We start from the raw sequence: 71,119 nt of genomic DNA, 5'->3' as shown, positions 1-71,119 counted from the left end.
TATATTTTAGAAGAAAAAAAATTCTTCTAAAACCAAGCTGCTACTATATTGTTCTCAAATACCGAATCTCTCACTAATAAGAAAACCAGATGTTTTCTTAAGCAAACACTGGAGAAACCTGTGAAGTTGTAAGATAAAATAAGAATTATTGTAATTTTTAAGCTAGAGCTTCGAAACAGCCTTCCCCAAACTGAATACAGACTAGAGAATACTGCTATAATGACTCTTCCAGAATTAATATGTTTACTATAAACAAAGAAATGAAAAATGTATCCAAGTACTTGTTCTTAATAATTTTCTCAAAAACTGGGAATTCCTGCATAGTATGTATTTCCCAGCCTTCCAGGACATATTTGACCACCAAAATTTGGGTTTCTCACATCCACACATTATAGCTGATCAGCCAAGCTGCTATTTTACACTTACCAGACCTGATTGTATGGTATTTGTAGCAACTATCAAATTCAAAAGGGAATCTTGAATCTTATCAAATTCAATCAGGGAATCTTAAATTCCTATTCAGGGTATTGAGTGATCTCCAGCTTGTAACAAAGAGGTATTTTGAACCTGTTTTGGAGTACTTGTCTAACATATTAAGCACACAGAGGTTTAGCATTTCTTTGGAATACGGATAACTGGTTTGCTCAGACACAAACAGAATTGTAGAATCACTAACGTTGGAAAAGACCTCCAAGATCATCAAGTCCAACCTTTGACCAAACACCACCTTGTCAAGTGCGGCTGCGCGGATGGCTGGAGTCCCGGCACTCCACAGCCCAGCTCGCAGTCTGGGTGCTTGCCCGACTCTGAGTCAGGTCCGCACCTGTAGGTTCGCAGTTCATGGGAGGGCGAAAGCCACGACGCACGCGAAGAGAAAGGGAGGACTCAGGAAGCCGAGGAACGTCAGATTTATTGTCTGACCAGGCGAGGAAACAGGGTAGGTGCAAGGGTAGGGGAGCACAACAGGGAGAGACAACCTGAGACGACCTGAGCCATGGAAAACTGGTGTGCAGCAACTTATAAAGGCAGGGGGTGGGTAGGGGTGTACACTTACAACAGCGAATAGGAACATAGAAATTTAGATACATGCTGAGAGTGACAAGCTAAGTCGACAAATCAAAGAAAAATCGAGGAGGGGCCCCAGCTCCTGCCCAATCACCCAACGCCCAGGAGGGAAGAATCTAGAAGAAAGGGATGGGTTGCCGGGTGATAGACAAGGGGCTTGGGGTGGGGAGAACTTGGATACATTAACAAACCATAGTAACATGGGTGGAGTGAATAGATTGACAACAAACTGCCTAAGGCAGGGGCAAACCACTGCTGCTCGAGATAGGGGAAAACTGGAATGAACCAAAAACAGAACACCACATCTCCCCCTTTTTTGTTTAAAAAGAAAAGGGGAGGGGTGGAAGAACAAAACTTTTTGAACAACAAACGCAACGAACTCAGTCTCTGAAAGAAACAGACTCGGGACCAATTTCATCGGAGGCACCAGGGTCTTCTGGATCACAGCTGATTTCCGATCGGAAAGACGTTTCTTCCCAAGAGTTCTCTTCAGGGAGATTGACGGACTGAAGGTGAAGAACTTCTGGTGTGTGAACTAACTTGAAAATGAGTCTTTTAATACAACTCCAAAAGATTGATCCCGAGATCAAAATAATAATTAGGGTAAAACAAATGTAGACAACTGACTTCAAGACAGACCCGACCCAGCCCGACAACCCCCACCCTGAAAACAGGTCCCCCAGCCAGTCCGCAGTCTGTTGCTTGATGTTAGAAAGAAGGCCACGCATCTTGTCAATGGCGACTCTTGCATCTTCGGCCCGGGAGGACAGGTTCATGCAGCAAAGGCCCTCGAACTCTTCGCATTTGTGATTGTGGAGCAGCAATAGAAAATCTATTGCTGCTCTATTCTGCAAGGTCGCCTGCCGTGTCATTTTCTCATCATATAGGAGGTCGGAAAGGGCGGCTGAGGTAAAGTTGGCTTGTTTTTCCACCCAACACTCTAGGCGGGCCAATTCGCCTAGAGACTTTGCGATAGACACCCACGGCAAAAAGAGGGTGAGTGCTACGATTTTTGGCTTAGCCCAATGTTCAATGACTGAGTCACAGTCTGGGTCAAGATCTTTTAGGTCTCTTTTTACGCGGGCCAAATCAGAGGTCAAATTCAGGCTGTGACTCTTGTTTCTCCAATCATAAACTTGAGTAATGTTGGGGGTCAACAGCGACAGCCGACCAAATGCGCAAGGGCCTCCTATGTGGTGAGAGGGGATGCCTGCCCAAGCCCGGTCTCCGCAAATAAAAAAGATGCCCCGGGGGAGGGCCAACGGCTTCCCGCCCGGGGTGGAAGAGAGTGGAACTTTAATGGGTTTCTTGCACCACCGGGCGGCCTGATACCTAGGATCGGACGGGTTCAGGACCGTGTACCCTTTCTCCCCGGGGCGGGGGGTAAATCGAAACTGAATGCAAACAGGAGCAGCTGCGGAGCCGAGTAAATGGAGCTCCTGGGGTTTGGAGTCTAAAGGGACAAGACCTCGGACTCCGTCCCTCCAGGCGCTCCAGAAGGTTGCGATAGCATTGCGGGTGGTGGACAACGAAAAAGCATAATTAAAAGGAGGGGGTAACTCTGAGGGGGGGAGAGGGATCCCCACAAGGCAGGACGACATCGGGTCCTTTGCTGCGCCGGTGTCCAGGCAGATGTGATCTTGTCCTAGGGCCTCCGTAAGAGTGCGCCAGACATTCGCCTTGGGCTGGGGGACGATCCACACGTTGATGATGAGCTGCGTGGACCACAGGGTGGTTGCGAGCAGGAGGAGGTAACTTCGGGTCCGGGCCATGTCTGGAAAAGAACTAAAAACACAGGACGTCAGGCACAACAGGAATTTAAACGCTAGGGGATTCTGGGCTGAACAGGTAGCATATATCGGGGAGGATGATAAGGGGGTCAGGGGGTCTCTTTTTCCGCCTCCAATGTGCAACCTGGACTTGTTCGACCGTTGTCTTGTGCTTCGCTCCTTTAGGTACGTAAGGCCGTACCCATTTGGAGGGGACCCACTTGGGGCCTGAGGGAGTAGAAACACAGGCATATCCTCTCCCCCAGGTCACAAGGTTGAAGGGCCCCTCCGTCTTCCAGGTCTCCGGATCCTTGACAAGGACCGGAGGCCTGGATTCAGGCTGCAGCTGGTTGTGCTTTCCAAAGTGCCGTACCATCGGAGGATTGAGGTTCTCGAACGAGCAGTTCAGAAAGTTAAGAGTGAACATTGCCCGTGCGAGACGGATGTGGGGGGGGCTCAACTTTCATCGCCGCTTTCTGGTGTTCGAGAACTTTCTTCAGGCTCTGGTGGGCCCTCTCCACCATGGCTTGGCCTGTCAGGGAATAGGGGATGCCGGTCTTATGCTCTATTCCCCATTGCTGCAGGAACTGGCGCAATTCCTTGGACGTGTACGCTGGCCCATTATCAGTTTTAATGAGTTTGGGGATGCCCAGGACGGCGAATGCTTGAAGCAGATGCTTCTCACAATCCGCTGCTCTTTCACCTGTGTGGGCGGAGGCGTAGATAGCGCCGGAAAAGGTATCAATTGAGACGTGCACAAAGTTCAACCGTCCGAAGGCGGGGATGTGTGTGACATCCATTTGCCACACCTCACAACTTGATAGTCCGCAAGGATTTGTCCCCAGGCCCATAGATGGCATCTGGTGGGACTGACACTGGGGACATGTTGCCACGATCGCCCTGGCCTGTTCGCGGGTGAGATGGAACTGGCGAACTAGACCAGGAGCGTTCTGATGGAACCGCTGGTGGCTAAGTTTGGCTTGTCCGAAAAGATCGGGGAGCGGGGCTACTTGAACAGGAGAGGCAAGGGCGTCTGCACGCCTATTGCCCTCCGCAACAAACCCTGGCAAATCAGTGTGCGACCGGACATGCATCACGTAGAAAGGTTGCTCTCGGTGGGAGACTAGAGTGACAAGCTTCGAGACCAACTCGAAAAGTCGGATGTTTGCAACGTCTTGGAGGATAGCACCCTCCGCTCTGGATACTACACCAGCAACATACGCCGAATCTGTGACCAAATTAAAAGGCTCGGAAAACCTCTCGAATGCCCTAACGACTGCATCCAGCTCAGCTACTTGTGGTGAGCCTTCTACCACAGTAATGTCTGCCTCCCACCGCTGAGTTTGAGGATCCCGCCAAGTCATTACTGAGTTGTGGGATGCTCTGGATGCGTCTGTAAAAACTGTTAGGGCGTGAAGGGGAACCTTGCTTTGGATTGACTTGAGCGTCAATGTAAATTCTTGATTGAATAATTTGTGGGCCGGCCGATTAACAGAAATTTGACTGGTGTAGCTATCCAGGGCTAATTGAAGCATTTCATTGGTCTCAAAGACGTTCTCAAACATCCTCATTTTGAGGTGGCCCGATTCAAATTTGATAGGGACGTGAATGCATTCCAGGTCCACACCTGCCAGCTCCCTGATCCGTGACCTTGCTTTCCCGATCAGGTCCGCCACCAGCTCAAGTGGCTGTGTCATTCTTTTGGACCTGTGATGGCTGAGGAACACCCACTCTATAATCAAGAAGGGGTCCCCCAAGCTCCGGTCCTTGCTCTTTTTGATGTTGCTGTCCCACTGAAAGAGCAGTCCATGGAGGTGTGGCAATTTCCCCAACACTATAAAACGGAAGGGCAGGCCCGGTTGGTAACGGTGGGCCTGCCTGGCCGCAATTGAACTTTGAATCTTTTCCAGTGCTGCCTGGGCCTCTGGGGTAAGGGTCCTGGGAGAACAGAGCTCCTCTTCCCCTTTCAATAAATTGAAAAGGGGGGCTAGGTCTTCGGTTGGGATGCCTAGCCAAGGCCTTACCCAATTTAACGACCCACACAGCTGATGGACATCAGCCAAGCTCTTGATGTTCGTCTTAATTGCCAATTTTTGAGGAACAATGGTCCTCTTTGTGATCTCAAGGCCAAGGTACTTCCAAGGCGGCATCCATTGAATTTTGTCTTGCACCAATTCAAACCCCGCAGCAACCAACGCATTGGTTGTCAGGTCAAGAGCATGGGCTAGCAAGTCATCGGTCGGTGCACAAATCAAAATGTCATCCATGTAATGATGAATGACGACGTTTCTCACTGCTGCACGGATCGGGGACAGCAGAGAAGCGACGTACCACTGGCAGATCACAGGGCTGCATTTCATGCCTTGGGGAAGAACTGTCCAGTGGTAGCGCTTGCCTGGGGCTTCACGGTTGATGGAGGGAACCGTGAAGGCAAAACGCGGTGCGTCTTTCGGGTGTAGGGGAATTTGGAAGAAACAGTCTTTTATATCAACAATGGCCAGATTCCAATTTTGGGGGAGCATTGCTGGGGAGGGCATTCCTGGTTGAAGAGACCCCATGTCTTTTATGATGGCATTGATTTGCCGGAGGTCGTGCAAGAGTCGCCACTTATCTTTGTTGGGCTTTTTGATAACAAAAACGGGGGAGTTCCAGGGCGACATGGACTCCACTAAATGGCCTTTGCGCACTTGTTCTTGCACGAGCTCATTGAGCGCCGCTAATTTTTGTTTATTGAGCAGCCACTGCGCCACCTGAACTGGTGTGTTAGAGAGCCAATTCAGTTTCCAGGTGGGGCGCTCACCAGTGGCCGCCGCCCGAAAAACCTGGGGAGCCGCAGGTAGGTCAATTCTGGCTCCCCACTGGGCTAAAAGGTCTCTTCCCCACAGGGGCTCTGTGTAATCTAAAACAAATGACTGAGGCCAATTGTCCATCAGGCCCCGTAATTTGTACAATGCTCTTAGATTGTCTCGCCAATTGAAGGCCCCCTACACCTCGGATCTGCCCAGGAGCGTTTTGCAGATCCCAATGTGACGGCCATTCCCGAGAGGGAATGACCGTGACATCTGCCCCGGTGTCTAGCAGGCCGCACATTGCGACTCTCTCTCCTCCCTTGGAAAGTTGGCACACGATTTTGGGTTTCTCTTGCCCAAGGGCCTGGGCCCAGGCTACCGAGTACTGTTGTGCTGACACAGGCTGAGTGCTTGACGAAGATGTCGTTTCTGGGCTCAGCTCTGACACTTGGATGGCCTGCGCAATGACTTGCCCATTGGGCAGGAAGAGAGGAGGGCAGACACTGTGCAGCAGGAGCGAAAATTGCTCCGAGTCTGCTGATAGCAGACCCGGGACAATGTTCACTCCTGGTGGGGTCGTCTTTGTGTCACCGAGTACGATATACTTGCAGCGCACCCGCTCCCAATCCTCAGGGCACTCCGGAAGCACAACGACCTGATGGAAATCGGTGGAATGGAGATGGAGTGGCTCCACAAGCTGCAGCCTGCAAGAGGAAACACAAGACAAAGGAGTTAATGCTGATCGAGTTTGGTGAAGAGTCAAGTCCGGTAATGAGTTGCAGTTTAAAGATGGAGGCTGACTCCCTTCATTCCCCCCCTCTCCTCTAGGTGTTAGGGTGCCAGAACCTGCCTCCTTATTTTTGTCCTGGCGCAGGGGGGCACCGCACTGCAGAACTAGTTTTTTTGCGGTGCCTTTTCTGGGACCCCCTGTTGTGCCCTCCTGAACTCATAAAACTGTTTTCTCAGCGGGCACTGAGGCATCCAATGCCCAACCTTGCCGCACAGATGGCAAGGCGCAGCAGGTTGGTTAGGAGCAGGGGCAGGTGGTGGAGTTGGTCCCTTGAGGGCAGGACAGCAGTCGGCGGGCAGAGTGGTTTCTTCAGTGGCAGCAGCAACGTGACGAGACGGCGTCTTTGGGCGGTGAATGACAGCGGGCGGCGCTCCGGCGGGTGATGGAAACAGGACTTTCTTCCCACACACCTCCAGCATTTCACGCAGCGTGGGAGACGGCTCCAGAGGGAGGCTGTTGATAGCTTCACGGCAGGCCGAGTTTGCGTTTAGAAACGCTACTTGTTTTAGCAGTTCGGCCCGCACGCTTTCGCCCTCTACTTGATTGTTGACTGATTTTCGGAGCCGTTCTACGAATTCTAGGAAGGGCTCTTCCGCGCCTTGAAACACCTGGGAGTATGGGATTTGAGGCGCCGCCGCCCGCAACCCCAGAAACGCTTTTTCTGCCGCTCGGGCAGTCTGCTGTAGTGCCTCCAAGGGGATGGCTCTCGCTTGGGAGTAGCCATCAGCCCAGTTCCCGGTCCCCAGAAGGTGATCTACTGAAAGCACTTCTCCCGTTGTGCTGAGGCCAGAGCTCGGGCTGTCCCATAAGGACGGGAGCACCTTCAGGATTTCTTTTCTCCATGCCCCCTCCCAAAGTACTTGCTCTGTGGGGTTGAGGAGGCAGAAGAAAACTCTGCGAAGATCGGCTGGTGTTACTGCCGACTCCGAGAGAGCGGCCTGAAGGAGTCCCCGAAAATATTCAGAGTCCCGCCCGAACTCTTTCTGGGCCTTGCACAGCTCCTTCATTGAGGAGTGGGAGAAGGGGACCCACTGCGCCAGCGTCGCACCCTCCCCCACAGGATGAAAAGCGACCGGGGCGGCTGATGGGACAGCAGCCGGCTCTGTTCTCCGGAATCCCACGCCTCCCCCCCCCCCCCCCACCGAACCGTGGGAAACGGAAGGGGAGGCGTGGGAACCGGAAGTGGGGGAGGAGGAGGCGTGGCGTGGGAACTGGGTGGGAGGATCTACAACAGACTGCGCCCCCCCTTGGGAGGAGCTTGCCGACTCCAGAAGGAAGGCAGGAGGCGGAGGGAGGAGAGGAGAAGGGGGAGGAGTTGAGGGAGGAGACAGGGGCGGAGGAAGGGGAGGGGAAGAAGAGGGAGGGGCGGGGGAAGGAAAGGGGTTGGGTCTAGGGTAGGGAGGATTATGGGAAGAAGAAGGGGGGTTTCCTGCCTTCGCCATGCGGTCTCCGCCATCTTGTGGCTTTGAGGAGCCATTTTGATGGGGAGACCGAATACGAACTCTGGGTCTAACTGGGGTAGTGGGGGTAGGAGCGAGGGATATCGGGTTAGGCTCCCCAGGAGACTGGCCAGGTCTTCCAGGGCGAGGGGTCCCAGCCGGGGGGGAGCCCAGGGAGTGGTGGACACCTGGCGCGGGGCTGGCACGGGCTGCTCTTCCCCGGGACTCGGAGCGGGAAAGAGGGTTACAGGGACAAGGGACAAGGGCAGAGGGACAGGGAGAACTGGGGCAGAACTGGGGATCCGGTGGCTGCTTCTTGGAATCAAATTTAGATTTTTGAATAGAAATCAGAAGTGAAATCCAATATAGATGTTTATCAAGCGAAAGTTCCCCGGTCTGGATCTCCCTTAGTAATTTAGACTGGACCTTTTTTAAGAAGCTGGGGTCCAGAACCGAGGCTGGAGAAACATCAGGAAAATTGGAAGTTAGCCACCGAATTAAACTTTTTATTTCCCTTTTATTAACCTTGAACTTCCCTCCCCCCAGGGATCCCACAACTTGGTAGTAAACTCCCTTTTGAGTTACGGACAGTTTAGCACCCATCCCGCGGAGATGGTAATTGGGGAAGTCTGCAACTCAGCTCAACCCAAATTACTGCAGGAAAAACTAAAGAAACCGAAAGTAAAAGAGAAAAGGGGGCCCCAAACCGGCCCTTGCTCCAGAAAGAGAGGGAGAGAGAAAACGAATAAGAGAGCAAGGTGGTGATACCGCAAACGGTCACAGGAAACTCACCCTGCCGGTGGGTCCAACGAAGGCTGCAGTACAGGGGAGGTCTCGCGTGCAGGACAGTTCCTTTAGGTGCCACAAGGAGGTGCTGTCCTTGTCCCCCAGGAGCACCGCTCCTCTAAAACGAGGGCGTGCTGCACTAAGGGGCGGCTTGTCGCCCAGCAGGAATAAAATCCAAATGCATGAGGCAGTCAGGCGTAGTCCACAACGCAACCCTCTGGGAGGGTCCCAGGAAATCCAAGCAGGTGCGTCCGGGCACTGACGACTTCTGGCCGCCCCATGTTGGGCGCCAAGCCTGTGGCTGCGCAGATGGCTGGAGTCCCGGCACTCCACAGCCCAGCTCGCAGTCTGGGTGCTTGCCCGACTCTGAGTCAGGTCCGCACCTGTAGGTTCGCAGTTCACGGGAGGGCGAAAGCCACGACGCACGCGAAGAGAAAGGGAGGACTCAGGAAGCCGAGGAACGTCAGATTTATTGTCTGACCAGGCGAGGAAACAGGGTAGGTGCAAGGGTAGGGGAGCACAACAGGGAGAGACAACCTGAGACGACCTGAGCCATGGAAAACTGGTGTGCAGCAACTTATAAAGGCAGGGGGTGGGTAGGGGTGTACACTTACAACAGCGAATAGGAACATAGAAATTTAGATACATGCTGAGAGTGACAAGCTAAGTCGACAAATCAAAGAAAAATCGAGGAGGGGCCCCAGCTCCTGCCCAATCACCCAACGCCCAGGAGGGAAGAATCTAGAAGAAAGGGATGGGTTGCCAGGTGATAGACAAGGGGCTTGGGGTGGGGAGAACTTGGATACATTAACAAACCATAGTAACATGGGTGGAGTGAATAGATTGACAACAAACTGCCTAAGGCAGGGGCAAACCACTGCTGCTCGAGATAGGGGAAAACTGGAATGAACCAAAAACAGAACACCACAGTCAAGTAAACCATTGCACTAAGAGGTAAAGGCAATGCTGCTTACATCTGAGTTCCATAAAATCTCCACTTGAAGGAGAAAATGAATGTTTTGATTTCCAAACAGGAAAACCACATTTCTATGCTCCTGCTTTCTGCAGAATGGAATTTTTAGTCTGGCCTACTCTCTTCTTCTATGACTCTTCAAGTTTTCTTCTATGACTCTTCAAGTTTTCTTCTTCCAGGTTAACCTATTCTGTTCAGCTTTCTTACCTATTCAGTATCATATCTACTCAATTAGAAGTCCCAATTTTTTTCCCCTCTTGGTATAGTTTTTTTAAACACAAGTATACTATTTGAATATTTCTGAAGCTTTCCACATGGCAAAACCTGCATAAGCTACCCAAGAGAGATCAACATACCAATTCCTAAAACCCAACCCAAATTTTAAAAAAACCAACAAAAACAACATTCTGGCCTTTATATACATTGGTGTAGTAGCCCTTCCTCACAGGCTACCACAAGCCTCCAGAAAAAACGTATGTGTGGAATTTTATCCCCTTCCAGACTGATACATCCTGAGAATTAATTATAAAGCTTTTTAATTGGCCAGGTTGAAATATGAGTATTCTGCAAGCCATGAAATAAGCAAGTGATGCTATGGAAAGCATTCAAGTGAAGACACATAAATGACAGGTAACTCACAGTAATTTATTCAGGCTAATAGCCTTTATTTTGCTTCTACCCAGGCACTTAGCTTCTTAACTGGATTGCTTTATCTCAGTGTGGCCTACAGTTAAGCTCTATTAGCTGAGTAAGGAATGAAAGGATTTAACTTTTTATCAGATGAGCAGTATCAAGAGAATTCAGGCATGGGAGAATTTATGCCTGGTGATTTTTTTGCAGCCTGCTCATTGCACTTCCATCGAGTGATAGGCACAGCTGGGTTTGCCCGCCTACTTGGTAGAGGATGCGATATAAGTTTCTCAAAGCTTCTGTGTCAGCACTTGCTAGAAAGACTGCTCAGTTTGATTCCAGATAAGTCACTTATCCACAAATGTTGTGAAGACACTTCACTGGGGACATTTTCAGGGTGAACCAAAATATATGTGTGCTCTGTAACAGGTACACGAGGCAAATGCCTGAGGGATGGGACATATTGACTTTCAGCCCCAGATACCTGGTTCCTAAGTATCTACTATGAAGAGGAAGGGAACGACAAAAATAAAAGCAAAGCAAAACCTAACCATATTCTCAGACGCAAAAACACTTTGAAGAAACTTTGTCAGAGAAGGCTCCCCAACCACCCAGATAAAAAGCTACTGTTTTACTTTAAAAAATGAGTATCTTGACAAGCCTGGAAAGGCTGTGTTTGTTATCTAGTGCAGAATGAAAAGAAGTACTGAAGCCCCAGACAGACCCTGGTATTCTTGAGCCAGTGCTATTAGCTCTCTATTGTTAGCTCTCTCTTGTAGTGTTACAAACAGCACTTCCAAAAGTACACGTGTAGGCGCTGCTCCTCATTCCACCCAGTCTGAGGACAACAGAGGGTAAAACCAGAAAAGGGGTTTCTGCAAGATATTATTTAGGTGAACTAACTACAACCAATGCTTTAAAAAGCATAAACATATTTTACAGATACTCAAGGAAAAAACAAGTCACCACAAAACCAGCCTAGGATCTAAAGCTAAGAAGTTTAGGGGATTTCCTCATCATAGTACTTGTGGAGTAGTAACACACTGTAACTACAGTGTTAAAAATTACTGAAACTCCACAGATATTCTTAGTATTCTAAGGATGCCCAGGAAAGTGAAAGTGGAATCCTGTACAAGATAAACTGTTAGTAACCCTTAGCCACAGGAGAAAAGAGCCTCCTGGAAGAGGGGAAAAAAAAATCAGATGGTGACAGAGTGATCAAACTGCACCACCACAGAAGTTTTACAGCAAACTAATTAATAATGTCTTCAGGGAAACAGGTGTAAATTAAGAAGACCGACTACACATTTCACTTAGATGGTCACATAGGAAGGAATATGATCAGTTGGTAAAAATTACTCTGGAGAAAGTAATGCTGCCTGAAGTGGTCCAGCTGGAGAAAGATTGTCCTTCTTGGATGTTCCGGATAGCTTTCCAGCACCGCTAGCAGTACGAAGGCACTATCCCAATCTCTGTGGTTCGGGACAGCACCTAAGGCAAACGCTCTGTGCTATGACAGCAGCGTGACCTTGTGGTAGGACGTGGCTTGGCTTATGGCTACAGTCAGCAGAAATAAGAAAAGAGCGCTCTCCAGCTGTGGTGAATCGAGGTTTATTGGGTCCCAGGGGAAACCGAAGAGCACGGGGGGGGGGGGGGGGGGGGGGTGTTTTGCAGCAGCTTATAAGGAGGGAGGGACACAGGGGAGGAGTCAGTCCTTGGACGAATAGGGTTTCAGAGGGGAGTGGGATACAAAAGATTGACTTAGGGAAAACCCCAGTGGGGATAACTTGAGGGTGGGGCCCCGGCCCCTGAGCCAATCACTCGATGCTCTAGCTGGAAGTTTCTAGAGTTCTAGAGAGAAGGGTGGGAGCGCTGAGCGACGGACAGGGCACCGGGGAGGGATTTCAGAAATGGTACATTAATCTCCAAAGCAACTGGGGAGGAGTTGGGATAACTGGCAGCATAAGGAGGGAAGGGAGAACCAGGGCAGAACCATAGCATGATAGGGGGGAACAGAACAGTCCAACTTATACAGGCACAACACAACAGCTGCCTTTATTCAAAACTGATCCAGGTCAGTGCAATACATTTTTGAAACTAAAGGCCAAAGAGCAACTGAAAAGATACAGACTATGCCTAATAAAAACTGGACTATATTAAACAAACAGAGACTTAATGACTTACAACCTCACTGCAGAAATCACATCCTGGCATCACAGTTAAACAAAACCCATGAAAAATGGGAAGGAATACAAATAACTGATGTCATTCAAATCCTGCTTTTCTTGATAAACTTTAATCCAACAAACACCCACTACTAAACAGTGCTCATCTAATTTATGTCCTCTGCTCCAGCGAATAGGGATTTACATTAAGTCTTGACCTTGTGACAGTTGGCATGCATGTGGTGCCAGGAATCTTGATGTCTTCCCAGACAGCAGGGCATGAGATGCCATTTCACTTGGAGACACAGAGGGACTTAAAGCTTTGAGCCTCTAGCTAAGGAAAAAGAGGCACAATGCTTTCAGTTGAAACGAATGCTTTTCTGTGTCTTATGCTTTCCTTAAAAGGCAGGGGAGGGGGATCTGTTCAGTTTCCCATATAAGGGATACTGTAGGCTCTGTTGCTGTGCATCACAGCGGCGTCTCCGCAGCAATGAATAACGTCTTACATGAGCCATGTCAGGGAAGAAGGATGCACAAAATGGCTTGGGCTCCAAGCCCAATACCTAGGGTGGTGTAAGGTCTAAGAAACCTGCTGCCTGCTGGGGATGACCCTGTTACAAATTATCACTGAACCCATTCGATGGCATTGCCCAGGGAACTACTAATATCCATGGGCCAGAATCATGCTAGGACGTGTTAAGATCCTCAGCCTACTCCAAACATGAACAACCTGGTCCTATCAAGCAGCCTTTCACTGAGTGGCACTGGTCCAGCTTCAGGCCCCAGCACAGATGCAGCATTTCAGTGTGTTTCTCATCTGCCATGCAAGAAGCCAAGGGGCTTCAAAACACTGCAAAGAAGCACCTGTGCTTTTTGGCACTCTCTTTTCCTGGTCAGTCTCAGATCTGCTCCAGGGAGTGATCCCAAAGCTCTACCAGATCACCTCCATCTCAAGGTCTCTCCTTCATGGTATTCTTCGTACAAGCTCATTTGTGTTTGGAATGGTTGTTCTAGAGTAAAGATACATTTTTATTCTAAGCATTTCACATTTTTCTTCTGATCCTTTAAAAAGCAGGATTTAAGAACAAACTCCTTGCACTTTAAATTCCAGGTTGGTCTGAAAATTCAACCAGAAATTTTATCTTCTGAGTTGTTTATAGGATCAATGAAAGCCTCACATACATTTTACAATTAAGACATTCTATCTGGGGTGCAGTAAGTGTTCATTTCTCTTTCTTCTCAGTGGAGACTTTTGTGTCTCTGGTAATAGCAGATTCATTAGGTCAAACCCTCTTAATAGTAGATGCTAAATTCATAGTAGGTCTATGAATTTAGACCTTAATAGTAGGTCTAAATTCACCATAGATAGGTGTGATACTCCTTGAAACATTTCTTTATATTGTATTATAGCCCTGAAGCAAGTATTTAGCCAGGAACTGAGTAAATATGTGCTCGTGTTTCTAAATATATTAGTGGAATTTAAAGCCCGTCATGGGTGGTCAGAGTGCCCTTGGCTGCCTTGCAGGTCAGACCTCTGTTGGGCAGAAAGAAAATTCTGTAGATAAGAAACAATAAACAATCAAAAGATCGAAAAACTGAAGAGTCCAGACTCATCCTTTGAAGAGCGGGCCGCCCAAGAACCACCCTACCCGTGTCCGGGCAGAGACAGACAGCCGAACCGGACAGTATCCCAACAAAGTCTTGTTCTTCTCTGCAGATGATCAGACCTTATTATGGGCTCTAGGAAAACCACAAGTTTCCACACATTGGTGGAAACCACTTCAATTCCTCCTGCATAGGATCTTCCTCCAGAACAGAATCAGAACTATCATGACTACTAAAAGCACCACAATAATCACCAGCCAAAGCAATGACGATCCCTCTTCTGTGAAAACAAAACAAGAAAACATCCAGAGCAAATTAATCTCATCTCAGCGAGCCACGAAGCTACTTTTCCACAGAAAATTTGAAGAAAAGATGTGCTCATGGCAAAGAATACTGCCATTCCTATACCTGATACAGTGGTTGGCATACACACACGAGCAGAACTTCATACAAGTCTTAACTCTTTTAGAAGGATTTTTTTGTTCACCCAGAATTTTATTATTTTTATTTTAAAACACTTTTTACTTTTAAACACTTTTTAAACTTTTAAACACTGCTGAAAAGGCAACATTAATTTTAAGAAAATAAGACCGGCTATGTTTTGCTGCCTGCAAATAGCTCTACCCAACAGCTGAGTGTAAGTGTTCCTCCCTGGTTAGACATTACCACTTCATTTGACTACTATTAATCAAAAGGCTCATCTCAATGTTCACTGACATTAGCTGGAAAATGGTATGACTTGAAATTTACTTGACTTGAGCCAAAACAATCATGTATTTTAAAGAATTTATGTTGAACTATTCCTTTGAACTTCTTGTCCTCTAAAATATAAGATTGTTAAAACAACAAGCTCTTAGCTGATTTTTTTATCCACTTAACAAGAAATAACAACAGTCTTAGTTTTCTGCTTTCTGAGATATGCATTTGCTTTTTAAAAGACCAAAACAAAAGAATATTGGAGACAGGACAAAAAGATTAGTATATTTTTTCAGAATTGTAATGTAATTCAGAATTAAGAACTAAATTACTTTTGAATGTTTAGAGAGCAGATATTAAAAATCAGATCCTGCTCTTTACTACTATTCCTGTAACAATTACTTCTTGAGTGTGTAATTTCAGAATCAACCCACAGCTACAAGCTGCTTTTCCTGCCTTGCTAATTTACAAGTGGTCTTCAATTTAAGGCTCTGTATATAGAGACATGTGAATTTTAAATCACTCAAGTCAATGCTCCTGTATGAAGTAAAAATGGTTCTTCAGCTTTTAATGTTTCTATTTCTTATCTGCAGAAAGAGGGTCAAAGTCTTTCCAGCAGAACAGAATGTTGGAAGAAGAAATAAATTAACACTATAAGATATTCAGATGTTACATTAATATATCTAAGATTTCTGTATAAACCAAACATAAGTATCTTCAACTGACTCCCTCCCTGTATGCCTGAAAGTACTGTTCCTCTCTGACCATTACTGCAGTGGACGTGCGCCTTGGCAAAAAATCAGAGAAACCAAAACATCGTGTACAGATTATATACAACAAAACATGCAGTAAATTGAACTGGAACATTTGATTCAGAGACAGTTTGTTATGAATTTCAAAATTTCTGACTTCATCAACAACCCATAGAGTTTCTACTCATCATTCTACTTATGGATATCAGCTGACATATATTTATATTTATTTTTAAGCTGTTAAAAAAATTATGAAGGCCTACGTGGAAACCTAAGTTCAACGTGGAAACCTAAGTTCAACTTGCTGTACAATGCATGGTGCCTCTAAACCCCATATCTCCCTAGCTGATTAGTCTGGCTTTTTTCCTTTTCTGGATAGGACTCCAATATGTTACTACCTCAAAGACAACAGTGGACACAAATAGGATTTCCTGACATATAAACATCTCATTCCCTCCTCTTCCCAGAAGATTCCTATCCAAATATGCTACCGCAAAACATGGAAGCCAAGAGAATGCTAACAAGTTGCCTGTACTTCTCACCTACCTCCTTTTATTTTCACAGGCATTTCAAATGTTTCATTTGTGTTGCTTACTTTGCAGATCAAATCCTGTGCACTGATGCTCTGAATATTGTAGATTTCCAGTGTACTGGTGATGGACACAATCCCATTTTTGTGCTTGACTGTCTTCTGTGTAGGAGTAGAGTTGAACAGGTTGTTCCAGGTGATGGTGGGCTCTGGGAGGCCATTAGCATTACAGATGACTATCAGATAATCTTCAGAAATGTTGTGATGGACAGATGCATTGAGACCTTCCAACACACAAATGAGGCAAGTCACCACCACAGTGAGCACCTGGTCGTAAGCAGTAGTAGCAGCCTAACCATTACATATTAGAGCAAAGCTTACTGGATTCATACTGAGCCCAATGGCAAGGAATCCAAGAAGAGTTTCTCAGGTAAGATCCCCTCCATGACTCAATACTCCTTCCCCCATACTGAAGTAGTATACCCCAAAGATTTCACTCAATCTGAAATCCAAATATTAAAATAATCTGTTAAGTAAAATAATTTATGGGTCCTATCTGCTAATTCCCTATCAATGGTAGGGTTTGGGAGAGCAGCTGACAGCACTGGGGTGTAGTAAACCCCATAAGTTTGGGAAAAGCACCATGGAGAATATGAACAATAGGAATGCTGAAACAGCAAAAGAAAATTCCTGTTTCCCTGACCTCCGCCCCATAACCTAAATCTGTAACCTTATAAGGCTTTGTTACTTTAACCCTTACTATTGGTTAATTATGGATACCCCTAAACCCTTACCATTGGTTAAGTTTGGATTCTATCCAACTCTATAAAAAGGGCATACTGTACCCCATTCGAGAGAAGAAGAGCTGTCACTGGGACCCTTCGCAGACTTCCCCAATAAAGCCATCTCTGTAGAACCAGCCAGCGCCTCTCCTTCTCCTCTCTCTGCCGTCTGCTGCAGCCTCAAGCCAAGGGCAAACTTACCTAGCAAGCAAGAGCTGAAATCCTAAGAGTTTGCAATCACTATAAGAGCTGACAGCTACCAAGCTAGCTATGGAGTTGGGCCCGTGGCAGTTCGGCCTGAGCTAGCTTAGCCTTCGGGCACCCCGTCTCTCTGGTGACTGGGCCCCCGGGCTATATTGCTCTGCGTGATAATAAGGCCAAATAAGAGGCTTTATTACTGGGGTTGTACCTTGCACCAAAAGCAAACTCCAATGTTGGTTTGCCTAAGTTCCAGATGGGACTGATCAAGGACTTAGAAAGATTCCACTCCTTGCTTTTCAGCTGCTACTCAAGGAGTAACAAACAAGAGCCAAAATGACCACAATAATCTTGAATATGACCCAAAGAATTTTGCTCACAGCAGTATTGCTCTGTTTCTACATCATGTTCCACCAGGGGATGCTCCCATCACTGCAATTCTTGAATCTGCTCAAGGAAATACTGTGGGTGAGAAAACACCTCTTATTTCACTAGAGACATATCCCTGCAGAGAACCTCACCAAAAACACTCAGGCAGGTATTTCCTGAGAGAGGACCAGAAGGGAAAACATTGAAGAGGCACTTGTAACATCCTGAATCATCCATTCTGGTGTCCCAAAAAGTTATGCTTGTCTTGTTGAGTTCCAAACTTGTGAAATTCATTCTGTCTTCATAGGGCTTCTGAATCCTTAATCCATTCGTTTCACTGTATGTAGCTATATTATCATGTAATTCTTCTGAGTCCTTTTGCCATGTCACTTGCAGAACATCCATGGGTTTTGTCAGGGCACAACTCAGAGTCACACTGTCACCCGTCCTCACTGTTGTGTGTCCAGCCTGCGGAACCACTGCAATGACAGTAAACAGTTAATGAAATGGGCAGATATCACACATTCAGAAGCCTAATGTTGATTCTAAGGCCTGGATTACCCACAGACACAACTCCTTCAGTTACATATTGTTTCTGTTTTTGTAGGCTTTCCCCTACAAAAAAGTCCATCTCCTGCATACTCCTAGGAATCAATGAAGTTATGTTGATTTACATTGGCTGAGGCTTTAGCTTTCTTCTAAGCTACTTAAAAGACAAAAAGACGGACCTATTTCTGTACCCATATCTGCAGACTTCCCTCTTAAGTTCTACTAAATCAGCTCATGACTTCCTATTCTCAGCAAATACTCAATTTTTGTTTCCTAAGAGCTAGAGGAAGATTGAATGCATAAGAGAAGTATGCAACAAGCCATTATCAGAGAAGTAAACAGCAAAATGCCTTTAAAAGGCTTTCTGAACTGTAGTTTCAGAGTTCACGGTGCATTTGAGATGGAGGGATGGAAGTCGTTTTCGGATGCCCCACTTTTGGAAGCTGTCAACTCAGGTTAACAATGGTGTCCAGTGTCACTGTAGATATGGGATATTTCTTGTCCTTCCCATCTCTAAATGACGCTCCAGGAGGATTTGTGTCACAACTACCAGCTCCATGTCTCTGTCTCAGCAATGTAAGTCAAGCAGCACCAGCAATCTGTATTTCACCTATTTTTGTCTCTTACTCTGCTGAAGTCTCAGAAACCTGAAACCAGTTCCCCAAACAATTTCAAGCAGATTTCAGGAAATTCAACTTACCATTTGCCTTTCCAAGCCCAGAATATGCCAAACAAAAAACCAGAGCTTGTAAAGTCATTTTGGAAGAGAAAATCTGCTTCACCTAAAGAAAACCAAATAGAGATGACAGATCATCTTCTGGTGATATTGTACATTCAGGGTGCAAGAATTAACAGTAAATTTTTCAAATGAAAAAGAATATAGTTCCACAGTCAGACAGCAAGACTTGACAAGTTTTATTGCCCTGTTTCCTACAACTGAATTGTAGACCTGCCTGGAACTGAAGTTGGTGTTATATTCAAGAAGAAACATAATTTTGCAAAAAATACTTCTGTAACACACTCTACCCACTCCTGAGTTTTTTTTGCCAATGCCTGCAAAACTAGCTGAAGCATCCTGGGACCATCTTGTGTCAAGAATTTAAGCAAAGCCCAACCTTTTAAAGATTTTCACAACATTCAAAAAATAAAAGAGATAGTCAACTGAAAAGCATTTTCTATATTATACAGGTTAAAATAGAAGGGCTGGTAAATAAATCGATAAATAAGATGAAGAAAAAAGGATTTAAAAACAAATTGCCAAGAACTTGTGTACACACTGTGTACACCCACAACCAGTAGCCTGCATTTAAATTTTAAACACACTGTGCTAAAACAACTCCTGATATAACTCTCCAGTTACCAAGAACAAATAGAGATCAAGATCTTATGTGTAAAATCAGGAAACAAGAACGTACCAGCAACGAGCCCAATGAAAAAAGTTTGTGTAATCAGATATTCGAGCACAGCTATAAGAAATTCAGATATTCCCACAAGCATGCAGAAATCAAGGGCCAGCATAGCAAGCAAAAACTATCGAGTCACAGAGCTGTTTATAAAGCAGGGGAAGATGTACCATGCCTGCAGGCAAGCAGAGTTTTCAATAACAATCCTTTGCTTCGCTGCTTTAGTACCCATTAAAGCCCTTAATGCACCACTGCACACACCCGGGTAGCAACAAGAATTCACACGAGGGACGAGTCTATACCGTGTAGCTATACCGGGCACAGAAAGAAAGAAGTCCCTTTAGGTCACAACTCCAGTCACGGGTGCTGCAGAGAGTGAGGAAACAAAAACCAAAACGAACGGAAAAAGAAGAAGAAAAGAAAAGAAAAAGAAAAAAAAAAAAAAAGGGTTAAAGATTGGGGCAAGTAAAGCGCAAATCCTTTACTGCGTCTCCCAAAACAGCACCTCGGAGGGCTCCTGAGCCACGGGCTGTGCCGCTCCCTGGACAAAACGCCCCCCACCACTGTCTGGGAATCTCCCTTAACTTCAAAGAAACTTTCCCCCTGCTGGCGTCACAGAGGTTTCCGAAGGCAGCTGCCGACTGAGTCCGACAGCTGGAGGCCCCTCCCGGGTAGGAAGGGAGGACGGCGGAAGAAGACGCGAGCCGCGGGCGGTGCCTCCAGCCTTGCGTCCCCACGGCAGGGTCCAACTCCCGGCGCCGCTGTCAGGCTGACGCGCGCCCGGCACTCACTGCTCATCTCCGCCCGAAACCCTCCTCAGACGTGGGAATGCGTCCCGGGAAGGCGGCGACAGGGATTGTTGCTCACAGCCAAGTACGTGGAAACACGGAGAAAGATGAGATAAATCCCGTGGAGGCGGAAGCTCCCAGACCGCGTCGCGGACCTTGTTCCAGAGGAACAAGGCACCAGCTGAGCTGGTGTCCCATCCGGCGCTAACCTTTCCCTCAAGGGTATTCATAACAGCCCAGTAACAAACTGTTTTAGGCTATATCGCATATGTAATTGGGAGCGGTCTTTTGCTTTGGCTGCTACCTTCCTGTTGGGTGGGGAGGAAAAGGGGCAGCGGGAGTGATACTGGACAATCTCTGTGCTTTTTGTGTTGTTAGATTAGGATCTTCCGCTGATAAAACACAAGAGGAATAACTTATCAGGCGTTGTTACAGGCTTGGCAGAAACAACTCATTTCTCAATCTGATTAATTAGAAATAGCATTCTTAGTGATCAATACAGCACATTCAGTGCTTACACGTTCATACACTGTTCACACCACTTGCAATATTTATCTTGCCAGACTTTATCTTAAGCCATCATTGCTCACGGGAAAAATCAAACACCACAATTTCAACCTCTTACCAAAATTAATGGACAAAGAGGCCTACATAAACCTAGAAACTCATTCTTATTTAAGACACAGATCTGTGTGAATATTTGGAGCAATGCTACTAAACTGTCTTAAGGAAGAAAGTGATGTTTGCAGCTTTCCTGGGTCACCCTGGGGCTCACCATGTGTTAACCTCACCTGTCCTGCTGTTCTCAGTACCTTGGTGCACAAATGAGTGCCTTTTGACCTGTAGAAACAGAAAGCTTCTGCTGTCCCCAACAGATTTGGCCCAACTTTTGGTTGGGGTCTGGAGATCAGGGCAGTGTCTCTTCCAGATGGGTAGAGCTGTACTTGGAGATACCTTCCCCACCACTGTGCTGGATTTAGTGCAACTTTTCCCTCTGCCAGCTAACTAACCAAAGCCCCTTGGCTTTTCAACAAAATTTCAACTTTACCACTACCTTTATTTCTACCTTTCTTTCTACCTCCAAGGATAAATCACTATGTCATAAATCACTTACATTTCATTCCGCCAGCCTTGCCCTTTTTGGTCCCTCTAAAACAGGCCAGCAACCAAACCAGTTGTTTGAGTCTGATGTATCTACACGCTTCACACTCTTTTTGTTTTAATGAGAAAAATGTGTTAGCAAGTTTCCTGTGCTCACGTGCCTTCACTATAGCTGAGGGGATTTTAGAGGGAAGTCCAGTTAACTGCGCATTGCACAGCTTAAAATAAATTTGTCCAGAAGTGCCCTGTGCCATCAAAGCAACAAAAGGAGGGAAATCCCAGTGATATCTTCCTGCTCTTATTTCATGAAAATAAAGGGGACTTTGGGGGAATTTGAGTGATATATTATAGTAACTCACATCTATTGAGGTGAAAAATGTCTGCGTTTAGGCAAATGTTATTACTTGTTCAGTGGGCTGGAGAAACATAGAGAAGAAAGAAAAAAATGATGAAAGGGTCTGGAAAACAAGGGGGCTGCTCCTTTGGAAGAGAGGGAAAAAATTAGAGCTGAGCAAAGAAAGAATGATCCTGAAATCGTAGGCAAAGACCAGAGGTAACCTCAGGGCAGACAGAGGGAAATGAAAAATACTCCAGACAAACCAGCAATAGTGGAAGATTCAAATTCTTTTTATGTTTAGAGAAGAACAAGGCACAAAAATCCCCTTCTGCCTTATTCTGTGTTCTAATGTCAACCGTTTCTTTTTACAGGAACCTGACTCAGCTCAGCATCTTTACCAAGCTTTACAAGGTTCTTTGTATGTTACGTACAAAGAACCTGTACCTGGAGATGGTGGTAGCCAAGGTGACATGGACTCTCTGGTATTATAAATCCTTTGATGTTAGTGAGAAAGACAGTAAGTACAGAGCTCTTGTCCAAAAATTCAAAGAGGTCTTTGTTCATTTTTTGTTATTTATTTAGCTGTAATACACCCTGTATGCTGGTGGAAGACGCAATTTAAAATTCCTTCTGTCACGAATGAGATTTATTCTTCATTCTTTCCTCTGCCTTCTAGGTGGACACATTCCACTATTAATATATTTCTTCATTCTTCCCTTGACTTCTGGACTACTGACCTCTTATAAGCAGAGCCCTTTGAACCAATAGCCAGCGAAACCTGTACAGCTGATCCAAGTTGTCATTATTTAACAGCGAAAAGGAAAATAAACGGGTGAATGGAGTCAGTGACATAGATTCCAGTAAAACCAAACACAGTAGGTTTTACAGGATGTACTGTCTTCTGGAAGTCAGTATATCAGAACATCTGCACTGCTGATTGAACTCCCTTCTGGCTCTGCTCACACCAATTAACATATCCCCCTTAATCATCATGCTCAGGCAGTGAGTTCAAGTTGCAAATGCTCATATGGGTCTAATAGAAGGTCTAACCTGGTTCAGAGGATCTGCCACCAGCTGTCATTTTGCTGGTGATTCGACCACATGATCATAATCAAACCACATTTCTCTCTCTCATGCTTACTTCTATAAAACAAGGAAAGGGTAAATTGTTTAAAGTTTGAGGTCCTGCCAATTTCTCCAGTGCAAACTGCACAAGATTTCTCAGTAAGGAGAGTTAGCCATGTGGGTGGGGATAAAAGCACAAAAAATTTCTGGAGTCGATTTCAGTGTCAATTTATCCATGTATAAAGGGAGACTGGATTGAGGAAGAGGAGCACAAAGGGGAGACAAAGGCATGGAGTGGGTGTGGAATTGGAAGAAGAAGAAAGTGACCATGGTAGTGAAAGTTTTAGTCCATAACAGGGCAGACAAGGGTGGTAGGGGAGCACACAGGTAGTACAATTCCTGCTGCAGCAGGTGGTAGGAGTTGAGGAATGCATAATTGTTAAGGTGTTGTATGTAGATTTGTTTTACATGTGCACACCCACACACAGAGTGTTACCTGTTATTAAGGGGTCCTTAAGTGATTTTAGCTTTATAGAAAAAGCAAGAAAAAAGCCTAGGCTTGTAGTATTGGGAAATGCTGTTTCCAATACAATGTGTTTTTTATACGGCTGCTACTGTATAAAGTATGGTTGTGGAAGAGAGGGGCCATGAGGACCCATGACAGGCCACAAGGGGACAAGAGGGGCTGAGTGAATAGATAAGGTTGCAGCTGGGGACTTTCCTCCAGCTGCAGGCAGAAGAGGCATGAATTATTAAGTTAATGTAATGATAAATGATGGAGGGGTAGACAAAAGGATTTTGGGTTTGGAAATTCATGAAGGGTTTAGTCCCGTAGCACAAACTTGTAGGGAAGACCCAGAGAAAGTTGTGAAGCTATGTGATGATTGGATATGTTATTCCTAGGGATCTGAGTAAGTTGTTAGAAGCAGCATGGAACATGTACAATAATTAGGAGCGAAAGCTGTGTTAGCAGAACAAAGCCCAGTTGCGGGGTGGGGGGGGGCTGGGGGGAGAGATGGTGGCATCATGGGAGAGAGGCAGAGAAGAAATTAAAGGCATAGTTGTACAGAAGTCTCTGTGCTATTTTGTTAAGAGGAGGGCCATGGGAAATGGGAATATCTGTGGGGAAAGGGACAAACACGAGACAGCCACAGCTGTCTCCATCTTGGTCTGGCCTGCAGCGAGCCTTGCCTGCCTGGCCACCCCTCGCCAGCCACTGTGGGCAGAAGGGCAGGGGTGGCAATGGCAGCTTCCCTTTCCCAGCACCCCACATGAGGAAAGGCGTTAAATAGCGCCAGTGCCATGGCAACCGCCACTGGCTGCATGATGGTGGCGGGGCTGCATGGCCAGCAGTGAAAACATGGTGAGTGACTCCCTGACATGGAACCTAGATGAAATTGACCTCTCGGCACTGCAGGATCCTCTAGGAATCTTTGAATTGGTGGAACTTATTGGCAAGGGTGCCTATTGGCAGCAGTGTTTCTTCCAGTCAGAGAAGAGGAGGAAGTGAGGACATGTGAGAGAAAACAACATGGCAGCACTAAGGTCAATGGAAAAAGATGGGGAGGAGGTGCTCCAAATGTCAGAGCCGAGATTCTTCTGCAGGATGTGGCAAGGACTATGGTGAAACAAACTGTCCCCCTGAAGCCCATGAAGTCCACAGGAGATGCAGAGATCCACTCACAGCCCATGGGAGGAGTGCTCACGCTGGAGCAGTTGGATGCCAGAGGAAGCTGTGGTCCAGTGGGAACCTGAATGGAGAGAGAGAGCCCTTGTTTCCAGAGATAGAGGGCTCTTGTTGCCAAACTAGAGCAGCCTATCCTTAGAGTACTGCACCCTGTGGGTGAGTGATTCACACCACAGCAGTTTTGGGAGGACTGTCCGGTGAAAAACAATCACTTGTTTTTAAAATTTTAAAAGTTTAATAGTAATAAAATGGTTATAAAAATAGTAATATAATTAGAGTAATAAAAATTTGGACAATTAGGACTTAGGACAATACAAGACAATAAAAACAGTTACGAACAGTCTGGGTACCTCTTTCTGGGCAAAATAAAACCACAAAAAGACACACATTAACAGAGGATTAACCCTTAAAAGCAATTGCCTGTTGCATATTCATACATCTCATACATGATGCATAAATTCCATTCAGACAAAGGATTCTGTCTGGTCGGTGTCAGCTTCTTCCTCTGAATCCTAACGGCATCTTCAGGGCTGAGCGAGGCAGGAAGAACTGATAAGAGAGCAATAAATTCTTTTTCTCTGAAAGATTTAGGTGTTCTGTGGCTGCTATCTTGGTGTGAGTATGTGAGTACTCTTAAAAAAAGTATCTTACATAGCATAGTTTCTATTTTAACACTATGTTAAAACCTGTGGGAACTCAGCACATCACTCTGGAAGTCCAGTTACCAAGAGAACCCTTGGGGGGCTCAGAAATCCTGGAATGTTGCCAGGAGCATCTGGTGGCTTGATTTTGATCCTTCTAAGGAGGTGACACGTGTTTGAGGACATGAGAGTCACTTGTGAGTGAAGGGTGCAAAAAACCCACATTTATAGGGTGAAATATAGATTTTAGGGTTTTTGGTACAGGGGGGTTATGGAGACAAGATGGAGGGGGAGGGATCAGGGCCTATCTTGTCCTTCTTTCTTCTTCTTGTCATCCATTTTCTGTGGTTCATGGTGAAGGTGCAGTTGCTAATAAGGGTGAAAAGTATTGGGAAATAAAGGTAAATATGATATACATAGATTTTAGTATAAAAAGACATGACCGCCCCATGGGTGGTCAGAGTGCCCTTGGCTGCCTTGCAGGTCAGACCTCTGTTGGGCAGAAAGAAAATTCTGTAGATAAGAAACAATAAACAATCGGAAGATCGAAAAACTGAAGAGTCCAGACTCGTCCTTTGAAGCGCAGGCTGCCCAAGAACCACCCTACCCGTGTCCGGGCAGAGACAGACAGCCAAACCGGACAATAACCTAAAACTATATTTAACACACTACTTAAGAAAATTACAGCATTACTTTCTAACATAACACATATAATATTCATTTTAGTATTTGCGAAAAGCCAGTCATAAAATACACATTTTTCACAGTCCTGCCTGTGGGAAGGACTCACATTGCAGCATTTTTGGCCGGACTTCCGCTTGTGAGATTGCAATCATGATGGAGAAATTCCCAGAGAACTGTCTCCCATGGGAGAGATCCCATGACATAGATCTCCCTGAGCAAACGGAAAAAGAGCTTAGATGACAAACCAAAACTCCCATGACCCTGTTTCCCTGTGCTGTCAGTGGGAAAGAGGGAGGGGCTGGAGGGGAAAAAGGTAGGCTTTTACAAAGGCTTATATTACTTCTCATTATCCTCCTCTGACTCTGTTAATAATAAATTTACCTTATACTTCTTAACTTGAACCCGTTTTCTCCCAGTCCTAATCTTGACTCATGAGGCCTTTGTTAATTTTTTCCCTCACCTTTGCCCAACTGTCGCAGGAGAGGATAAGCCTGCCATTTGGCCAGTGTCAAACCACAAGGTTCCCAGTTACAGCACAGAGAACCACGAGCTTACACGGAAAACAGGGAACATACGGGAGGTCAGAGCAGAGTGTCTAGTGGGAGAGATTCCCCTTTGTGACCAATTACTTGTTTTGTCTGTGGATGCCAGCAGCCCCCCTAAGCACCTTTGAGTCTGCACCAGGAGGAGGGCAGGGCAGACCCTTGTGGGGAAACTTCTGTGTGAAGCTGCTCTTTACAGCACCTGAGCTCTGTAGGGCTCCCTGGCCTTGTCCAGAAGGGACATCTCAACTGTCCTCCTGGACATTTCCAGTGCCTCTTCCATGCCTTTGCACCTAAATAACTTTGACTAACTTTTCTGCTGCACCCTCCAGGGCAGCGGTGCAAAACATTAAGCAGTTTTTCCTGATCATTGCTAAAGGGACACATGGGACACACCTTGTGTCATCCACCCAGTGTGGCTGTCCCATGCAGCAAAAACACGACAGGCACCCCTCCCCTAATGGAGGATGTGAATAATCACTAGAAGCCTTGGGTGTTTGTGTTACCTCCTTTTGGTAAGGAATGTGTTGGTCTTTTGGTGTGTGCAGGCTCAGAGAGGCTCTCTCACTTAGGTGTTGCTGTAAGCCTGTCTTTCCAGGAGTTCTGGGTGTACTGTGTGTCTTCTGCCTGGGAAAAAAAACCACACTGTCAATTAGTCACAGGATGCTTAATATACCCCTTGTCATTTAGAGTGAATTGTGCTATTTTAAGGATGCTGTTACTAGCTGGGTAGGTTTCCAGAAGAGATATATAAAAATACCAAGAAGAAAGAGAAAGACAAATTGCAAGGTGAACAGAGGCAAGGCACTTCATTTGCAAGAAAAGGGAAACTATTCTTACTTGTTCCTTCTGCAGTTATTTAGTCTCATGGCACAATATATCAAGACTGGTAAGAACAACGCAGCTGTTAATATCAATGTGATGATGACTGCTCTTCTGAACATCTACAAAAAGAAATCAGTAAGTTGACACAGAACATGAAGTGATGCCAGTATGTTTCTGCTGTCCTCTTCCAGGATCTGGGACCAAGACTGCAGCATTCAGAATTTTGTGCTCATTTATTCTTTGAAGAAGAGAAAGGTACAGTGTAGCAATATAACTGTACCAAAGATGAAGGATTATTTAATGATTTTAAATAAATATTGATAATGTCTCACGCTTCTCTGGTATCATGTTGTGTCAAAACGCAGAACTTTTGACCTATTTGTATTTATTTTTCTGAAAGATGGTTTATCACAAGAGAGGTGTCCCAATCTTCCTGACACATATCCTCCAGCAAGATATTCTATGTGAAAAGTTTTTCCCTAGCATTTGTCTGCTAGGAGCCTGCTGTTTGGTATCCCCCAGATGTGTGTACTGCTGCTCTACATAAATTGTTCTGTAGAAGTGTAGACATACTGTGTATACACAAATGTAGATATTTATTCCATCTATATATGTACACATATTCCATCTATATATCCCCCCCACACACACACAAAGGCACCACAGGGAAGAATCTTCTGGAAGGCTTCAAATCCTGAAATCTTCATCTAGCATGAGATCTGACCTCGCAGAATGTTGTCTAGCATGACCTGTGTAAGTACAAGCTGCCCTCTCACAATTGCACATCCTTCCCTAAGAGCTCCTCACATGTTACACATCTCCACACAACTGCAGCCCACCCTCCCTTCCTTTTTCCAGGTGGGGTGCCTTTATTTTTCTTCCTTGTGGGTGGTCAAGGAGGCAGAACAAGGCATGGAGGTGGCTGGCAGAGAAGGTAAGTCTGCTCACCACTGTTACTGTTCTGTTGATGTTCTGGATGTGGTGTATTTGAGGCCTCTCCTCCAGGGCTGTCATCCAGCCATGTGATGCTGGGGGCAGGCTTTCCTGTTGCTGAGCACACTGCTGTGAGGAGACCATCAATGGGCAGGAGGGAACAAAATTCCACTCTGAGCTCAGAGATTGTTGGGAGCAAAAAGAGAACATACTTTTTATAGTCTGTGGCGAGTTTACAGTCAAACTGGGTGGGTTTCTCTCTCTGTATAAGGCCTTCACGTCCCCTGAGGAAAGTGTTGCCTAGAAAATAGAAAGGATCTTCCAAAAAAAAGTTAAAGTGAATATAAAAGCAAATCTTTATTTGAAAGCTTTCAGGTACACAATATGGTGAAAACCACACATGGTACAGTGATTCTACAATTTTTATAAGGTCAATTGATTAATATTCCTGTCATATACTGTCCAATCAAAAGGATGGTTAGGTAAAAATTCTGGTATGGCAATCTGGACACTATCCACCAAGGAGATGCTGCTGGATTGAAAATCTCCGTGTGGTGGATAATGTGGTGATGTACCTTCTTGCGGAAGGGGCTAACAGCGGGCCTGTTAGCTAAAGGAGCGAGAAGAAGCTGAGAAGTAAGAAGAAACTGATAAGGAGCTCTCTCCAAGGCTGTAGCCAAGGAGACTGAGGGAAGAAAGATAGAAGAACTTTGCAGCTGGACGAAACATTTTTAGAAAGTTAATTAAGTTACCATAACTTCTCACCAATAGTATTATGTTGATTTATTGTGGCCAATAGTAAAGATAGAAGAAGGATAAACAATTGGAAAGTGTATAAAAATCAGCCATATTCAATAATAAAGTGTTGCCAACTGAGACTCCTTTGGTCTCTGCTTTATGTCGTGACCGCCTCGACAGCGACACCTTCTGAGTATGTCAGACCAAACTGAGTGCCAGAAAGAGAGAAGGTGTTAGTGGAAAACTTACTTTGGATGTTGAGGCATATCTCTTTGCTGAGGGAGCCATGATGGAACACATTGAAAATGCATCTGTAATAAGTCATCCTCAAGTGTGAGATTTTGGAGGGTGATAGCTGTGGCCTTTGGGGTTGCTCTAGTGAAAGACACCTTCTTCTGAAATGACCCTATCAGCCTCAGCCCGTGTATTGGGCTGTAGGTGGCCATGTTCTGGAAGGAAGTCCCATTTCTCTTCTGCCAAGTAACTTGCAAAACATCCATTGAGAGCAAGAAGTTGCAATAGAAATTTGCCTCTCCCCCAAGGAGATGATGATATCAGATTGGATGGGTTCCTTCAAAACTAGGAACAAAGCAAACCCCCAAATCAGGGCAGGAGGAAAAGCAATTGACTCAGGGAAGGCCATAGTGTCTTGAAACATCTAGTCACATTGTTCTCATCGTGTGGAGCACTGGAATAAGGAACTTCGCCACGGGGTCATGGGGCACACCAGCTGACCTCAGACACCCTGTTGTCACAGGTGTGTCACATCATTATCCTCTGCTGTACAATTCCATGGAGAAGAGGAAGGCAGCATGGGAACAGAGGGCAGGCAGGCTCTTTAGCAAGCACCCAGCAAAAACAGCTCTCACTCCTGAGAGCACCCCTGCTTCCCTCTTGCCAGCACCTGCTGGGCTGTGGGGAGGCAGAGCAGCCTAGGGCTCTCTGCAGCCAGGAGGCAGCACAAAGGGCTGCAGAGGGATATGCCCTGCTCCAGCCTCTCCCCATAGAAGTGTGCATTACCTGGACATGTACACTGGAAATGCAAACCTGCTCCATCTCCTGTGCTGAGGAGTTCAGCAAGACAACAAAGAAAGGGAATATACAGGTAGATCATATGGCTTGTGAGCAAAGTGCCCTGTGCTCTCTGTGACCAAGCCTTACCCAATTTGGCTGCTGCTGACACATGCCCAGCTCACTAGCTACTCTTCCAGTCACCCAGTTGTATATTTCAGTGAACATAATATCTGTGTCTCTCAGCTTGCTAGGAAAGATGGTGGTGCTCCAGAGTTAAGCTGGGGTGAAGAAAGGGTGCTCCACTCACCCATTGCTGGTTCCACTCGCTGGCAGCCTCCACAGAGGAGCAGGTGGCAGATTTCAGCCCAGAAGAGCAGGGGGAAGATTACTGTGGGGCAAAGCAATTGCCCAGGAAAGCTCATCCCTTTCCTCACTTCCCTCAGAGGGCAGCTGGGATGCCTAAGGGGACTACAAAAGATTTTGTTTTCTTTTTTCAGAGTGCTCTTCAGTGGCCAGTCAGCAGCACCATTGTCAATCATTGATCAACACTGGTTGCCAGAGGTGAAACAGAACAGGGGCCACTTTGTTCTTTCTTTGATTTTCTTTCTCTCCATCAGCAAAGCCTGGTGATATCCCTTGTTCATCCCATCCCACCAGTCTCTGCTACAAGCTACTGAAAGTATTTGCAACTCTCAAGGTGTGAATTTGCAATCTTCTTGGTATGTATGGGAGTTGTCTAATGGAGAGGGAAGAAACAAGGGGACGCAGGCCCTGACAGACCCTGCTCCCTTTCTCTTTGGTAGGAAAGGGATGGTGGGCAGGGAAGTATTGCCTGTGGATCACTGCCTCTGAGGCTTACCAGGCACCATGCTGGGTGACAACGCTGGGGTCCTCTTTCCTCCCTTGGATCTGACACAAAGGAGTCACAAACAAGAGTAGATGATTCTCCATCAGGAGAGCAGTGTGGAGATACCAGCAGGTGTCAGTGCTTTGCCACAACTCACAAGCAATCTCCTTTATGAAAATAGCTACATTCCTGTAAACAAGGAAGGCTCAAGGCAAATTGATTTATTTAAACTGAAATGTAAGCCTGGGTTTAGGATAAGACCCAGGCCTTCTGTAATTTACCTAAAGGATAATATCAAATAGAATATTCTGATTGGGGAAAAAAAAATTGGGGGTTTTTTTGCCTTGTTTTTTTACTAAGAAGTGTAGGTTTGGTTTTTTTTTCCTGCAAGGCTTCCATCCTAGCCTCTCATGTACAATTTCACGTGCTCTTTTACTAGACAAAGCTGCCTTTTCCTTAGGGTGTTTAAGTACCACAGCTTCTGACATGTTAGGGAATTTAAAACTCTGTATTGTATAGGGGTCCTAGACTGAGGATCCTCTCAGGCTTCCCAGAAATTTCAGGTAGCTGTTCTCAAAGTTGAGCAGACCACAACAGAGCCCATCCACAAAGAGCTGGACTAGTATTCAGTGCTCCTTTTACCATAGCTTTATATGTCCAAAGATGAAGGCAGCAGAGCTATGAGAAGGCCATTTGTATGGCTTCCAAAAACATGAGCAATTTCTGGTGTACTGAGAGTGAAAACAAAACTACACTTGATTTGTATCTATCTGCCTGGCTTGATAGTCTCATTTATAAAAGAGAAAAATGCAATCAATTAGTGCAATTATCTTGTTTCAGCTGATTTCCAGGGGCTCAGTGCTGGAAACTGAATGAAAAACAATGGGTTATATTTTCTTCCAGGTCTGATTTAATAAGAAAATTTACTGGTGTGGTATTTAGATGAATCACTCCCCCAGGCTCACACAACAGAGAATTGATGAGTGATGCTTTCAAAGGTCTATAACCAAAACAAAGTTTTTTTTCACTGAACAAACTTAGTCCCATACCTTTGCCAGCACTGGTTTCAGAAGAATATTCTTCCTATTTCAGCCAGTGCCTGTAAAATATCTAAGACAAACATTTCAGCTATTTTTCAAAGTCACATCTTCAGCCTGAGCTGTTGGGGCAAATTTGCTTGCATCTTACTGCTCTCTTAGAACCAGGAACCCAGTGTCTAGGCAGAGAAAAATACGAACACAATCTACCTCTGAAATAGCCTGGCACACCAAAACAGAAGAATGAACATTTTATGCAGCCTGAAGAACTTTTATTTATCTATCTCAACTGTTTAAAAGGATGCTTGGATGAGTTAAAATCTTAACCCAAACTGGCTAATGTCATGGTCAAAGGATTCCAAAGCTGAGAGATGCAGGCTACATTTGCTTTATAAAGAGAGACACATAACCTAGAACCAGTTTTATCTAAGTGAGAGGCAAGCAGGAAGGTGGCATTCCCTCTTGCCCTTTTTCCACCAGTTAGGAGAAATTATAGCCTGCATCAACACTACTTGTGCTGAGGCTGGACAAAATGCAGTAGCACATAGTGGTCACAGGTGAGTTGGGTGAGACTAACAACTGCCCAGCCTCAAAACAGCCAAAAATCCTGGGCTTTTTTGTTTGTTTCTTTTTTATTTTTATGTTTTTGTGGTGGTGTTATTTTAAAAATGTGGTCTGCTTCCATTTACTTACAAAATTAATCTGCTTCATATCACTTGTATTGGAGCAGAAAAATAAAGCAATCCATTTCACCTAAATTTCCTTGCATCCTACCAGTTTTATTTCTACTTCTTATTTCAAGCTCCACACCAATTTCACCTACTGCCTCCACCTACAGCCATGCAGGGCCACAGCAAGCAAAAGGTCTTGGGCATCAAACCCACCCATTTATTAACACAAATACTAGGTATCTGTATAAACTGATTTGAAATATAACCTCCAAGGAATTCTTACAAATTGTTAACAGAAGTAACAGGACAGACAAACACAAACTAATTACAAAGAAATCTCATAACAGCAGTTAGGATGTTCATCATTCATAGCCAAAACTTCTGATTCCATCAATCATACTTTTGTTTATTCCACAAAAGATGGTTTGTATCTATTTAATATTCTTTTTTGGCCCCATAGCTATCAGCCACCAAATTATCCATAGTCTGTGTTCTTGCATTCATTTCACTGGTACGTGAAACCAAACACCATAGCAGTAGCACACGGCATTTTATGGTACTGCATCTTAGTAGGTGGCTTTGTAGAGCATGAAGGTAAGTACACCTATTGGTTTTAAGTGTTTCTGTGACTGGATATCATGTTCTCATTCTAATACCATGAATGAAAAATAAATCTTGTATAGAAATTTACTTGTAAGCCATTGCTACCCTCACCCAGCTGCTGGACCTATCATTCTCATAATCAAAAAATTCTAAAAGCTCATGGAATTTCTACATTCAGCTAAAATGAAAAGAAACTACAAACTCACACGTAAACAGATACTTTCATGGCTCCAAGTCCTGCTTTCCCACACTCCAGGAGATCAGCTTGTATAAAACAATAATTGATAATCACTGCCATTTTCCTGGGTTTGAATAGATTTCTCACTGGGATCGTCTCTTTCTCTCTTTCCTCAGGAAATCCTTTTCTTTACCCATATCTAAACTCCCTGTTTCTGCGAGAGATTTTTTTTTAAAATTAAAAAAAACCAACAAAACAAACAACAAAACCTTAGTCTAAACTCTAGCAGAAACCTCATGTTAAAACTCAAGCTGCTCTAAATTGCAAGTGCAGACTGTACAGAATGGCAAGGGCTGAGGCCATACAGCCTACTTAAGAAGGATGCCAGGGGCTTTCTACCCCATTCCAGCCCTCCACAAACCCAGGGAAACCCTTCTCTCCTGGCCTCTTCCCTCATCAATGAAGAAATGAAGCAGCAATGGTGGAAAAGTTTGGACAAACCATTACTTCCTCCTTTGACAATTAGGGGGCTGTGGAGAAAAAAACCCAATTGTAACAGCTGCAGCCAGTTCCTCTTTCCCCTCACTCACCAACTGTGCTATTTCTAGGTATTAGGGGGTGTCAAACCACCACAAGAAGTATTTTATAGCAAAGACCATGTTTATTCATTCTCAACTCACTTGCTTTCATTTTAGTTGACTTGGGTTTTTGACTACAGCTTAGTGATTCATGTGGGATGCCCATTTGAAATACATGGATGAGGAAAAAACAGATTACACACATTTGCTCCGGGAAGCCAGAAGGAGAGGAAGCAGCCTGCACTGGTGGCTTCCCACAAGACCAGCATGAGCCAGGTGGGCTCATTTCTCCTTCCCTAAGTCAACAAGACTTCATGAGCATATGATGCAATTCAGGGAATTACAGGAGATTACAGCTCAGATCTGATCCATGCTTAGAAGCAAAGCGTGGTCAGAATTGGGAACACTCCTTGCCCTGCACTGGTACTTATCTGCCCACATGGAAATAAATAAAGCACCCACCTCCTCAGGCCTATCAGTCTCTTGCTTCCTACTGCACTCACCTGCCACTACACTAGGACACAAACAAAATGCACTAGACAACCTACTAACCCTGTAACTGCCCTTTTATTGCCTTACTTCCTCCTGCAGGTGGGTGGGATGTCAGGAAACACAAGGCAGCTGTGATAGATCAGGTACATAAAGAAGAGGGCTGTGAAAAGCCCCTGAGAAAGAGGGAAGAAGGAAACATCTATGTGCCTTTTACCTTGCTTTCTAGGAGAGGTTACTGGAAATTGGACTTGGCACTTCATGGCTCTTGGCACCTGGGTTATAAATTCAGGCTGGCTGTAGTCTTGGCCTGATCTCTTGTGCCCTTTAGGGAACAAATTCAACACCTGAAGTTTAGAGCAGTGTGCTGGGCTGTTCTGCAGGTTTTCTGCAGCCCAGCTCCTGGTAAGGGGCTACTTTGGTCCATCAGCAACACTTTCCAAGCTAGCAGCCTTACAAAATGTTGCCTTATTTCAGACAATCCCCCTTCCACTTTTGAGTTTGCAATGTTAAAATATCAAAGAGTAATAAACAATGTTAAAACCCCCAAAAATACATGAGTTCCATTAAATGCATCCACAAAGCCAGCCTGAGTTTCAAATAAATACATTTTTTTCTTATGAAACAGAATATTATAGTATAATAAAATAAATAAATATATATTATAAATTGCCCCTTTTTATATTTCTCTTGGAGAAAGTCACAGGAGGTTTCCTTGGAAGCTTGAGGTTCCATTTTAAGAGTTTATCTCTTACATGTGTAGGTGGGGCAGCTTCTCAGGTGTTCAGTGGCGCACCAAGGCTGTGGGACATTGCAGGAGCCCACCTGCTTGCAGCTCTGTACTGCCTGCACTTCTTGGCCTTGGTGCAGGCAGGGAGTACCTGATGAAAGAGAAGTTGTTGTGTTTATTTCTTCAAAATATATGGATTTTTTAAGTGTGAGGGTAAAGATCCTGGATATTTGTATTGCCAATGAGTCCTTGCATCTCTTTGTGAGGGGAGACTAAAGTTCTCCCCTTGCAGTCCCATCAGCAGTCTTCAGCTTGGACCTAGAGGTATAACACCTAAGACATGTGTTGCATTTCCTCCACTGCCTTTTTTTTTCCAAAATGTTCACCAGAATCAAGGGTGCACATGCTAGGCATGTACTGCAAGGAGGATGGGGAGACTTCACAAAACTGGACTATGATTTTCTGAAACGATTGCACTTCACCTCAGTTTATCCCCACCTCAAGCTTGTATCCTGCACCCCTTGCATTAGGATAGCCCTGGTGTACAATTAGCAGTGCCTCAGCCCATGCCCCAGCGTGGCACCCTGGGCTTCCCTCACAGAGGCATGGTTTTCCTCTAAGACCACATTTTGTTTGAGGCCCATCCTCAAAGTTTCTGCCTTTGTGAGCTGTGTTGGTTGTGCTGAGGGAGGTTATTTTATGAGCTGCAGAAGACCCACACAAGGCCACTTCTTACACAACTATTTTGTGCATAAATATAATAGTAGAGTGATGCTCCCACTTCAACGTGCCCTGTCATTGGCATAATGAATGTTTTCTGGCTGCCAGCACTCTTGAGCACCTGTAGGCTGGCTATACACAATCAGGTTTCGCCTTCCCAGCTGTCTGCCTGGGGGCTCATTCCTGTGTCCCTCTCCAGCCCAGTTTCAGCCTGGCTTGGGCAGTGTGCAGGCTGCCCTGGTGTGGCTGGGCAGAGCCAGGTCATGGTATTGAACCTCAAGACCTGTGGGGGTGAATTTTGCAGCACCCTGAGGAAAGGCAGACCTACCCAGCAGGGCCAGGTTGGGTTTCTCTCTGCATCACATAGGTGACTGAGGCAGTGGTAGAAGAGGCAGATGAGAATGAGAAGGGAGGTCAGGGGGACCAGGACCCCCAGTGCAATGGCAATGGCCGGTGCCATGCTGCTGTCTGGACCTGTGGAGAAAGTAGCAGGTACTCAGTTTGTGCATGAAGTAAAAAAACAACCTGAAACCCATTTGAAGCATCCCTTGGCCATTCCCTGGGGTGAAATGAGATGGAGAAGAGCACTGGGAGCGCATTCCAGTATGATCCACATAAGTGGCATTGCCAGCAGATCTGTGCTTGGTCTGATGTTAAGATCAGGCATGTAGAACCCAGCCCCTCTGAGCTACCCAATGCTGGCATGTCTTGGTTTGTCACGTTATGTGACAGGGAACCCTGTCACAAATAGTCCTTCACAGAGACAGGGAGGTTGGGGTACATCATGGTGGGTAAGAGGACCTGAGGAGCAGTAAGTAAGACATTATGTGCCATTGGCCATGGCATCTGGATGTTTCATGGCACCTCCTCCATCCCTCCCAAGCCCAGACACAGCTGCTCTTCCAGGTGCCTTTCTCACCTTCCAACCCTCTGAGGAGTTTTCTGATTCTACCCTAGGAGGTGCTTCCCAATTTCTGCCCTACTCCAGAGCAGGAGCAGAGTTACATACTGACCCTGCTCCAGGCTGTCTGTAGGCAGGACCAGGGTCACATTTAGAGAAGGATGTTGGATCATGCAGGTGATGGGGTACTCCCGAAGGATTTTGGAGTGGGTATGGGTAAAATTGCTGATTACAGTCATGGTCTGGTTGCTGAACTTTATGTGGTACTCCCTTGGTTTCTGCTGCAGGCTGCTGGGGAGGTGCCAGGTTATTTTTGGAGCTGGTTTCCCTGTTGCTGAGCAGGTCATCCCCACCATTTTCTCAGAGTCCTCAGCTTTGTCTGGACTGGATATAAGTTTAATTTCCACTCTGGGGTCTGAGATGGCTGTAAAGAACAAAGTGACAAAGTCCATTAGTTTCTGCCTATGTTTGAGCAGAGAGCATCTGTATTTACAGTTATCTTGGAGGAAAAGCTTACTATCTAATCTTAGCTCCTCCTTCCCAAAGCCCCAGCAGTGACAGATGAATATGAAGGTGATCAGATAGTAGTCTGGAAGTGAAGAGCTGGACAACAGAAAGGGCAAAAGGGTAGAAGCATCTGTTTCAGTTCTGTTACTAGCAGCAGCCTCCCAACTGAGAAGTGGTGATTATGGCTGAGTTAAAAGCAGAAGGCAGTGAAACTGTGAAGTCATATGTCCTTTTCTCTCTGAAAGAGCTGAACTGCTTAAATGAGTTAGAATTATTTTCCTTTAAAATTATGTGCAGGATTAGCTTTACCGCTGTTTAGCATTTTTGCTGTTGAGGTGCGTAGAGTTGCAAATGAAAGGACTAAATGGATTGATTTATGCAAGACAGTAATAGTGAATTTGTATGTGGTTACACGATGGGATTTCACCTGTGGAGGGTTTGTGCTTGTATAACTTTGTTTCCTCTTGTAAATGGGTTTTGGGTGCGTAATAGTATCCCTCAAAACTATCATGAAAGATCATTTCTTTGAACACTCTCACTCCAGAGATTTGTGGATGCTGTCACATTTAATTTTAGTCTGGAAGAAGGAGGAACTACAGGCATCATTCATGCTTAATCACTCACATTAAGCCTACTTGTTGATTCCTATTTATACAAATAGGAATGTTTTTGCAAATGTATTTGCAAGAAATAGATAAAAGGGAGAAGTTTTGGAAGTTGGTTTCAACCTGGATAGAACTCCAGATGAGATCTGAGCACATAAGCCATGTCCCATGTGAAAAATCACCTATTTATCCCTTGGCATAAAATCATGCCATAATTTAGGTCAGAAGAGACTTCAGGAGAATGTCTAGTTCAAGCCTCTGCTCAGTTTGATAAGGTCAGTTTGCACAGGCACAATATCTCTAAAGGTATGTAATTTGGGAGTGCAATCCATGGGTTTCTGCATGGCAGCTCACTAGCCTGCCTTCTCCTTCAGTGCATGTGCTGAGGAAATAGGGGTCTAAAACACACTCTTCTTCTAGGTCTCTGTTTCTGAGAATATTGCTTTTTTTAAGCATTTAAGTTCAATGGCAATTCTAGCTTCAATCAAGTCTGAATTACCATGAATACCCTCTGTTTAAAAAACTATCTGCTGCTGTAATTAGGAGAACTCCATGTGTATATTACTACTTACATAAGAAAAATAACAGTGGTAAGTGCAATATTTATAGTAAAATTAATTTTTATCCCAACACTAGAACATACCTCTATCATTTAGCAATTCTGCTTTTAAATGAACAAACAAAAGTTCTTTTCATTCTTCTTAGGAAAAACAACGATTTTTCCTTTTGTGAGGTAAACAAAGATTTGCCTGTGAGGTGTAGCAGACACTGCAAAAAGGGGAAAAAGAGCACGCCAGGTGTGTAATGGCACCTATAACCTCCTGGTACAATTCCAGATGCACCTCAAAAGGTTGTCTGTCTCTTCCAAGCCATAACTGCCAGAGGGTAGAAGCAAGACTTTGTATACCAACAAAGTTGGTTTTTGTTTGTTGTTTGATTTTTTTTACAAGCCTGACCTTATTTACTTACTATGGCTGTGTGAGCATAGAAAAAATAAATTTGTATTTCTCACTTTTTGCATCAACCATAGGCAAAAACTCAACACCCACAGAGCTGCTGAAACCTCTGACAAAAACAAGGAAATTGTTTAGGGGGATTTCAGTTGGAACATCTCAAAATCTCCCAGATATGAAAAGACTAGTGTCACAAACAATTTAGGTTTTGATTAAGAAATGATCTCTGAACTTCTTTCACTCACGGGATGCATAAAATTAACACATCCACCCACAGCTTCATATTAACTTCAAATATTAGGTTTCAAAATTCACAAGCAATCACAGGGAGAAGTCACAGATGTTGCCACAGAGGATGAGAATAACTTCTCTGTGTCTTGCCAGAAACACAAGCACTCCACACCTGCTCTTCTTCTGACTAAGCAGTTCTCTCTCTTCTCACAATGGACCCCAATGAATGATCCTGTAGGGCTGAGCTTCTCTCTAGCAAATGTCTGTAATAGATGCACTGTCAAAACTTGTAAGTGCTTGCTTTTGCAGGAAAGTCCTGCTGTGCTGTTTGCTAGTATGTGCTGGCTGTTCATGTTTGATGCATACACTTAACTGCTTCTTTTGCCTTTCATAAAAATATTTGTTTCCAGTGAAAAAGTCTTCACCTGAGATGTTGTGTGCCAGTACTTGCTTTAGTCTCTCTTGCAGATCAGTATTGCAGATGTTCCCAAATTTGAGCTCTGTCAGCATTCCCAAATATTTGAAAATGGCTTTCTGTAATTAGAGGGAATTAGGCACTGCTAAGCCTTTAAAAATAAAAAGCATATAATGACCTGATTCATTATATGCTTTTTATGTTTAAAGGCTTAGCAGTGGTGTTACAGAGAATGATAACAGATTGTAGGAATCACAATATGCCTCATGATAACAGAAAGCTTTTTCAAACCATATGGGTGTTCACCAGCAGTACTGTGCCTTGGTTTCCCTGTCTCAGAAATTGCGATGGCATTTTTCCAACTGGGCTCAAGGCTTCCAGACAAATGTTGCCATCTACAGTGAAGATAGGCGGTCTCCAAAGTCAGTGTAGCAAATGTCCAGGGAATTTTGTGACTCAGCAAGTCTTGCCTATCCTCATGTGGCACATCCCCCTCTCTCCAATTTCCCTCTCTCATACCCCCATCTCGCTCAATCCTCATTCTGGATTTCATTCTCATTCTCTTTGACAATGAAGTTTGGCAAATATTTCCAAAGTAAAATGAAGGGGGAATGCAGCAGACTGCTCAAAAGAGACCCACTAAGCTTGCTTGAAACTATTCTGTTCTGAAATGGATTTTGCTACAGGGTAGGACATTTCTGCTTCTTCCTGAGTTTGCTCTTTTCAGCCAGGCAGGTCTGACATCCCTCCAGTCATACCTGTTTCTGTTTTTACAGTGTTGTATCCAGTTCTTATGTGGATTCACTTCCCCTCATTGTGCCGTGATGGTGCCCATCCCATCCTGTCCCAGAACAGCTGTGCTAGGTAAGGCTTCAGTAATCAGACAATTACCAGCTTGTAAAATCCCTGGTAGTCCCCTCTTGAGGGCAAAGACATGGCAGTGTTTCATTTTCAACTGGTGACTCTGATTTGCTCACCCTGCCCTGAACCTCTGAGCCTTGGGAGATTCCTGCTGGCTTCACTTTCCCTCATGGGGCAAGCTCTGGGCTTGTTCAGACAAGTTGTTCCCATCATTAGGAGTAGGGGAGTAACGAGCAAGATTATGGCTTTTAAGTAGCATCGTATAAATTAGCTTAAATGAGATAATCATATATGAACTAAAACCTGCTGTCAAAGTGCCAAATGTTTAGTTTGTTCATGGTGACCCTCCAGGGCTGGTTTGATACAGCACATTACAGGAAGGCTATTATGACCTTGGTGAGGCAGCCTCTGGCAGTCACCTATGAGCCTATGAGAGAAGTAAAATCCTGCTCAGTTGATGCGTTTTTCATCTGAGGCAGGAGAAAAACATCCCTTTTCTTTTTTTTTAGAATTAGTGCTCTGGTGAAGGAAGAACCATAGCCAAAAGGTTGGTGAGTTTGGGAGGGAATTCCCCCACTTGGATAGAAGGAAAAAAAAAACCCAAAACCCAAACCCAAAAGAAATCTAAGTGTTTATATGATTAAAAAGAATGGGATCCCTCTATGTATCAGGCACCCACCGTGCAAGGCCTCCCTGGCATTCAGCAGCCTAAGATAAGAAATGCCTAGTCATGATGACTGGACTTAAGAAGCCCCTCTTCTGCCTTCGGACTCTAGTTATCTCTCTTTAAGACTATAGGTCATGTTCACCTTGACCCTTACCACTGGACAATTTCCAAAACTCCTAAACCCTATATAAACACCCTCATCTGCCCAGCTCAGCAGAAGAGCCGTCACTGAGACCCTTTGCAGAAGCTGCCAATAAAGACATCTCTGTGGAACCTCACACAGTGCTTCTCCTCTCTTCCCCTGCATCTGCCAAAGGCACTTAGCAAGCAAAAGAACTGAAAATCATTAATGAGCTGAGAATCTCTAAAGAGCTGATCTCATTTAAGAGCTGAGCTTGCTAAGATTGCCTGCAGCCCTGGAGCCTGCTTGAGGGGCCCAGACAGGTTGTACTTAACTAGACTTCTCTGTTTGGGACACCCATGGCAGCCATTTTTGGGGACACCCCGAAAACCCCACAGTTACCTCATACCTCTGCAAGGCACTTCCATGTTTTTCCTGTAATGTATAATCAGTGCTTACCCTCTGAATTACTCAGAACTGGCTTTCTTAAGGAACTTTCCTCTTCATATATGAAATACCGCATGAATTTCTCCTCATTTCTCTTTTCTGCCTTATTTTTCCCAAAAGAGGGGGAAAAGAACTTTTGTTTCAGACTTGGTTTTCCCTTGTATTTTTCACCACCACCTCCTTTCCCCTCTAGGTTAGGAGCTTCCTTTCTCCACACAGAGGACTCCAGAGACATGTGTGTGGACATATGTGTCCATGTATTTGTCAGCAGAAGGTAATAGGGGGGTCATATCACCAGTGACAGGGCACAGACACTGATACTCTTCAGATGGGATATGATCTTTGGCCAGTTTCCCCACAGCAGTTTCATCTCTGAGAAAGCTAGGAGTCAACTGTGTGTCCTCAGAGCATGTTTAATGTCTCAGCTCTCTCAGCTGGACAAAACCCAGCAGCTTTCCTCAAAAGATAAGCAGCTCGTTACTCTTAGTTCTTTTGAGTTCATCTATTAGTCTTTATTTCAGGTTGCACTTGCAAGTTGATGATTTCATATGGAGGTGACAAATATTGCCATCTTGACTCATGATTTGTTTCAACTCTCTTCTTTAAGCTAGTTGATGCTGACCTGCTCAAGATATTAATGTGTCAAATCCCATGAGCCGTACAGTATTTCAGCCTTCCCTTTTTTTTTTTTTCTTTTTTTTTTTAATATCCTGTTCCTGACTGCAGCCCAACTGCTGTTATTTTTACTCTAGCTTCAAAATGAGCTTCTAGCTATTCTGGTCATGCATGTGCCTCTTTGCATTTTGGATACTTTGCAATTTTTTTATAACCAAATGCAGAGCAAAATTTGTCTGATTTCCAGGATTAAGGGGTAAGAGCAGCAGTGAAAGGAAGCAGAGGAGCACAGGGTACATGGCTGTGGCCAGGCAGCTGTCAGCACAGCACATGACCAGGGAACTTAGAGGAAGTCATGAGTTACATGTCAGTTTTGAATCTTGCTGTTGCTGGCTTGAAAGGGAAGAAAATTAAAGAACTGTTGAATGCTGGTTTACCATCGGAGGTAAAACCAGAGAGGGAGAGAGGCAGGGAGAACCATTTTTCCCGCATCAATGTAGCAATGTTAGGCAAGGTTTTTCACAGGAGAAATGACTTGGTCCTCAGATGAGCACCTGTACACAATTACAGTGCCTTACCATAAACCTTGAGACACATCCTGCCAGTGACCGCCCCCGAGGGAAATGTGTTGAAGATGCATTTGTAGCATCCTTCATCTTGGAGGGTGACTCCATGAAGGGAGATGGCTGAGGCTTGTAACTCGCTGTGGGCAAAGCTCACATGGCTTACATAGGCCTTGGCTATTTTTTGGCCATTAATCGTACTGTAAGTTGCTATGTTATCTTCAGCCCCATCCGTCTCTTTCTGCCATGTCACTTGTATCACATCTTCTTTCGTGACTGACTGGCATGAAAAAGTAACATTTCCTCCCGCCTGGACTGACTGGACCTTTCTGTTCATCACCTGCACAGAGGCTGGAGGAGAAGCAGGTGCCATACTCAGCATTTCTCACACTCTTCTGCAGCCCAACCCCACCAATGGCCCCTACAGCCCCTCACCCTCATTTCCAAGCAGAGCAGCTCTGGAGGATTTCTCTATCCCTCCATCTAAGGAAAAGTTGAAAATTAACTTGAAAGAACTACCCAGAGAGTTTCACTGGACCTGCCACCTCTCACACCAAGCATTTTGCCAGCCTGATATCTGTGCTGCAGAGAGCACCGAGAAAGGCAGTTCTGGTGTTGGGAGCCACTGATTTGTCTGCTAGGACTGCTATCCCATGGGCACCCACAAAGAGATTCCCTAAACTTTCAGCCATGCTGACAAACAGCTGTTGGCCCAATACCACCCTCTTAGCCCTCCTATGGCATGGGGTGTAGCAAATCAGTAAAAATGCTAAAAATGATTATGTGTCTGACTATACGTACATCATGTATTCACACTTGTCAGAAACTGGCAAGGATCAGAAAACTAGAAGAAAAAAGCAAGAAGGGTTCTCAGGAAGAACCTGAGGCACACTATATCTGTCCTCTTATCTCAGCATTGAAGTTATGCTGCTGAGAAACAGCTGCAGAAGAGACCCTACTGATGGCCTGCAGAGAGAAAACTTGCACAGGATAAATGCCGTGGTATGAAAAGTCTCCAGGGAAAAGAAGAAAACAATCAGTCTCCTCTTCCAATTCGTAGACATGCAAAAATTGTTAAGGGTACAGACAAAGTGAAGCTGACAGCTCAGCTCAACAGTTCTCATGGCATAATAGTTTTCAAAGTTTATTTGTGCATGTCAGCATGGGAAGGGAGATATCAGCAGTAACAGTTGCAGCACTGAAAACATAATTCAATTTACAAGAAAGGGAAATATCTTTGCAGAGAAGGTGAGGCTGTCTGCAGTGTCCAGAGGTACACTAGGCTAACCTACTCAAGAAGGTGCTCTGAGATTCTGGCTGTGACCAGGGCCAGGCAGATTTCTATCAAAGACCAAGAAGCCAGTTGTCAAGCTGTGCCAGTCTCTTTGCTTTCTAGATCTCAGCAGTACCATAGGCAGACTACAAACCATGATCATGGAAGCTAGTTTGAAACTAATTCAGCCTTTTCTACATGATTTTTAAATACAAAACCACTGTAATACATCCATGCTTTTGATGGCCTGAGCAGATACCTACAAACACACTCTGCCTCCTTTATAAGTTGCCCATTGCAATACCTTTATACATCTCTCTGGAATTTATTGTGCACTGGTGCTAAATTAAGAACTGGATGCTGTCAATGCAACCACCAGTGACATGCCTGAGCCCAAGGTAAGAAGTACAGTACCACAAGTGCCCTGTAATCACTAGGTTTGCCCCAGGAGGGTGCAAAGTGGGGGACTGCAGCACCCAGCAGCATGGAAGGAGGCTGGCACAGCCACTGAGGTCCCTAACGCTGTTAGGAAAATTACACAGACACCCAGACAGACAAAGAAGTTACCTGGAACAGCAGTCCAGACACTGGAGAGGAGCAGGCAAGTGACCATCATCATCTTAGCTGTGTGCTCAGAGAGATGAACGAACAATCCACTGAGTGCCACTTCCCCTTTTTTAAACGCTTCGCTTTTATTCTAGGGACATTCCCCACCAGACAACTACAGTAAATGGCACCTTGTGAAAACCTCCTGCCTCTATGACACAACTGAATTTTAGGGGACATGACAACAAATGTCAGAGCCAGAAACTCAGGTTTTCCCAGCTGTGCTGCTAAGCAGACAGGGGTACTGGGTTTTTCACAAGCACTTTGTCCATAAGGTTGGTTTTTCATAAGCACCTACCTGGCTCAGCACCCAGTGTCTGTGGGTTGCGAGAGGAAAGGCCACCCTGGCCTTGACCTGAGCTCCAGGAAAGGCCATGCTGCAATGAGTAGCACAAATGTAACACAGAGCACATATATAAGTTAGGAGTCTGCACCCATCATGTAATTCAGTGATGAGGTGATGAAAGACCCAGGAGGTGCTGATGCTTCTGTAAAACAGCTCTTTCTCTAGGTTAAGAAGACCAAAGCAAGCCAAGAGGCGGACTCAGGGCCTAAGTCATGTGTTGTCTTATGGAAAGAGCAGAGCCTTGGTCTCACCTCTCCTCCATTGAGGTTGCCTCCGTTTCCACAGGTCCATGATCCTTCCCCAGCCCTGTCCCTTGGAAAGACAGGGTTGCCTTCCATAAGCACACACTTCCTCCTCCACCATCACCTGAGATGACCATAAAAATAGGTCACACAACTTGTCTGAGTCATTGTTTTTGCGCCTTTTTGCTTTGTCATTGTTATGCCTGTGTTCCCTTTTCTGGTGTGCATTGTGATCACTGCTGAAACCAGCCAAGCCCTTTGCTCACAGGTGGCTCTCCTATGGCACAGTGGGCAGCCATACTATGAGACCTCATTTGCTAATCAGACTTCTACTGGTAAACTGTGTTTCACGTTTCTGATTTCTGATGAGGCGGCTTACATTTTTTGCAAATTCTTACTACTACAAATGACTATGATTGCAAATAAAATGTTTTCCCTCAGTTGAATGGCCACACAGATTAGCCTCAAATTATGCAAATCAGTTGCAAGCCAGCAGGCCCAAACCATAAAGTGACACAAAAAATTCTCAAACATGCTTTCACATTTATGATTCCTTTTCTCCTTAGAGGCAACTAATCTGAAAACAGAAACAGCTCAAGTATCAGTATTCTTCTAAAGACACATTTTGGATGTGCTTTTGAGTAGGTTCAAGAATTCATTCCCATAAGTCAGAAAAATGCATTTGCTTCATACTATTGTCTTTTTCCTTTGAGATATCTTATTTTCCTTTCCTTGAATTACTTGCATAGTTGCACTTTCCTGCAAAATTTCTGGAAGGGCATTCTGGCCTGATCAAAATGTGAGATCACTAATTAGCAATCACAGAAGGAACTGCACTTGATTTTAAAAATAATTGCAAGCCCAACAGGTATGTAGGAAATATTCTTGTCAGCTTTAACCAACTTATTTTCTCTTAGAAACACTCTGATCTTCCAGAACCAAAACTGTGTGCTGCTAGAGGAAACACTCTTCAATGAAGAGCAAACTTTCAGTCTTAGCAAAGGACAGAGGTGGCTCTGCCAATGGGAAAAAATTGTTTGCTTTAATTTGTTATGGCATCCCTGGTGAGAAAGAGCTGTGTATGCTGGCTGCTCTTTCCAAGCTCTGCTTTTCCTCTGACAGCTCCTGGTGCTACAGGGAACCTGAGGCTGCAGAGACCTCCCTAACAGTCTTCATGAGTCAGTGTTTGCATGCATATCCAACTGCTGCAGCATCTCTGTCAAACCACTCCCGTTTCTCCAGGGACCAGACAACATCAGCAAGTGATTAATTGCTTTAAACACAACATGTTACTCATAATGTGAGATCCATTAACCCAACCACTTATTTGAAATTTGTGAATGTATTTTTAAATGCATGAATGGCTGCTCTGTTCATCTTTGCATAGTCTTTTGATGGATTACCGACCTTCTCCTTCCTTGCCAGTAAGATGCTGTGCTCTCCAGCTCCAGTCGCAGAATGTCCTCATTTCTGAGAACTGCATGCCATGCCTGAGCTTCAGTTACATTCCAAAGACAGTAAAAGCTTGGGGATAAATTAGGCGGCAGAAGTAGTTCTGCAGCTACTGCTTGAAAAGCACAATGATTTGTATTACTTTCTTCCTTTCAGTTTCACTAGAATGTTCTATTTAGTTCTGAGTAGATTAAAAAAAGCACATACAAGAATTGCACAGTCACGAAATGCCAGCATTTCCCCACAGACCAAGTGACTAATGCCATTTATAATTCACATAGCTGAACTTCCAGAAAATATTGCCAAGGGAAGTCACTCAGGCACAATTATAGTCTAAAACATTGATTTGTCAACTACCAGGTTAAACCACTGTTTTTTCAGCCATCCAAGCCCAGGTTAACAACTGGTGTCTGCCTACCTTGTCAGAAGAATCCAGTGCCACCTCTCAAGACGTTGCCTGTAAAGAGTACAAAACAGGTGGAGAGGGTTTCATTGACTTCTGAATTGCAGTGACTTTTGGAAATTGGTTTCTCAGCTCTAGTTATGGGTAGCACTGTTGGGAAGCAGCTTGTTTAATGCAATTGAACAGGTCTGGAACTTTATAACATATTTCAGTAGTGTCTCCATATGGCAAATAACTCTACATCTCAGTTGAGTTTGGAGAGCTGCAGTACACTGAGGTGAGGACAGTAGCTGCATCTACCAATATTTGCTCCAGCCTCCGGCATAGCATCAGAGCAGGCTGTGGCAGTTCAAATCCAAGGGATGCTGCAGGACCTGTGGTGCTCATTTGGGCAGGGTCACAGATGAATTGTTGTGTTTGCACACGTTTCAGTTCAGAGCACACAAGGGTAGTTTATACACAGACACAGCTGTTTATCCTTGTCATATTTGAATTGGAGGTATGTGGTCTCTCCCCAAACTGGACACCCTCCCTCTGCTAATACTCTGCTCTCAGCTGCAAGTTACAGCTTCTGTTGCTGAAATCTGGTGTTGGACTGCTTAGCAAAGTGCAAAACAGAAACAAAGGAGGGGGCTACTTAGCGGAGACCAAGCCCATGGTGGTGTACCTCTATCTGCAAAACTGTTCCACATTCCCAGGGGACAGCACTTGTTCTTAGAGTGTTCTGTTAACTGCCTGACACTTCTTAGCTCTGAGGTTTGATGAAATGGCTGCAGACACCTGAAGTCCTAAAGAGATTTTTTTTTTCCTGGCAATGTACAACAATTACAATGTGTCACCTAAAACTTTCTTCCTCCCCAGCCAACAAGACCTGCAAATTACATTTCTGGTTCTTTTGTTTTTCTTCCTTGTAGCTTGGGAGAAAGAAAAAGGAATAAATTATAATAATTTTTTTTTAAAAGGACAAAAAGGAGACAAAGAAGCACAAAAAGACTGCACTCAGAAGCTTCAGTAGCAAAGGCTATACTTCACTGTGGTTTGAAGTGTTTGGTTTTACCATTCGGTTTGTCACAGCATTTCTCAGAAGCTCAAGATGGCTAGGCCTGTGGTTTCCTCTTGTCAAAACCATGATAAATTGCTATTTCAGACTACAGAACCTAGAGGGAGTCCATTCTGCAGCACTTTAGTCACTTTATGGAGGCCACCAGCTCTTCCCAGCACCCCAGGAAGCTACATCATGTCGTGAACGGCGGAAGAAATGCCTCACACAATATGCGTGGATGGCAAATCCCAAAGTTTATTGAAAGCTCACACATATTTATATTGGTGTTAATGAAGCTTATACATATTGCAAAAGCTGAGCTCGTTATTGGTTAAAGCACACTTAGATCAACCACACCTACTTCTACGCTCTAATGATTATTTTGTTTCTATGTTTGCATTCTTCTAGCTTCTCTACCTAGGATATCTACATTTTCTGGCAAGCGATTTTCTCCCCCGTCTTCCCGTTTCAGCGAAGGTCACTATGACCTTTGTCAGTGATTGGACACTGGTTACATAATCCCCAGCTTGTTTCCCCTATCCTTATCCATCGGTATGACATCGAAATGGCCTTTCTCAGCTAGCTAATTATCCAAAAAGCTCTCCACAACATCACTCATCTATTCCACCTCTCTTCCTCTCCCACCCCCGCTTGCTAATGTTTGCCTGCAGTGGAGGCTTTGGGGTGGTTTTTGGTTTTTTTAGGTGCACAACATCTGACTGCTGCATCCGCTTACAGTGAGATAATGTACTTCTTTGGTCACTGAGCTTCATTCTTTTAAACAGCCAGTACAGAAAACAAGTCAGCCAGCAAGGAAACCACACCAAAACTGGCTACCAAAGGGTGCAGAGATCCAGGCGAAGGATGGGAAACTGTCTACCAAAAATAAGGTAGGCCCAATACCATTTTACATTAAACTAAACAATAGGACTAAGAGAGTGATTCCAAAACAAATGACACCTGCATTGAATCAGCTTCAAGGTATCATGCAAGGTACCATGAGGAGCTTCTTGATTAACAAAGCAAATTAGGATAAACAATATAGTTCTTTGTATGTCAAAGACTATTGCCTCAGGATGATGTTTACAGAGGTGACATCTGTAAGCTCCCAGCACAGAGAGTTTGCTGAAGGCAGGAAGGGAGTCCCTCCTGGTGAGGAACAAAAGGAACAGAGAATACTTGTCATCTGCTCCAAGTTTCCAGGCAGGAAAACTACACTTAGAGGAGATTATCTTTGCTATCTCTTACCTGTTGGTACCATGTCTCATAAAGACAAGCTTTTATATACACTATATAGAAATAGACTAAATTTTACAATATAGTTAAATGCTGTACATAAACTCTGTGAGTATACTATAGTTATGTGCAACAGTGGCCAGGAATAGATTGTCTTCTAAGGAATTATAAAGACAGAGGAGGATGCTCAACAGGAACAACCTAGGACAGGTGGAAAATTCCCTTTCTTTTCCATTGTATTCTTGATAGGTCAAAGAAAAGGTCATGCAGCCTCTGAGCACTGCACCCCGACTGCTTACTTGGTCTTAAGGAGCTCAGATGAGCACTCCATTGCCAAAACTCAATGTTCCTCTTGTTTGCAAAGAGAATGCATCTCTCACATCTCTGCAGGTCTGTGGCCAGATGTCTAAGTTGTGACCACATTACCTGGCCTTGAGGAAAAGGGCAGAAGTCACCAAAGCATGAAGCCCTGTTCTTTCAGTAGCAGTTTGAGTCAAGGCAAATAAAATCTGTGTGAAACTGGTGGGTCCTCACCTGTGGCAGCAAGGAGCAGTGATGAGCTGGTGTGCCTTAAGGGTCTCAGGTCTAGGCTCTCAGCTCCCAGGTTTGCTGAATCCCCACTGCTTTGAGTGGTCCTGTCACCCTTACATGTGGGACTTGTGTCGCTTTTGAAATAATTCCTGAGTGCTTTAGCAGTGGGAATAAGAACAGAATTCTTTATAAGAACCTTGCAAGCAAGGATTTTTAAGGCAGATTTTTTTCTGCTAGCTTGATGGGGCCGTGAAACTTATATCCCCCATCAGAGGGGAGGGGCCACTGCCGTAAAAGACTTCACTGGCATGGTGCTGTGCCCCAGTCTGTGCAGCTCCACACCCTGTTTTGTTCACTTTCAAAACCTCCAACAAACCACTGTTAGGAGAAGTCATTCAAGGAGAGCATTGACCAGCTGCCCTTGCATGGCTGAGAGCAACTGCAAATCACCTCACTCCAGGTGCTGCCAAAAAGCCGTGCCAGCTTGGGGTGATTTCTGTGTAGCACATCTCTCCTCAGTCATAGCTGCCCCATTGCTGACAAAGATGCAATTTCTGGTCTTTCAGAAAAATCATAGACCTCACAGAAGTTCAGAGGGATGGAGAAATTATGAGGATGGGTCTTTTTTTTTGTTGGGGTGGTTTTTTTTGTTTTTGTGGGGTTTTTGGTTTTGTTTGTTTGTTTGTTTGTTTGTTTTTTCAGAGAAACAGTCATTCCTATGCAGTGACTCAGGATCCTTGCAAAACTCTGGTGCTGCAGAGGTCAAGTCCTGGACACTGCTGCTCTCTAGGCAGTGTGAGAGGCAGAGACTGAGGGTCAGCTAGGAAAGACTCCTCTGCTTCACAGACAGGGCCAACTCAGAGTCAGGCTAAAGGGAAAGCTCAGGTCACAACACAGAGTTTTCATGTATCTTGTAACAGGCAGCCCATCCAAATGAAATTTCTAAGGAATGAGGCTCATGCATTTACATCATCCAGCTATCAGCACATCTCCTGAGTAACTTTAACGAGATGTGGAGAAAAAAAATCAAAGTAGATGGGCACCTACAGGTGAGGGAGTGTCTATAAATCTTGGGAAAACTGGCAGCCAGTTGGAAGAAATATCCCAAAACTATCACTCCAGTGAGACAGGCAGGCAAAGTTCATCAGATTAATTAGTCCACATGTAGGCGAGGACCAGCCATGGCTTGTGGGATCCAAGGGAGGAGGCCCCAGAGTCAGTTACAGGGGTGGCAGGAATTAAAATGCACTGAAGAGATAGGGCATTGGGCTTTCTTTGCCAAGCAGCCAGCCACAGAGCAAGGATGGCGCTTTTTATTTGGTTGCATACAGGGAGTTTTGAGAGTTCGGCAGTTTTGTGTCAGAGGTGGTGAGTTTAAGGAATCAGGTAAGAATTGGATATTTTTGGAGGAAGTTCCAGCTCTTTCTGGACCAGCAACTTCTTGTTGTGGGACACCAAGTTAGACAGAGACAACAGCTGCAGCAGGTCCCCCCTAAAGCCCTCCCTCCTGAAGGCTGATGATGTCCTGCCCTACAGCAGGTCCGATGAGCTTCATATTTCTGGAATCAGCATAAGCCCTTATTAAAGTGTTTCTGTGGGTGTCTGTATGATGTTACCAGCAGCATCCCACTACCTCTGCCCAGGAAGTGCCCCTTCAGGGACAGAAACAAGTATCCACTGTCTCATCTCTCAGCCCTTTGTTTTGAAGTAAATTCAGACTAAAGGCAATCTTAGTTTCAGGTGTGCAAACCAGGCAACACAAACTTGAGCTCTTAACAGCAGCTGCTGGGAGAAAATATTGCAGACCCTACCATTTATCTGAGACTCTGCTGATTCCTCTGTAATTAATTTCTTGACTCTTTCCTTCTTCCTATACATCGCCATGTCTGCCATTTCATCCCTTCTGTTTGAAGTGTTTGCTTTTTAGAGGCATTTCTGTATTTGGTTTGACCACTTCCCAAGCATGACAGCCCTGTAACACAGTTCATGCAGCTTCTCTGCAAAGAGCTAAGTCAAACTATGGAAAGAAAGAAAAGGAAATCTGCCTTTGTTCTCATTTTAATGACAGTCACATTTGTCCTCTCTCACGACTGCTGGTCAGAACTATTTCCCAGCATTTTTACTAATGAAGCTATACTTATAATTGCCCAAAAAAACCTCAGGCAAATAAGACCCAACCCTTCAGAACCCCTCTCCACCCACAAACAAGCTGGGCTCCCTTTCTCTAACTGCTGGGGACCTGCCTCAGAGTCAGCATGTCTGTAGGATGAATGCAGATGCTGAGAAAGGTTTTCAATTCTCAGACCATACAATGTATATTCCCTGCAGGATTACCCATGACTGACTAAAAAAGAATTTATCTAAGAGTTATACATCAGTTTACAGATCTAATTTACTATAGGAACATATGGTATTTATCTTTTGACAAGCCAGGGGAAAAGCTAGCCAAACCCAGCAGCTTTTTCATGTGAGCAAGGGACTAAAAAATCAGAATCCAACTGAATATAAACAAGAATAAGTCAAATAAATAAACAGCAGAAACAAAAATACTTATATCAAACTCACAATATCTGACAGCTACAACAGGCTCCTAATGTGAGTTATGTGTATTATAAATACACATATACATATTTTATTTTAAATGCAGCTCATAGGACTTCTATTGAATTGTATGAAAGGGTCACAGTGGCACCTCCAACTTATATATATATAGGTAAAACTCTATAATTAAAAGAAAACCAGGCAAGTAACCTGGAATGAGGTAGTATTACAGCTTTATTTTTATATCTGTCTGTAATGAATGGTATCTAAGTTCTCCTACTAAAGAGAAAATTGGGAAGTTCACTAATATTTGAAAAATTTTCTGCTGCTCTTGTGAGACCTCCAGGGACATCTGCAGAAATAAATTATTCCAGGTGAGTTGTGGAACTTAGGTAATTTTTGGCATTGCATGTTTTCTTCAGTCCTGGGAAAGAAAAAAAATGCAAATAGGCAATTAGAGACTGATTCATAATGTACCTCCAACAGCATGCTGTGTGTAATCCCTAAATTCATATGACTTGGCAGCTTTACATCCCTTAGCACATTCTTATTATATATATAAATCTAGCTGTATATCTATAACTATTAACACTACATTGCAAAATGTTTGTTAATTACTGGCCTTTTACAAGGGCAAAATTGTAAACTATAAGCAACAGTGCACCCCTCAGAAAGGCTAGTTCTTATTACCAAGAAACTTGCTAACAGCAACCTGAACATAGTGTAAAGACTCCTAACTTTGCTAAATAATTTCAGTACTTAAACCTGCAAGTAAAGTCTTCTGCTTGAACCAGCAATGATTATTTCAACTGCAAGAGATCAGTTCTGCTAGCCTTGCACTTACCCCATCTGTTTGCCCTTTCTGTCATGCCATCATTACGTTTTTCTTCCTTTTCCTTTTTCCCAAGACATGCTAGAGGTCAGATTGATGTAGATAATTTGTGGAAGCATGGGACTGGTTCTTTCCTATCTCTTCACAGTATTTGCTGCTGATTCACCCACCTAGAGCTATTTAATATGTACAAGCCCAGTGTAGTGGTTTTGGTTAGTTAATTTGAGTTTTCTCACTTAATGCACTAAGGAGTGTGGTGGGTTCAGTGCTGGCTAGTCACCAGTGCACTCACTTACTGTTGTGAGGTAGGATTAGGAGAAAGGCAAAGTAGGCTCAAAACTTTAAAAGGGTATAAAGAAAGATTTATTAACATAACTAAAGAGTAATAAGAATCAGAACAAAACTTTTAGAATACTTCTCTTCCTCCCACAACCTTTTCTTTCCCACTGACAATGTAAAGAAACAAAACCTAAAATTTTAGCCAGATTAGTACTTCTAGAATAGTCTTTCTTCAGTTCACTTAGGGAGAGAAGTCCTTCTTGTTAATGCTAAGGAGACTTCTTCACAAGAAAAAAACCAGTTCTCTTGTGGCTCTCAATTTCCTCACGAATAGCAGCCGCCTAGGGAAATCTGCAATTGTGAAGTCCTTCCTATTTTCTACAAGCTTTTCCCACAGCTGTGTTTATGGGCTATGTCAGTTTATGGGGTACTGTTTTAAAGATGAGCTATTCAAAGGCAAAAGTCCTCATTATCTATCTCTAAAATCATCTTTATCTCTGGGAACAGAGATTTTCTTATTTTCCTTCTCCTGGGGGCACAGGACCGCTCTTGTCTCCTTCTCTGTTCAAATTTGTCACAGGATTATAGCTACTTTAACATCTGCTTACTTTAGCATGGAGACCTTTCCTCGATATCAAATTGAACCTTTTGTCTCCCCATGGTTTTCATGAGTTACAAGGAAACAGAATCTTTTCTCTACAGCTCTACAAGAGGATTTTAGCTTATTACCTTATTACCTATTCCCAGACCAGAAAGAGAAGAAAGCATTCCTGGAATTTTTCATCTTTAACATATGTTTTTCACAGAATCGTATACAGCTTCCCAGTAGTTCTACAGACTATCAATTACACAGAAGTTTTTACATCACTTCCATAAATGCCTCCCATACAAAACCACCATACCCAGAAAGGCTGGTTGCTCCTCCAATCCACAAACTATGGTGCTGTACTGCATCAAATGTTTCCCAGGGAACAAAGGCTGTCCTTCCCAGGAACAGCTAAATGCTGTAACACCTGCCACCAGCTACCACCCTCCAACCCTGGACCTATGATTTGTGCCTCTCGTACCCCGTGGGAGTCCCAGCTTCTGCAACCCCCAGAGCAGAGCTGGGTGCCTGCCAGGGGCTGCCTCCTGGGGAGAAAAGCAGTAGAGAAGTGCCTTGTCCAAACAGCATAAAGTGCATAAAGTGCCTTGTCCAAACAGCTGGAGAAGGAATCTACCTACAGGTTTATGTGTACTCCTGGCTGGCAGCGGGAAGTGAGGACCATGAAGCCCCACATCTGCCTGCTCACCTTTATTTCCATGCCATAGGTGGAAAGTGCCTGTCTCCATCCAGAGAAAAAGATACTCCCACAAGCAAAGTAAGTAAAGAACCTGCTTGAGCCCCTCGGGGTTGGTGTGGCGTGGCATGAATGGGGACATGAGGGAGCTCTCTGTATCACCGAAGAGGCAGCTGGCAGGCACAGCCTTGGGCAGCAGCCATAGCAAGGCATTTTGCATCCCAGCGGAGGGAAACCTCCTTACATCCAGTGAGGAATATACCTGCCCTCTGATGTCCTGCTGTGCTGGATTATTCAGGGGCTCTTTGGTCTTTTTTGTTTCCAGCGAAGGCAGCAGGAGTGGGCAGCCATACCCGCCAGCTACTGAGCCCCAGGTGCCTCAACCACTGCCTTGCAGCTGCCTCCTGCATTGTGGGCCCTTGTCAGTCACTGCCAGATCCACAGGCCTGCAAGCGCAGTGGGAGAACTTCGGCTGTGCCCCTGCTTCTTCCCCTGCAAAGGAGGTGGAGGCTGCTGAAGCCAGTGGGCTGCCAGTACAGCACAGCACAGCCTACATCTGCTCACACACCAGAGCCCATTCCCCATACACAAGCACCACCTAGGACTTTCTCTGAACAGACGTCAGTATGAGGTGTTCTCCTAACAAAATAGTTTCTTCATATTGACTATACAAATAGGAAAGACTCTATGATAGCCAGGATCACATGTGCTCATGTGAAGCAGGAGGTCTTGGTTTAGATTTGGGCTGCTACCTTTTCCTTCTTGTGGGTAAAGCCATTAATGTAGCAAAGGTATAATACTTTTACCAGTTTCACAAGTTGCCATATTAGCAAAAGCCCTCTTCTTGTTAATCACCCATATTGGCAATTTCATAGTAATAGCAGTTAAGTAGTAGTAGTAGTTAAGGCAGCACAATAATGTTTGAAAACACATAAATTCTCTAAGATGGCAGCTCTAATGTAATGTTAAGAGTCTCATGTCTTTCCTTTCAGGTTGCAAAAAAGTAGGCTTAAAAAGCCCTGTTATCTTAAGCAAAAGTGAAAGTTCAGCTCTGGAATTTTACAGGAGTAACGTGTTCAATCCGCCTCATATTATGAGCCAGCCAGACTGACAAAGACAAGGCTAGGAGAAAGCAGGATGTAAAATGATAGACCTCTGCCACTTAGATTTTTATGGGACAGAGAGACAAATTTCCAAAAAAGCTGCAGACTTCCAAACCTGTGCACACCGACATCCAGTGCATGTGGCACATCAGGCCTCTGTGCCTCTGTGCCCCAGCACCCAGCCAGTGATCCCAGGCAGAATTAAGGCTGCATGGATCATAAAGCTAAAACACAGTCAGAAAGCAAGCTTTCATTTCTAAGACAGACACGTAAAACTGATTTCAGTTAATCAAATGAAACAAAAACAAAACAACAAAAAAAAACCTAAGAAGATTGCACATCTAGGTTTAATTCAGCCAGTGAGCAGAGATTTTCTTTTTTGCAGAAAGCAAAAGTTGTGTGACACAACTGTGTCACACAGTTGTGCACACAGTTGTGTGACACAATTGTGTATAAACTAAAAACAAGATAAATCTCAAAAAGCCATCAGATTTATTTAGCTCTCAGAGGTTCAACTCTTTTGCTTACTATTGTCACACAAGTTTATGCATTTGCACAGCCTATGTTCAGTCTGTGACTGAGTAAATTCTGTGCTGATGAAAATCCTTGTCTATAGCTGCTACACCAGAGAAGGACAATCACATGTGTTTTCTTCCTGTTTCCTCAGCACAGACCTGCAGCTATCCACCAGAGACCATCAAGGTAAAGACTAAAACTAATTTTCCCTCCCCCCACCCCCACTCTCTGGGGCAACTGAGTCCAAAACATCCACATATTAGAAATACAAATTGTCCATCATGTTCCTGCAGAAGAAAGAAAAGCCCATAATCAGACAGTTTGCTTAGGATGCAGAAAAACACCAGTTTAAGCCTAGGTACAAAATAAGTGTATGCACAAAAAACTGAGATGCAGCCCCATTCTTAGGCAGCCAGTGGCCAAACAGACTGCAACACACTCATAATTTCTGAGGCTAAGCGTAATGTTGTCTGGCCCAAATCAGACAATTCAGGACCCTGAACCTTGTGATGTTGTCTCAGTGAATGTCCTAAGCTACTGCACAACTTATGGCTGTAGGGGTGCTTCTCTCTCCTTCTCCTTCCCTTCTCTACTCAGCTTCTCTTGACTTACTGGCATGTTTCCTGAAACAGTTTCAGTTTCATCATGACATTTTTTAAAAGTCATTTAAATGGACTATTGCCAACCAGGTTCAGTAATAAAGAAATCTCCAGGTGAAAAACAAAGGGAGAATTAATACTTTGAGGCTTAAAGGATTTTGGTTAATATTTGCACTATAAAAAAATGGCAGATGTATCAACAAATGGCTAAGTCTCTGTTGGAAAAGAATAAGGTTTCCCCTTCCAGTGTCTCATTGCCTCTAGAAGGAAGAAAAAAAAGAAAAAAAAAAACAACTCCACAAAACCAAACATGCCCTCTCAGGCTGCACATTTAGTTTCTGATAAATAAGAATGGAGCAAATGGTTGCATTGCAATGCAGGAAGGACTGGTAATATAAACACGCTGACTGTTCATTTTACCTCCCTGTTTTGGGGTTAGATTTAGGAGTTCTGGCAATGCACCTTAGAGTAATTTAAGAGGTAACTCTATAACTTGGTGTCTGCCCTGCTTCTCTATCCAAATTAATCATCCTGGAAGGCAGGGTTGGGGAACAGCCACTTCTCATCTGTTGCACTTCACAGTCCTGTGTGTTGTTTGTCTGTGGCTGTTTGTGTGTATTAATATGCTGAGCTCAGAGAAGCAGGAGCTGAGTATCTGTGGTTTGCTGCCTCTGCTTTGTAAAAACAGTGCATTTTAGCAGAGGGTAAATGAAGTTGCCTCTTGAGTCCCTGATGACAATCAATCACCAGAAACCCTATGTACTGCAGAATGAAGTGCTGCCATTTAGCAGCCTGAGTTGGTTTTGTTTTGTTTTGGTTTTGGTTTTGGGGTTTTTTTGGGTTTTTTTTCTAACAAAGATGACATCAGTAAAGCAAAAGTTGGTGCCCAGCAGATAAGTGGGTGTTTAGCAGAAAATTTTGAAGAAAGTGGGCAAGGTGACAGAAAAGGGTGTGATGAAGTGAACTCATCATTTGTTCCTGTGAATGTGGGATTGACTGTGGGGGAAGAGGAGGGGGTGGAACTGTAATGGGGAGCCTGCCAAGTAACTGTCTGGTTTTGAGAGTTTTTGGTGTCCCAAGGAAAAGCCACAGAGCATGGTTTGAAAACAGTGCTTGCAGGGATGTTAGTGCAATGGGAAAGATGCCCCTTTTGAGTGTTAAACTTGGCCTGTGAATAATGGAGGTTTTCACATTTGCTCCATTGGTGTGTGGGATAAATCATTCCACCTCTGCACTTCAGCCTCCCTACTGATAAGAAAAGGTTGCTGATAACAGCCTTTCAAAACATGATGACTGGAAGGACTCAGGAAGATGTGACTCAGAGCAAGTCTTGGTTAGGCCTATGTGTTTGAAGGGACAAGGGATGCTCCAGACTTCACTCAATGGATTGAGAGCTGCTCACTCAAGAAAATTAAGAGACTACCTATTCTCATTTCACAGGTAGATTAAGAGAAATACTGCTGTCCTTCCATCTTTGCAATCATGACATGGGGAGGAGAGAGCCATGCACTCGATGATAAGCAAGTATATGCTGATGGTTCTGCTCCTTAAAATTTCTGGAATTTTTACATCTCAAAACTTTATAAAGCCTCAAATCAGAATTTATTTTCACTGAAGTGTTCTCATGGTCAGGAGATCTTCCATGCAAAGCAGAATCTAAACAGACAATACGATTTGCATAAACTTGGAAAATTCAAGGCAAATTCTGCAGGAATTTTGTTTTAACATTGTCCTTCTTCTAGGCTTGAAAAAGAAAAGCTAACCCTTTGGAGATTTTAACCCATGAAACAGAGACCTCTGTTTCACTTACAGAGTGTGGAAGGTAACTACAAATGTCACCACAAACCCAGCAACACTCACTCAAAATACTGCCACTACTGCAGACAACAGAGGACAGCACTATAAAGCCAGTAGTTAATCACGGGCTTCAGTACCTAGTGCACTCAAATCAAGAACATAAGGGCAAAAAAATTTTTGACTTCTGGCTCCAAGTACCTAATCAGTGCACATTGGCCCTTTAGATTTAATGAGTCATCCTGCTAACTATTTAATGCACAATCACCCACAACCCATTAGCAAACACCTTCAGGAGGCAAAAGGAGGGACAAGTCTAAACAGAGTTGGGAAGGCATTTGCCCACACAGTCTTACCTCCTCCTTCACTAATGGCTTTTCTTTCTCTTCCCTTTGTTCTCAAAGACAACATCAGGTGAGGGCTGCTGGGGAAGGTATTAGTCCTCACTTCATCTCTGGAGAGGCCAGGGCCCCTTCCAGGACAGTGCATCTCCTGGACAGCCACACACACACACTGCACTTGGGATCTTAATTGCCTCCCAGACCCTACAGTCTCTCTGGCAGCTTGCTGTGACTCCTGTCCCTCCCTTTCTTCCTCTGTTTTCTTATGCTTTTTATTGTGCAAGTCACCCTAACTCACCTTCCTTCAGTTCCTTCCCTAAACACCCCATATTAAGTCTTTTTCAAATCCCAAATGCTCTCCCTTCACACACATCGATAAAATGTTCCATGAAACTCTCCCTTCTTGCCCATCAGCTCCCATTCCCTGCTTGGGTAGATGTCACAGAGATGATCTGCCACAGGGATGATTTCTCCCGGGACAGCCCTGGGGGGAGCCAGAGCCCAGCCTGATGCAGGCTGCCCGGCTCCATTGGCACTGGTCTGGTCCCTCATGTGGTGATGAGCTTCCACTGTGTCAGCACCGCCAAGCGGGGCTGTGGGTTGTTGAACTCTCCAGGTGTGCGGCCACAGCCCGGACAGCTGGGAAATGACTGTGGATTTACAAACCAAACACTGAGTGTATTAGTCAACAGGCTATACCAGACCTGCTCACGTCTCCAAACTTCTTCAGGGTATAACCATACTGAAGCCTTGCTCTTTTTATCTTACCCCTTTTCCCCCTCAGGAGCACATTGCCAAAAAAGATTCTACGAATTCCGGTGAACTGTGGTACTCGACTGTCAGCCATGATGTAAAACACAAAATCTCTGTGATTGACAGCAATTACCAGACAGAATATGCACTTACCAGTGTGCCTGAAGGGAAGGCAAATGTCACCAGCCCTGAAGAGCATAGTGAATATGATGATGTCCTGGTAACTTAAAAGGTATTCTTTTGCCTGAGTGTGTGCAGCCATAATGACCATCCCTCTGCTGTTGGGTTTTCAAACAAATACCTATCTTGTTACCAAGCTTACTCATTAGGCTACGTCTACCAGTAATTTACTATGAGACAAACCTTTCCATGAACAGCTGATCAGAGAAAGAAACATGGACTGGGTACAGGACTTGACAATTAAACCAGGAGGAATCAGTAGCAACTGCCATCATAGGACAACGTTCCTCTGTAGAAAATTAGGAGCTACAATATTTTAAGCAACCAAGGCTGTATGTTTTTCTGGACTTTTAGAATACTTCTTTTTTTAAAGGGGCCTTAAAGAGCTACTGCTATAAATCTCAAAAATGCAATAATAACAGGGTCTTTCTGTTTGGAGAATGTTTCATGTTTTATATGAAAGCATAAACCTTGTGTTAGATGCACTTACTCTTGTCCAAAATTTCTCTGACATGCTTGATTTGTACAATGCATAATTTTTATTTTAAAAGAACTCATTTCTCAAATTCCCCCCTCCCCCTTCTAATGTAATACTACTTAGCGTAAAGTATTAAAGTTGGAATTAAATAAAAAGCCTGAAAACAATAAAATCCATGCAAAACAAATATTACACCCACAAGAAAACTGTTGATACTGATGCTGATAATTACCTCTCAGTGACAGGAGTCCAGGTACTATTTCTGTGACACAATGCTTCCACAGCTCACTCCTGCTGGAGTCTCCAGTTTGGCCTTCTGCAATGCTAGAGTACCACCTCCTCACAGCCCAGCCCCCCCTCTGCAAGCAGTCTGGACATGTGCAAAGGACTAAAACCGGGTATTTAGCTGTTTACCAGAGCTCACAAAGTGATTATGTCCCTGTATTCTTGCTTAAGCATGTTTTTCCGCTCCCTCCATTTTTGTAACAAAACAGTATGGAAGAAAATGTTGAACAGTTCTAAGTCTTCCTTTGTGTGTGATTGCTGGCTGCAGCCCTGGCTTTATGGTGCAGTGCCTTTGTGACTATCCCACCTGCCATTTCCATGCTGGGGATAGTCCCATGGCCAAGTGCACGGAGCAGTGGATGAACACACTACAACATGTGCAGGTATCACTGCTGTGGCAGGCAGCTGAGTCTGCCCAAAACTCATACTGGCTGCTGTAGGTACACAGATAACACCTGACATAGGATTTTAAAGGGCCGATTGTACCCTCCACAAGCTGCTTTTTAACAATGTCTCAGTTGTCCAAGTCATTCCTTCTATTAAAATTAATATTGATCATTCATACAATATATTGGGGTGTAATAATGTGCTTTTAAATTACTTTTTAATTTTTACTTGATGTAGTAATGTGTTTTCACACTGCTGTGTCTCTAATGACAGATATATAACCAGAAACTACTTTTTTTTTGACACTTCCTTCAATGAGAGTTCAAAACCTGACTGGATGCAGTCTGTAAAGTCAGACATTTTCTGTTGAATATTACATCTTACTACAGCTCCACCTTCTTCTTTCCTGTGAGGTTCTGGGGAAAAGGTACAGACATAGAAGAGGATGGCTGGGAAAAAAAATGAATGCTTGACTCCTTTCTCAACTCTTAATGCCTATATAGGTATGACCATAAAGAAGTTTAATCATTATATTATTTTTCAGTTCCTAGAATCAAGATATAGAAGTGTTCAAGGAAAGGATCAGGTGTCTTGGTGAGAGCAATAAGATTGAGCCAGCATCTCAACAGCAATTTATTTCTTTGCTGCTGGTACTTTCATAGCCTGCTGCTTTTGGGACAAGCCATATAAACCATGACATTTATCCTTCCCCAGCATAAGAATCAAAAGGCGTCTCTCTTCTACCTGTATGCTGCATAGATTATTACAGCAAGAGAAATTATAGTTCCTACATCTTACAAACCAAGAGAGAATCAGAATGAGCTGCAAATATAAGAGTCATGCAAACTACTAATTTGGTCCAGAATGTTTCCCAAGCTCAGTTTAAATGCATGCAACAACAACAACTAGGAGTTTGAGCATATACCTCAGTCAAACATGGTTCATACAGCACAGCATTTAGAATTCTGATGACTATTTTCCAACTCACACAGTTGAAAGACTAGAGCTGCTAAAGAATGAAAACAGTCACTTTGAGAGTAAAAAATAAATAATTTAATGCATAATAATATCATCAGATTACTCCTAAATAAACTAGTAATATTAGAAAGAGAAAAAAAAATTTCATTACATTTCTAACAGTACAAAATGCTTCTTAAAATAAAAGTTCTATCCAATAGTACTAACATTTATAAGACTATAAATAAATGACAAGATGTAGTTCACTCACATGGTAGTGAATATGTTCCATTCTGCATAAAGGTAATGCTTAATTTTTATGTTATAGCCAGTTACTGCCTGTAACTTTTGTGCCACTCTGGCCTATGTCTTCTGCTCCAGCACCATCTTCTTGGCACTGATTCATTTCATCTGGTCTCTCATCAACAAGAGCTACTATTTACTGCCTTATTAAGGCAAATACCTTACATCTGTTCATTTTTATCCCAGTGCTAGGCAGGAACTATAATTAAGGATATAGACTAGTCTTCAGATTTACAAAAACAGGTCAAGTATCTGTCTATTCACTAGTAGCAATAGCTAACTGTAAAAGCACACTGCTAATTCAACCCTTAAAATATTCCTGTGACATTCAGCTGCATTAGTGAACAAGACATGTCTCTTCATGCTGTTGCTTTCTTCTTTTGTATTTCACATTGAAGAAGAGAAAAATAGAGCAAAGAGCACCTTATCCAAGGAGGCTGTAGGAAGAATAAGAAAATTATGAAAGCTAAAGCATTCTTAAGAAGCTAGTGCAAAGGCCTTGCATGTAATTAAAGAATACAAATACATACACACACACACACACACACACACATATATATCTATATTTAGGTTTTCAAGCTCTTTTACAAGGAAAGACCAACAAATAAATTTGTCATGTGAAGTGCGGAGAGAAAAAAATAACATATATGAATTTGAGTGGAAGTGAGCATTGAAGATGAAGCTGTACAGATAATTTTGCATAAGCCACGAGAAAAAGAAAGGAGCCATGTGCAAGACTGCTTTCAAAGCTCATGCAGAACGTTCAGATTTAATCATAAGGCAAGACAAAGCAGAGGTTTCAAACTCAACAGAGCATGCATCAAATACATGACTTTCTCAAGGGTGAAACGGATTACTGAGATATAGAAGAAGGAGGTGGTGCTATAGCAATACAACACTGTCATATATATACCACATTTTCCATTTACAGTATTGCACCACAGGCAGTATTTACAGGACAACAATTTTAGAAGTATTTCTACCTAATGAATAGTTCCCTGCCCTGGGATTACTTGTAGATAGGGAATCGCATCTCTTCAAGGTAGTGATGAAGATGAAGAATCTTTCCATAATTTCTCTGAAAGTTAAAATGGTACTGTATTAACATTAAAACAAAACTTTAAACAGTCATTTCAACATATTCTTTCCTGTCCTCTTTTACACTCTTTTCCTAAGAATCCTGTCACTATATAAGGAATAAAATTCTTCTAAAAATTGGAACTCATGACCTGTTGATCTCTTGTCCCCTGGTAAGAATCCCATGAAAAACCAATACAAGTTAATTACAAACCTTACTTATCTACACTGCAATGACGAATTGTTAGCCTAGGAATATTCTAAAAGCACTTAGGTGTGACTCAGTAAATTGGCACTGGGGGGAGGCAGTTCCATGCATTTAGTATAGCTTCAAAGCTCATAGGACTTTTATATGGGCATTTCTATCAGGACAAATATAAATGCATTGGAATCTCTACCTAGTCACTGGTAGTCATCGCCTAGAAAACCTGGAAGAATAAACATTTGTTTTCTTTCCAGGTATTTCTGTATATAATAAATTTTCCAGAAAACTACAGAAAGACAAAAATCAGGACTCTTTTTCATCCCTTGGATTAAAATTTGTTTTGTTAGCATTCAAAACCAAATGTACAATAAGGAGAAATATTTTTAATTATTTGTCTCCCCATTATGGTACACATACATACAAGGAGAATTTTTCTGTACAGATAAAATGCAATATTAGATCAGAAAAGTTTGGTTGGAGTCCACAGCTAACCAGTCTCATCACTATTCCCTTTCTCATCAGAGGACCAAACAGTGAGTCCCAGGTTTTAAGTTAAGCATATCAAGACTTTCTGAAAGCTATTTTAAAATATCCTTAATACTGTTATGCAAATCATATAATCTAATGAATCTCAATATCTTTCTAGAAGTATTTCCCTCCTTTCACATAAATACTTCTGCTCTCTGTAAAGAAACAGTTTCTCTAAGGTACAGCACTTACATGTGAGAGAAGTCGGGTTGAGCTTTAACCTGTCACATTCAGATGTCCCAGGATTAAGAGTATCTTCATCATAAATATTTTGACGTAAAATGTTCCTTATAAAATCTGGGTTCATACTGTTTTCTATAAATCCCTCTGTTGATGGTGGTACAGAAAACACTAGCTGATAAATTATGGTGGAGCTTTCATTACTGAAAAACAAAGTCAAGGATAAATGTCTTCAAGTGTCAACAGTGTCTTTTCTTTTTTTTGAAAGACTGACTTTTCGTATCAATGTTGGGATAGATTTAAAAAAAAAAAAACAAACATTTCCCCAAAAAAGAAAACAGCCGAAGATGCCAGTTTCTGCCTCCCTTCTCAGAACAGCTCTTGAAACTGGGTACGTACTTGAAGTCAGCCAGAGACATGTTTTCAAAACCATGAGGGGCAAATGGACATGTGTTCTGATGGGATGCAGTTTTCAGTACTGGTGCTTCACAAGAAGCTACTTAAAAGAAGTGTTGCAATATCCTGTGCATAGTTTCACTAGAAACCTGTAGGAATGTTTATTTTCCTGCTAGCAGTATCTGGGACCATGCAGCTGTACTCACAGAATTCAAAACATTTTCAAAAAGTACTTGAATGGGGGAAAATAAAAGGAAAGAGAGGGAGAGAACAAGAGAGAGGCATCAAAGAGGCAGAGAGAGTTACTATCTAATCAATATATGTGTAGAACTACAGCTTTTACTTGATGGTCTAAATCATAGTTAGTACCCGTAAGGCTAAGGAGCTACAGTTCACTGTTGAACAAGGCTGGCATGCCCAAGGCTGGCAGGGCAAGGGAGCATTTTCCTCAAGGGAGCAAAGTGCCTTTGCAACTGCCACTAGCCACATTGCAACGTGGCTATTCCTTTGTCATTGCTATCTCAAAGCACCTGGGACTTTGCAAAACTACTTCCCTTGATTTTGTCCCATCTTTCTAATTTCTTTTGTAAGAGTTCTTTTTCAGAAGTCCTTGGGAAAGCTCTCTGTCTTCCCGTGCCTTCCTGCTATCTCTCTGTGACAGGAGACATGTATATTCCTCTTGCCTTTATGTCTTTTGGGAACAAAATTATTCTCTCCTCCCTATGAACCCTGTTTCATATATTTAAGATTATTTAAACTACATCAATCTTAAGCATTCCCAGCAATTAATTTTTCTTTTAATAAATATCCTTGAATATGTTTCTTAAGGGCTGCAATTGGAACCAAAGATAACAGAGATGATACTTCACAGCAACAATATGTTCCTGTTGTTATGTAATTTTAGCAGCATTTACCACTTACATCAGATGATCCTTTGACCAGTTTTCACTGCCTATACACATAATTTTCCCCAAACAACCCTATTTTTCAGAGATTTAAATAGTGTACATATTTACATAAGCACATGTATGTCTTATCAGAAGCCTGTAATTTTCAGATAACTTTGGGGACAGAAATTGCTCACCTGAAAGAAATCACCTGAGCTGACCTAAAGTAACGTCCTAAAGCTGGAGATGAGCTGTAGACCTCTGTTAGCTGAGAGAGAGAGAAAAAAAATGTTTCTTCTATTCAATCTCTTTTTTGCTCTCATAAAGAAAAAAAAAAGCACAGCAAATCATTTTTACAAAGTGCTTTAACGAGCATAAAAACAGGTGCCGAAGGTCAAATAACAGCAAATATCTGCCCTCGAAAAGGTAGAGAGTAATTTAAGTTTGACAGACAAGTTAATTGTACATTTGAGTGATTGCTTTGTAACCTTAACACAATGGGGGCACTCAAGGTGAGCTAAAAGCGTGTGCTCATGTTGCTATGTGCAACTAATGCTGTTAGGTTTGGGATCTAATTAGTACCAAAAGGCTCTTCTAACTCTTACTTTGTGGGGAGGAGAGTCTCTGTCTTGAGACTGCCTTCCCACCATGTCCAAATGATAACTGCCATGTATGCTGAGCATATTTCAGCTGTAACGCAGAGCTGTGCTGGCTCAGCAGAAATCACAGCTATAAACCCAGACTGTAATCAGGTACTCATAAGAGAATGCTGCACACAGGATGTTTAGCCCATATTATGCTTGGATGACTTTCCCAGGTCTCTCCTAAATTATTCAATGATTCTATGAAAAAGGTGAAGACAATGTCTTTACAAATGGTCAAATTTATGGGAATAAAGTCAATACTTTATTGTGCTTAAAAGCAGACAATTTTTTTTTTCTAGATTGTGACTTTAAAAAGTACAACACAATTTATTTGTGGACTTGCAAATGACTGAGTTGCTACGCAGAGAAACAGAAACTTAAAAGGCAAAACACTGAAGCAGAATCAACTTTGCCAAGAATCACATAAACACTTACCCTCTTAGTAATGTCCTCCGAGGAGAAGTGTGGGAGACCACACATTAACTCCAATGTTCCTGAAAAATTGTGAAAATTTCCATTGCTTAGTAATTCATCAGGATCCCAGTAGTCATCCTCATCTGTGTAAACATCTAATAATTAAAAGGAGACACAAAGGGGAGAAAAAAGTTTCAGATAGCTGAAGTATTGAAAAACAACCCACTTGGCTTTCTCATAGATTTCTTAGGTAAGGACTGACTGGGAAAGACAGAAAGAAAGTGCAAGTCACCTGAAAAAAGTGACAGCACCAGAAAGTGAACCACCAACCTCCATTAGCAAAAGTCATCTGCTCTGGGAGTCCGACAGGCAATGACCCCATGGGACCTAAGTCATCCATGGCACTTGTTCCAACATAACAAACATAATTTCTATCCTCATATCCAAATCTCTGCTTGTGATATTTTCTTAGCTACAAACTTGAACTGTCACCTGATCAGGATACAAGTGGCTTGCTGCCTGCTAAGATAAAAGCATTCACAAGAACTACCGAACTACAATACCACCCTCTTCAGTCAGTATCCCAGTTCCTTCAGCAGTTTACAGAAGGACATTAAAGGATGTTATTGTTGCATTTGTGTTCTATTAGAGTGTACATATTGCACGTTTGTATTACTGTAGTCAAGAGCAAGATACTTACTAGAATAAAGAATTAGGCTGATGAGAATGACCAGGAAGATCACTAGAAATATTGTAGATATAACCATCCATAGTTTACACTTCCAGAAAACTACATTCCTGCATGATTTCCAGGCATCTCTCTCCTAGGTATAAAAGAGAAGGGCATATTGATTAATCAAATAAGGCAGGAAAAAAATACTGAAAAATGTCTCGGCTGTCACACTTAGAAACAAAACCCCCACATAGATGGGAGAACCTCATTGGTAAGCAATGCCCTGCATCAGGGGTTCCCAGCCTTGCAGGAAAAAATGCAGACCTAGAGAAGGTAAAGGACATTCACTTGAGAGAGATGATTCCCCTTTGCGCAGAAGTTCCAACTGCTGAATGGCCCATAAAGCTAAAGTACTGCAAAGGTGATTTCTTGGCTCCACATTTGTTTTTTTTTAACTACGTGAATTAAATGTGTATATTCCACAAGCTCTCCTTTTAATGTTTTTCATCTCTCCCAACTAAAAACGTGTCTCTGGAGGTATTTCCAAAATCATTCACCTCTGCAGCATTGATGATGTCAACCTGCACAGCTTCTGGATGCCAGCATCCAATGCAAAGGCAGTGCTATTCAATAGATACTATTGTCTTAAACTCTCTGTAAAATAATTGAAAATTTTATAGTTGACTTATTTTTTTTCAGAAGATTGGAAACTTGAAGGCTATTGAGTGTATTTAACAGAAAATTTAATGCAAATCTCACCTGCTCTATGAGGTCAAAAGAAAACTTGACTCAAAGCAATTGTGCAGGTATGTACATTCATACGAGAGAGAAAGGACAATACCTTGCCTGTTATTTAATTTTTATAAGATTTAAAACCATGACAGAAATTAGTCTTTTAATGAGTTAATCCAACAGGATAAGTATTTAAAAAAAAAAGGTGGGGGGGGGGAAGGAGTAAGCTTAGGTGATGGCAAAACAGATAATTTCATCTGTTTTGTTCCACAGCCAGAAGAATCAGAAGACTGAAGCAAGGCTTGAATTCATAAGCAGACCATGCTGTCTTTTTAATTACTTCTCTCCCTCCCTCTCCATCCACCATAATGGTAGTAACAAACCCTACGTCTTTTCTGTCATCAGTACCAGATAAGGAAAAGCACGAGCTGCAAGTTGTCTGGGACACACACATGCAGATTGGCAGAAACCAGCTGCTGTTGGAGGCAATAGTCAAGGTTTCCTTCCTTTACTTTTTGAACTTTCTAAGAACACAGACTAACAGAGAGGCTTTCACTGAATTTAACTGAATTGAGCAGCTGGCTAAAAGCTTCTATGTGGTGGCAGGGGAACAGGGAGAGAAAACAGACACACAGAGAAAGCACTTACAAGAGAGATTCCTTCAGGAACAGAGGCAGAAAAAGGAAAACACTCTCTGTAGACACCTCTGCACCCAGAACTTTGCTCTGCTAGAGCATGAAAGGCAAACACGGAGTATGGTTTTGTTGACAGCACGCTTTCAGCTGTCATCTCATTTACTTTTTTTGTTATTCGATTTTTTAAATATTTTATAGAAATATATATATATTTTATAGAAGTATGAATTTCAATTTAATACTTAACACTAGCATATAGTTTTGTATTTTAAAAAATTTTAAAAGCCAGTAACCACTGCCTAGAGTGCAACTGTGAAATCAGCCATAGCCCCATCAGTTGAGACAGGCAGCTGTCAAGCCCAAGTTTTGATTGAGCCACCATATAGTAAAATCAGGACCCCCGACAAAGGCAAATTATTTGCATCTGACTCTAAAACTTCGGAATGCTGAATACTTGCTTTTTTAAAATTATATTATATTATATTATATTATATGTTATATTATATTATAACTATACTACAAAGAATACTAAAGAATACTTACCACTAACTAACAACTCGTGACTGTCTGCAGACCGACAGTCCACACAGCTTGGACCCGATAAGCTAATTAACATAAACAATCTCCGCCAGAATCCAGTTACCAAATTCCTTCAAGTAAACAACCTTCCCAACACATTCCACATGTGCAAAACACCAGGAGCAGCAAGCAGAGATAATTTTTTTTTCCCTCTGTGCTTCTCCAGGAAAAAACCTGAGAGAGAGAATTATGTCTCTGTTCAGAGGGCATGTTAATACCACACCACCGCATGTTTAGGCTATCACAAAACGCAACTCTTAATCATACATAGCAAACTGGCTTGATCCCAAGAAAACATTCAGTTCCACAACTAGTCCAACACCTTACGAACTTTGCCAATAGGCCAGAGGGAAGCAACAACAGCCGAGAAATTCTCTCCCTGGTGGGCAGGACAGCTCTGATTACCCTGCCAGCTGAGCAGAAAGCAGAGCATTGTAACTTCCAGTAATCTGTATAGGACGGGAAGCCACTTGCTATAATCAGCATAAAGAGAGCTCAAATGAAAACTCAGCTTTGGAAAGGGGAAGGATAAGCCCAAGGGTAAGGTTTCTCGAGATAGTCTAGCAGACCTAGCTGATCCCTGGCTCTCCTCCCCCCTCTGCTGCTCCTCTTTGCACCTCCTGGAATGTGCCTGGCCCTGCAGCGAGCTGATTCAGCTTTCCAGACCACGGGAGAAGTAACTTGACCCCTGCCTAGTCAGCGGAATGAATGAGCGAGCCCCAGCGATGAGCAGCGGGGCTTCCCCAAGGCAGAAGTGAAGTCACAAGAGCGGGAAGGGACGGGCGGTGCCTCAGGCAGATAGCTCCCGGCACTCAGCCGTGCCCACAGAAAAGCAGGAAACATCTTCGCACAACCACAAATACTCCTGCAGTATGTAGTGTAATTCACTGTACAGCAGTCACGTGTGAATATTATTCCTCTGCCAGAATTAGTCTGTTCCGTAGCTTTAAAATAGGGACTAGGAGCTACGTCCCTTAGGATTCACGTGCTGATCTTAACTGAGGGCTTGGAGCATTCTGTTAATACAAATTCATAATGGTTTGCAACTGAAAATTACGCAGAGATAAAGAGAATCCAGTGTGCTCTGTTCGAGGACATCTTATTTTTGTTGGGTAGCACTGTTTCCTGGTTAACTTCTACTGAAAGAAAGCCTGGTTTTAAAACTTATTTCAACTTTTCTGGTTTTGAGCCCAATCCCACTGATAGCACTTTAGAAGAGAAAGCAAAACTCAGAGAACCAATTACAGTTTCACTTCCTAAATTAATGCTTAAAATCCCACTCTCAGAACACTTCATTGATAAGGAAAAAGAATTACATTTAACATTTTTTTAGCCTCTTTCCCTCTACCTCAAACAGGAAATGGAATAACCTCAACAAAATGTTCCTTCAAGTGTCATTTCTCTTGCTGTGTAGTATTTCCCCCACAGGAAGGATTAAATGACCAAATGAAATTCCTACCTTTCTCGTTTGAGCATTTAGAGGCTTGTCACGATCAGTCTCACTTTCCTCCACATTATGTTCCCGTAATTCAATAATCTCTTGCTCCTGAGCAGAACTCTGCCTTTTCATTGCTTTTGTCTCTGAAGAGGGTCCTCTGCGAGAACCTCTGTCTCTGAAGTGAGCATGGAGCCAGCTCATTTCCTTCTTGTTTCAGCTGCAATTATGGTCAGTGGTTGCTCTGACACGAGGCTGGAAACAGGAAGAGTGGGGATAGTGTTCACAGGAGAGGTCTCAAAATACTGTTAAATTAGGGGAATTCCGTGGAAGAGCGAATAAAGTCGGCTGCCCTAGCTGCAGAGAAAGGGAAGGCAGAGGAAGTATCGATTTGCATAGCCATGAGAACTCTGACTCTCAGCTGTGCAATACTAGGTTTTCCAGTTTGCCTACCTGCCTGTACCAGCCCTTGACAAGCAAGTGACTAAACCTTCAGCAATGCTGGGATGATTTTGAAAGGAACCAGTGTTTTCTCTGCTGCTGTCAGCCAAAACAATAAAATGTTATTACTGTTATCCATGTAGCTAAACAG

The 71,119-nt window shown here is 43.6% G+C and overlaps 3 protein-coding genes and 1 long non-coding RNA gene across 6 annotated transcripts; 1 reads left to right on the top strand and 3 right to left on the bottom strand.

Moving 5' to 3' along the window:
• Positions 1-12,268: 12,268 nt before the first annotated feature.
• LOC136568744 (OX-2 membrane glycoprotein-like) lies at positions 12,269-19,959 on the bottom strand. Of its 3 annotated transcripts, XM_066568920.1 has the most exons (7): positions 19,875-19,950; positions 19,592-19,655; positions 18,587-18,668; positions 17,490-17,816; positions 16,834-16,971; positions 16,006-16,272; positions 12,269-14,291 (listed from the first exon to the last, which is right to left on the bottom strand). In XM_066568920.1, exons 3-7 carry the CDS (start codon positions 18,642-18,644, stop codon positions 14,188-14,190), a joined length of 894 nt encoding a protein of 297 aa, XP_066425017.1. In that variant the 5' UTR covers positions 18,645-18,668; positions 19,592-19,655; positions 19,875-19,950; the 3' UTR covers positions 12,269-14,187. The 3 variants fall into 3 exon arrangements, with proteins under 3 accessions (XP_066425017.1, XP_066425026.1, XP_066425008.1); XM_066568929.1 differs by lacking the exon at positions 19,592-19,655 and having other exon boundaries at positions 19,875-19,959; XM_066568911.1 differs by lacking the exon at positions 19,592-19,655 and having other exon boundaries at positions 19,795-19,935.
• A 15,680-nt stretch (positions 19,960-35,639) lies between these two features.
• LOC136568899 (OX-2 membrane glycoprotein-like) lies at positions 35,640-44,442 on the bottom strand. Its single transcript, XM_066569126.1, is given in 5 exon segments — positions 35,640-35,971; positions 36,511-36,822; positions 42,399-42,734; positions 44,224-44,293; positions 44,296-44,442. Coding segments are annotated over 5 exon segments (1,197 nt in total).
• Positions 44,443-48,604: 4,162 nt separating this feature from the next.
• Positions 48,605-59,972, top strand: LOC136568737 (uncharacterized). Its single transcript, XR_010785275.1, has 3 exons — positions 48,605-48,637; positions 56,222-56,251; positions 59,584-59,972. It is a non-coding gene; the product is annotated as an uncharacterized lncRNA (long non-coding RNA).
• Positions 59,973-63,139: 3,167 nt separating this feature from the next.
• Positions 63,140-70,763, bottom strand: C2H3orf52 (chromosome 2 C3orf52 homolog). Its single transcript, XM_066568890.1, has 6 exons — positions 70,552-70,763; positions 67,174-67,297; positions 66,495-66,628; positions 65,613-65,683; positions 64,145-64,335; positions 63,140-63,220 (listed from the first exon to the last, which is right to left on the bottom strand). Coding segments are annotated over exons 1-6 (702 nt in total). The 5' UTR covers positions 70,732-70,763; the 3' UTR covers positions 63,140-63,218.
• Positions 70,764-71,119: the final 356 nt, after the last annotated feature.

This window comes from Molothrus aeneus, chromosome 2, assembly GCF_037042795.1.
Source record: "Molothrus aeneus isolate 106 chromosome 2, BPBGC_Maene_1.0, whole genome shotgun sequence".
Classification (NCBI taxonomy): Eukaryota; Metazoa; Chordata; class Aves; order Passeriformes; family Icteridae; genus Molothrus; species Molothrus aeneus.
The sequence above is the reverse complement of the archived record's forward strand: the minus strand, read 5'-3'. Positions and strand labels throughout refer to the sequence as shown.

What these genes read in the sequence shown, in the direction of transcription:
- LOC136568744 (XM_066568929.1), bottom strand. Translation starts at nt 18,644, where the DNA reads ATGACTTTACAAGCTCTGGTTTTTTGTTTGGCATATTCTGGGCTTGGA. An exon ending in TACCTGCCTGAGTGTTTTTG is followed by an intron (nt 16,972 to 17,489) that starts GTGAGGTTCTCT and finishes CTTGCTTGCTAG; the next exon opens with GTAAGTTTGCCCTTGGCTTG. An exon ending in CTCTTCTTCTCTCGAATGGG is followed by an intron (nt 16,273 to 16,833) that starts GTACAGTATGCC and finishes GTGTGTTGGAAG; the next exon opens with GTCTCAATGCATCTGTCCAT.
- C2H3orf52 (XM_066568890.1), bottom strand. Translation starts at nt 70,731, where the DNA reads ATGAGCTGGCTCCATGCTCACTTCAGAGACAGAGGTTCTCGCAGAGGA. An exon ending in TAAATGCTCAAACGAGAAAG is followed by an intron (nt 67,298 to 70,551) that starts GTAGGAATTTCA and finishes TTTTATACCTAG; the next exon opens with GAGAGAGATGCCTGGAAATC. An exon ending in CGGAGGACATTACTAAGAGG is followed by an intron (nt 65,684 to 66,494) that starts GTAAGTGTTTAT and finishes TCTCTCTCTCAG; the next exon opens with CTAACAGAGGTCTACAGCTC.